Consider the following 72,089-nt stretch of genomic DNA (forward strand, 5'->3'; position numbering starts at 1 on the left):
TGTTTCCCGCTTGTGGTCTCGTCACTCGTCACTTCCGGAAGGGGCAGTGCTGAAGTAAGTAGCTCGACTACGTAGCTCGATAGGGTTTACATGCACTAAGTAGCTCGGCTACAATCGCATAATCTAGGTCGCGTAGCTCGATTACGAGAAATCCAGTTCGGTTCGATTTCAGCCGAGCTAAGGTGTTTCCATGCCATTTAGGACTTCGATTTCAGTCGAGCTACGGCAGAAATTCGATTTTCTCTATGTGCATGTAAACGCACTGACGGTGACAACTCATACGATGGTAGCCGACAGGGCCAAACATGCCGCACATGCGAATACTGCAAATCCTGAAAACAACACTGAAAACACATGCAAATACTGAAAACACATCATCAGTCCTTCCTGTGCCATGCCCTGGTCTTCCCAGACAGTCTCCCGTCCCAGTACTAACCAGGCCCTTTCAGCGCATTGGACGGCACCGATTTCCTTTTCTGCTGAACTTTTTAAATTAAAGAGTAACATTCAGCTTGTTTTTGACCACTTGTCTTCTCGGTTCAATTCCAAAATCACACAAAGACCAGAATCTCAGTGTTGAGTTTTTATGACTGCAGTTTCACAATCACTCACTGGACAGAGCCAGAAATTGTAAATGTATTTGAAGAAACTCTGACGTTATTCACTGACAGCAGAAGAACTGTAACGATATGTGAAACTACAGGAAATGACATCTATAATCTACAACAGGAACATGTATCTCTGGTTAAAAATTTGGTTGGAGGTAAAGAGCTGATAAAATCAGTTATATCAAGGTGGGAAAAAACTGGACATCCATGTTTTTACAGAATATTTGACCAATATATGTTCTGAAAAGGGGGTACAAACTTCTGAACTCATGAATTAGATTGTTTTCCACCTTTAAAACTATTAATGCCATGTTGGCCATGACTGTACCTTGTGGTGATGATGATGATGATGATGATGATGATGAAAGGGCTGTGAAACCAAACACACTGCAAGTTCTTTGTCAGCTTCATTTTCTCTTTGGGTGTACAAACTTTTGTACCGAACTCAAACACCATCATGTAACAGTATGGTGTAAAAGAATTGTGTACAGTTATATTGCTGCATATAATAATAATAATAATAATAATAATAATAATAATAATAAAGCTTGAAAGGTTCATATTTAGGCATTCCATATGACATTTATTGACAGTATATATCACGAATCTGATCGTCCTGTTTCTCTCTTTATTGTCTCATATAGAACATGTGTCTGTAAACTACAGAAATCAGTTTCTCTTCACATGAGTCTCATTGAGAAGTGAAGTTCTGTGAGTGTCAGCTGGGATCAGCTCCAGCTCCCCCGCGACCCACAGTGGACAAGAGGCAAAGAAAATAAATGAATGAAAGTGAAGCTCGAACATTTTAAACTGAAACGTGAGAAAATCCCCTTGAAGATTTCATTCTAAATCCACTGAAAGACGCCGCACCTGACTCTACATTTCTAACCTCATCAACTGACAGACAAACACCACTGAAGTTCAATATTGTGGACATGAGGTTTGTTCTTGTTGTGAGCATTCTCAGAGTCATGGCTCCTGGAATGAACAGAGCAGCAGAAACTTATTCACTGATAAATTAAATACACAGAGGAACACTTCAGACATGACTGCACTATGCAGAGAACCAGGGGCGTCAGAAGCATTTTTACTGTGTGTGTGTGTGTGTGTGTGTGTGTGTGTGTGTGTGTGTGGGGCACACTGGCGGGGGGTCTGGGGTTCCTCCCCCAGAACATTTTTAGTTAATTAGATGCCATTTCCTGCATTCTGGTGTATTTTTAACAGGTTGGTATTTTACAGTGGTATTAATTTCACCTACAAAAGTCACTTAATTCAATGACTATTTTAGAGACTCAACGATAAGTCCTCATTCAACGAGTCCATATATTCATCAGCCTGTTTTTAAACCCACTGCTCTGCCGAAGATAATGAGATGAATGTGACACAATTTATCACCAACAATGACTTTATGGGTGCATTTTACTTTTTATTTTGTGTTTCCTTTTTTATTTAGTTTTAGATGTAACACACCATGCCACTGTGCCAAGCAATAGTGACACTCAACTGTCTGTTTAAAAATAAGAATATTCCTAATTTCACAAAATGAACAGGCATGACATGGCATCATGCAAACTTCATAACACACAATCACACTGTGTCCAGCAACGGTGACACACAAAAGAGAACTTCACACAATGAACAGGTGCGATTTTGTTCACCACCAACAGTGACTTTATTGGGTGCATTTTACTTTTTTTTCCAATTTAGTGATACTCGTAACAAAAATGGCATGGCATCATGCAGTCTTCATAACACACAATCACACTGGGTCAAGCAACGACACATAAAAGAGAACTTCACACAATGAACAAGTACAGTTTTGTCAACCTACATGCAATGGTGGTGCTACAGTAACATTTACAGATCAGTATAACAAATAGATTTATAGATATAACTCCTTCTTACATTGGTGCCACCACAATTTCTACCACTTCATCACTTTTATCCCCCTTTCCTTCACAATCCACCTGGAATAACCTCCATCTCTCTCCATCGCTTTCCTTTCTACTATTCCTTCCCCAGACACTGATTTCCCATCTTACTTTCCAGAAAACTGGCAAAGACCAGACAAAACAAGTTCTTCACATCACAGCAGGGAATCAATAAATATCATCAGAGCAGACTTGACCTCATTCTTGGCATTACAGTAAGGCAGGCCTACTGGGTTTGAATTAAATGATAGCTAACATTAAGCTCGCTGATACATTTCCTAACATTGACTAGCCAGCTAACTGCACTAACATTTCCATTGGGACAAAGAAACCCGTCCTGTGGGGAAATTCTGACTGACTTTCCACTGCTTTGTAAAGAATGTCCTTATGTCCATTGTGTCTGGGGAGGAGCAAATACTGCAAACAATTCATCATCAACCAAGAATACCCCATTAGGCTAAGCTTATTTCATTGTTTAGTTGAACATTAATTTAACGAGGCCGAGGGTTAATTTTGAGGGCAGATAAAAGAATAAGGTTTAAGCAAAAGCCAGCCAGTGTGAGGTGGCGATGGGGATGACGTCACCTCCTCCACTTTCCAGCAGCTGCACCAACATGTCTGAGCTCGCGCTGAGAGTCGCTTCACCTGGGTGGGCCCAAACGAAGAATTATGAAATGTGAAGGGGACACGCCCCCTTCACATTCAATGGTGGCGACGCCCATGCAGAGAACAAACGAATGGCTCCTACACCTCATCTAGTGCACTACATGACCAAGTGTGTGTGTGTGTGCCCTTCCCCCACCAGAACAGGAAGAGAATGTAAAACTCAGCAGCTGGATTTTGTGTCGAGGTGAAAATAAACTTTTTAGGACTAAAACAAGGTGAGTTTCTCCATCTAAACCTTTAATAGAACCCTCTGAAAGTATTGGAACAGCAAGAACAACTCTTTTATTTCTGCTTCACACCAAACACATTTGGGTTTGAGATCAAAAGATGAATATGAGCCCAAAGATCAGAATTCCAGCTTCATTTCCTGATCATTACATCTCGATGTGTTCAACAACAGAACACGACACCTCTGGAGGCAGACCACCCATTATTTGGATGAGGAAAAGTATTGGAACAGATAGTCTGCAAGTAAATGAGAAAAATGTAAGAATTGCCCTTGCTGTTCCAGTGCTTTCAGAGGGGTCTGTATAAACACATGAGACATGACGAGTAAAACTAATCACAATGTACACAGATTGATAATCTGAAACCAAATAACAAGGCATTTAATGCCACTTTTTGCAAATGTTCCTTAGTTTTGAACTGTTGGCTTTGATAAGACTTTTATCAGGCTTTGATTTATTTTGAGACAGAAGCCTTATGGTATTTTGTGTTTATTAGATGAAGATTGTTGAAGAGATTCTGTGCTAATTCAAACTCGATATCCAATCATCCATATACTCTGTAATTATATCTCTATTGCAGAAGGATGGAGGGAAAGAGATCAGACTCACCAGAACCCAGCTCGGTGTCCATGAAGAGTCAATGGACAAAGGACCATTCAGTATACTTCAGAGACAGTTCTGCTGATCTGAGGTCAGTATAGTGAGATGTTTTCATTCTTTTCTCAACAACAAAATCCAGAATGTACACATTTGCCTTCAGCTTCATTGTCAGCTTAGTTTTCACAGCCCTGCTGCTATTCAGTCCAACTTGTCTGATTAGTCAGCTGGTCTGATTAGGGGACTGGACGTAACTGTTGAATAAACACCAAACGATATTGTGCATTACTGAGCTCCTGTCACGTCTGCACCTGGAAGCACTCAAGACTCCACTTCCCATAATTCACAGTGGCCTTCAAACATGGCCACCATGGACCACAGAACCCAGCCTTGACCACACCGCTCAGTCACCTGATTATTGATTTCATTCACCTGTTCACTGTTACCACAGCACACGATTCCAACAGATCACTGCAAACTCTCGGTGTGCCATTCCTGACCTGAACAAACCTTGAATTTTGCTTTTCTGATATATATATTTTATTTCTTGCCAGGTTTTGTTTACTTATCACCTGGCCGGTGCCTGTTTGCTTGAATAAAATCCTTTTTCTGTGCTGACATCCATCTGCTGCCTGCATTCTTGACAGATTACTTCGCCGTCTTCATGGATGTAGCAGGAGAGTGTCATGGAAGTCTGAATTTCAAAAACACACTTCCACAAAAGAAGTTATCTGAAAGCGCCTTTATCGTGAAGACAATGCCAGCACTGAGTGTTTTCCGGAACGCACTGAAATTCCTCCAGAGATGGCAGAGGTTTTATACAATCTGTCCCAGTACAAAGTACCTCCCCAGAACTGTCCCAAAACAAAATGGCAGCTCCTATTAAAATCATTGTAAAAGGACATTTCTTTGTTTGATCACAGACTTCTGACTGGCTGCCCAACGAGGGGCTTCTCATTTTTTTGTGGATATTCATAAATTTAAATTTTTAAATTAGTGAAATGAGAACCCATTTAAAGAATATTTTCTTTCATTTTTAGACTTTTGAAATAAATAAAAAATAGTTGTTTTTGACTGACACATTTTATTCATGATTTTGAAAATAAAATTCCCTCAACTGAAAAACGAACAGAGCAAAAACAATCAATTCAGGAACATCATGACAAAGTTCAGGTGCAGTGAAGCAGAGGATGGACATCATGTTTGTGTGATATTATAACATGCTTTCCATGAATCAGTAATATTTGATGTTTTTTGAAGAAAATAGTGAGAATAAATATAATTCCCATCAATGGACATGGAACATAGCCCGAGTTATAGAAAGACTCTTGTGTTTTTCCATGAAATGGTTGGACAGACACCAAACACTGACTCCGTTTGAAGCGTTTGTTGAGTCACAAAAGAACCCTGCAAATGCATTTGAACACAGTGCAAGTATTTATTGTTTGGAGAGAGCCTGTGTGTGTGTGTGTGTGTGTGTGTGTGTGTGTGTGTGTGTGTGTGTTTTAGCCTGTTTTTAATGTCAGAGTCTTTTAAACATTTATAGATATAAAATGGTTGGTTGAAATGTGAGGCCTTGACTTTTATTTGTCTGTATTATTTAATTTGCTGCTTATTAGACTAAGATTGAATTGAGACTAAGACGATCTGTGCAACGTGAATTCAAACTCGATATGCAGTCTTCTGGAGACACTCCATTTTATATTAGCATGTACACGAACCTTAATTACAGGATGTAATAATATCTGTGTTGCAGAATGATGGAGGGAAAGAGATCAGACTCACCAGAACCCAGCTGTGTGTCCATGAAGAGTGAGATGTCGGTGGGACGTCCAGCTGCCTTCAGAGCCCGAGACGGTTCTGCTGATGTGAGGTCAGTACAGTGAGGTGTTTTACGGTGCTGTTCCACCTGATCAAACTCACTGGTCTCATGATGAAGCCCTTCATGAGCTTTATCAGGTGTTGAAGCAGTAAAACACTAAACTGTGCAGTGCTGCAGCTCTCGGACTGGCAGTGAGGAAAACTGCTGTGAGAGTTCAGTTCAGCCTGCAGTCCCAGAGCTGGAGGGTCTGTGGTGGAACACGAGAACATTTACACCTGGGACATTCATCACTATATCACTATTTCATTCATTCATTCATTCATTCATTCATGTGTTTGTAAGTATGTTAGTATCAGTGAGGAAATCCTGAACTCAGTGTATTGTGTTAAGAGGACAGTGTTAAATATCTGTCTCTGTATTTATTAGTGTGTGTTGGACAGCTATGGTACATATAGTCCATATTACAGGATGTGTTTTGTTTGTTCACAGACCACAAAAGAAGAAATCAAACATCAGCAGAAGTCAACTGGAGTCCATATTCAAGGTGTGTGTGTGTGTGTGTGTGTGTGTGTGTGTGTGCAGTTTTCAAGCGTGCAAATGGCGCGCTTTTCAGCGCATTCTGCTTTTTCCCCGGCATTTTGGGCAACTTGTGTAATTCGTGCAGATCCGAAGAGGTTTTTTTGGGGAGGGGGGGGTTGCTCTCCGGTAATCCACTATGGTAGTAATGATAGACCCGAGTACTGTGCAGACCATACAACGTTTGGTTCCCCCTGGTGGATATATGGAACCATTGACAGCAGAGATAGTAAGATTGAGAGTGTAGCTGCTGGCTGCTATTATAATATTCAACAGCGTTCCGTTACAAACTGCTAGCTGCTACACTGTCAGTGGATGGAACCGATGGCTGGGCAATCTGGTTGCTAAGGAACGTGACTCCCGGGCTTTTCCTCAGATAGGTGTGTTCATTTATCAACTTGCTGAATTTGATCTACTAGTGTGTATTTCTTTGGAGCCTCGGTGACTGGGAGTAAACGATCAGCGTTGAAGTGGAAGTCATTTACTCGTCTACAATCAAAGCGTAAGTGTTAAAATAATTGTGCATATATATATATATATATATATATATATATATATATATATATATATATATATATATATATAAATAAACTTTGTCTCTCGTAACCTAGCCTCCTTCATCTAACCATATTAGCCATGACCTATCCTTGGGGTAAAAAGCGTAATGTTATTTGAGGAGTTGCATGATGACTGTGTTCTCAATGTAGTGTCTGCATGGGTAAGTGACTATTGTTTTTTGTTCCGAGATAATATTTAAGTGCTGTAATACCATTCTATACGTGCAAGAATTGGTCTTATTCAAGCTTGTGGCTGTCTGGCTTAGTTAAAATGCTAACCATTAGCACCCGACTCGCTGCTATTTTAAAACATCGAGTGATCAAATGCGGTCTCAAAAGTAGCCGGTCACCGGTGGCAAATCGCCGTCTATGGCTTGTTATGCCGCCGGCTATTGTCAGTCGAGTCACAAAACTTAATATTAAATATTTCTGACGGCAAAAAAAAGTTGTGAACGTAAATTACATCCACTATGTCATGTATGTCCGTTGCCATGTCAACTTTGTTTACATCCTTGACATGAGTGCAGCCATTAGCTGTGTTGCCAGATTGGGCGGTTTTAAGTGCATTTTGGCGGGTTTTGAACATATTTTGGGCTGTAAAACGTCAGCAGTATCTGGCAACATATTTTTTTTACTTAATACAAGAAATTAATGGATGCCAACGTTTTTGCCAAAATGGTATTTTATTTTCCATTGTTTAGGCAGCTTCAGCATCATACTGTGAGATTCTGTTCAAATTGTTTTTTTCTTCTATGAAGCCTGAGCCATTTATTTTATTAGTTTATAATTATTGTTTAATTTAGTCTTCAGGAGAGACTGCCTGCACACAGTACTAGTATTAATAGTTTTTTTTTCCTTACATGAAAGCTGAGGCATTTATATTATATTTTAAGGTAACTTCATGTTGTGCTGTGAGGTTCTCTGCACTTTAACTTTTGAACCAACAGGAGCATTTGGATAAGTAAAGCCTATTTTTCTGCATTTTTGTAGTCCTGGTAATCTTTTATATTGGTAAAGTTGTTTATAGGACCATTTCTCAGTGTCTTTGTTTTTTTAATCAATAGTTTTTCAGTAATAACTTAATATTTAACATATCACTCAATTTTAACCCCCCCCCCCACTGCCCCCCCCCCCCATGGGCTGCCCCCATAGTCTAGTCTCCAAAATTTCTGTGGGAAACACTGGCGTGTTTAACAACGCTAATCAAGCTTAAGCTAGATGACCCGCCTCAAATACCTGTCCCGGGTAAATGTTATCCCAATTTTAGATGACCTGTTCCAAACCATCCCGCCTCATGAAAAATTCGTACTTGCATCTCTCTCTCTCTCATATATATATATATATATATATATATATATATATATATATATATCCCTGCACGCTTTGTGTGCATTATGTCTGCCGCTGGCAGACATTTTACCATTTTGCACCCTGCTGTAAATTATTTGTACCCTGCTATTCTCCCAAACTTTGAAGCCCCTGCAAATGGTAATGTGTAACCCATGTGTGTGTTATGAGTTCGTGGTGCATACATCCATCCGTGGTAGCCACAACATTACAGCCACTTAGGCTGTCTAAATTAAGCAAAAACATTGTCGAATTTCGCCTCCTTTCAAAGTCAATGAGAGCGAAGCGAAATTCGTTTGTGTCGGGATGGACCGTAATGAAGTCTGACTGATATTTTGTGTGTGTGTGTGTGGGGTGGGGGGGGGGGGTCCGCGTCGCTGCGCTACCTCACTCTTTTTTGACCATGGTTGTGTTTGCATCCCTGAGTTTTATCCACGTACAGTTGCATTATGGGTAATCAGACAGAGTTTCAGTTGGGAATAGAAAGAGACTTTTCTTCTTTTCCTGAAATAAATCCTCTCTCGTTGTGTAACATTATAATATTTCGATCTGTTCCTGTGCGTTTCTGACCAGGAGCTGGAACACAAAGTCATCGCTGTGATACAGAAGGAGCTGAAAAGGTTTAAGAAGCTCCTGAGTCCAGATTCCCCAGCATGCTCTGAGAGGGAGGTGGAGGATGAGGAGGATCAGAGCAGCATCAGAGAGGGAGTGCTGAAGATCACACTGCACTTCCTGAAGAACATGAACCACACAGATCTCGCTCACACACTGCAGAACAGTAAGAGCTCTGAATCATGGCTTTATTTTATCTCCATAAGTTTGGTTCATATTTAAATGCATCATCTTAAATTTATCAAGCTGATTCAGACAGTGATTTTAGAACTCTGGAATTAGTTTCAGTTTGCAATGTTTCCAGTTATAACTTTTTATAATTAATGAGAAACTTAAATCAATATATCAAATTATATTGTTCTCAGTGATTTTGCATTAAAAGATGTTATTACTTTCTCAGAGTCTGCAGTCTCTGTGTGTCAGCAAAAGCTGAAATCCCACCTGAGAGAGAAGTTCAAAAGAATTAATGAAGGAATCTCACAGCATGGAAGCTCAGCTCTTCTGAATGAGATCTACACAGAGCTCTACATCACAGAGGGTTGGAGTGGAGACGTCAATAAAGAACATGAGGTGAGACAGATTGAGACAGCGTCCAGGAGACCAGCAACACAGGAGACACCCATCAAATGTAATGATCTCTTTAAAGACACGTCCATCAGAAGTGTGCTGACTAAAGGAGTTGCTGGAATTGGAAAAACAGTCTCTGTGCAGAAGTTCATTCTGGACTGGACTGAAGGAAAAGCGAATCAGGACGTCACCTTCATGTTCCCACTTCCCTTTCGAGAGCTGAATCTGATGAAGCAGGAAATTCTCAGTCTGATGAATCTCCTTCATCACTTTTTCCCAGAAATGAGAGAACTAGGATTAATAGACTGTAACATCTCCAAAGTCCTGTTGATCTTTGATGGTCTGGATGAGTGTCGACTTCCTCTAAATTTCCAGAACAGCAAGAGATTGTGTGATGTGACAGAGTCGGCCTCAGTGGATGTGCTGCTGACAAACCTTATCAAGGGGAATCTGCTTCCCTCTGCTCTCCTCTGGATAACCTCACGGCCAGCAGCAGCCAATCAGGTCCCTCCTGAGTGTGTAGACCAGGTAACAGAGGTACGAGGGTTCAGTGATCCTCAGAAAGAGGAGTACTTCAGGAAGAGGATCAGTGATCAGAGCCTGGCCAATAAAATCATCACACACATGAAATTCTCAAGAAGCCTCTACATCATGTGTCACATCCCAGTCTTCTGCTGGATCTCAGCCACTGTTCTTGAGAGAATGTTGGGTGAAGCAGAGAGTGGAGAGATCCCCAAGACTCTGACTCAAATGTTCTCACACTTCCTGATCTTTCAGATCAAACACAAGGAGCAAAAGTACCATCAGAAATGTGAGCCTGATCCTCAGCAGACCAGAGAGAGTATCCTGGCACTGGGAAAACTGGCTTTCCAACAGCTGGAGAAAGGAAACCTGATCTTCTATGAGGAAGACCTGAGAGAGTGCGGCATTGATGTGAGAGAAGTGTCAGTGTACTCAGGAGTGTGTACCCAAATCTTCAGAGAGGAGTTTGGGCTTCACCTGGGGAAGGTCTTCAGCTTTGTACATCTGAGTGTTCAGGAGTTTCTGGCTGCTTTATACACATTTCTCTGCTTTATTTTTACAAAGACAAATGTGCTCGGGAATCAACCTCCTGGACTTTTTAATTTCTTCAGAAAGTCAAACATGTCTGATTTCCTCAGGAGTGCAGTGGACAAGGCCTTACAGAGTGAGAATGGACACCTGGACCTGTTCCTCCGCTTCCTTCTGGGTCTCTCACTGGAATCCAATCAGACTCTCTTACGAGGCTTGATGCCCCAGACAGGAAGTAGCTCTCACAGCAAACAGGAAACAGTCGAATACATCAAGAAGAAGATCAGGGAGAATCCATCTCCAGAGAAATCCATCAATCTGTTCCACTGTCTGAATGAACTGAATGATCATTCTCTCGTGCAGGAAGTACAACGCTACCTGAACAGAAGAGATTCCTGGTGTCTCAGTGGAACCAGACTCTCTCCTGCTCAGTGGTCAGCTCTGGTGTTTGTGTTACTGAACTCAGAACAGGAGCTGGATGAATTTAATTTGAGTAAATATGACCCATCAGAGGAATGTCTTCTGAAGCTGATTCCAGTGGTCAAAGCCTCCAGAAGAGCTGAGTGAGTATTTTTATTTTTAACTGTATCACTGCATGGTTTGTTATTTTAATGTGACACTGAACTGCACTGGGGCGGCACGGTGGTGTCGTGGTTAGCACTGTCTCCTCACAGCAAGAAGGTTCTGGGTTCGAGCCCAGCAGCCAACGATGGCCTTTCTGTTTGGAGTTTGCATGTTGTCTGCTTGGGTTTCCTCCAGGTGCTCCGGTTTCCCCCAAAGACATGCAGGTTAGGATAATTGGTGGCTCTAAATTGACCGTGAGTGTGAATGGTTGTTTGTCTCTGTGTGTCAGTCCTGCGATGATCTGGTGACTTGTCCAGGGTGTACCTCGCCTCTAACTCATATTCTTGCCTGCGACCCTGTACAGCAGGGGTCACAAAACTTTTTTCTCTGGGGGCCACATTGTCGTTCCTGACTGTGATGGGGGGCCGGGGTCGGGTCAGCTATATCACATCGAATTGTATGACCCAGACAAATATGACCACCAGCAGGCCTCATTGTGTAGTAGAGATTACTAGCCTGGCACAGCCATCCCCACTACTATATCAACACTTGATTCCTGGCACATATTTGTTTATCTTTACTAGTGGTTTACAAAAGTAGTAATCGAGTCTTCACACTTTGTTTTAATTTGAAATACCACTGATATTCCATTTATTTATTTTCTAATAAAAATAATATCAAAGCTGTCAAGGTAAGAAACATCTGCCTATTTGAGGTGATTGACACTGGCAAAGGTGAGAGGAAAATTATAAATTGTAGGTAGGACTGTTGATATTATTAATAATATAAATAATAATTGTATGCAGCACTTAATAAAGTTCAAATAAATAGGCCTATAAAATAAATACATTTTAAAAAACAGTGAAATTATAATAATATGAGCAATAGATCAATAGATCACAGCAGTTGTGCTGTGTCCTGTACGTCATTGCTCTCATCCATGGCCAAAGCAAAAAACTCGAATTCTGATACTTTCTCATTCAGCTGGTCATACACGTCGTCCCCCAAATCTTCGGTTCGCCTGGTCATAGTAGGTGCGGAGAGACTCACCGCGTCGAGCGCATCCTTCTTGTCGGGACACACCTCCTCGGCCACAGCAAGCATGCGTACTTTAACAAAGTCCCCATCAGTAAACGGCTTTCCATGGGTAGCTAGTAGGTGAGCGACCTTATAGCTAGCTCGGACAGCAGCCTGGTTGATCTGGGTTTGGCGAAGGAATACATTCTGTTGTGCAGCCAGTCCGCATTTCATCCTCCGAATCCTGTCTTCTCTTGTTTGCCCTCGCAAACTAGCATACTCTTTGTGGCGGGTTTCGTAGTGACGACGCAGATTATATTCTTTGAAAACCGGCACACTTTCTTTACATACAAGACAAACTGCACGGTCCTTACACTGAACGAAAAAATAATCGGTGGTCCACTGTTCTTTAAAAACTCTGCACTCTCTGTCAGCTTTTCGCTGACCGTTAGCCATTTTGCTGTCCTGAACACTGACAGTTCTCTGCGCATGCGCTGCCTGTCACTGCTTGATCGCGAGCATATGACGAAAATTCGGAAAATATGAATAGTTCATTTTATAACTAAATATCAATTTTAATTGATAAAATCAACAAAATACAAGATACAGACATGTTATTATTTGCCAAAAAGCAATTTAAAAAAATAGGCCATGACCACTTTTGGGAATTGCCTCATAGGGTCGGTTCAAGTGGTGGGGGGCAGAGGGGCTGGGGGGCTGGTCAAAAGGGGGTGGCGGGCCGGATCTGGCCCGCGGGCTGTAGTTTGGTGACCCCTGCTGTACACGATAAGAAGCTACAGATAATGGATGGATGGATGGATGGATGGATGAACTGCACTGTTAGGATTAATGCTTGTGAATAATGACTCTGATCATCTGCAAACCAACCTCTGGTACTTTTACAGAAGATTGTATTCGTGTGTGTGTGTGTGTGTGTGTGAGAGAGAGAGAGAGAGGCTGCTTGCTCTCACGTGTGTGTTCTGTCCATGAGCTAATGGTGTGATAATAAATTGTAGCTGAGAGATTGTGGAGTGCAGAAAGACGTCGCTGCTCCTGTAAATGTGCTGATGTGGCGTCCTGTCCTCTGATTTCTGTGTTTGAGATCAGTGTTCTGAGATTTCATCATTTCTCTTCCAGGCTGTGTGGGTGTGATCTGACAGAGGAAAGCTGTAGAGTTCTGTCCTCAGTTCTCAGCTCAAACTCCTCCAGTCTGAGAGAACTGAACCTGAGGGACAATAACCTGCAGGATTCAGGAGTGAAGCTGCTCTCTGCTGGACTGGAGAATCCACACTGTACACTGGAGATACTGAGGTATACACACACACACACACACACACACACACGACTCAGATCATCACTTTATAACTGAAGATCACAAACAGAATTGATTGATTGTGTCTTTATTTGTGACTTTTATTCCAGTAAAATTATATCCAAGGCCCAATCTTACTTTCTCTCTACATTCAAGTCATTTTATTTTTCCAGCATATTTAAAACAGCAGTTGACCCAAAGCTCCTGACAGTCGAGGCAAATGTAATCAAATACATGATAGGCATGAATAAGAAGAATAGAAGGAGAGAAATAATGAGGCAAGACAAAAGATATAAAACCAAATAGAATCATGAAAATGAAACATCTTCTCTTTTCAATCCGCATGTTAGATTTGGCACAGTTTTACGCCGGATGCCCTTCCTGACACAACCCTCTCCAATTTATCCGGGCTTGGGACCGCCACCAAGAGTACGCTTACTCACCCCCAGTGAGTGGATTATGAAAATCAAACATAAGATCGTAAAATCAATCTTGAAATCATAATCAGTCATAAAATCAAAAGAGGATATAAAACCAATAAAGTGAAGTTAATGTGCAGTGTGATAAAAATATGTAGCTAAATAAGATAAAAATAATAAAATAAATAGAATAAAAATAAATATCAAATAAAAGTAAAATAAAGTAGATAATTAACATGGATTTCAAAACATCTATTTTATGAATAGATTATAAACATAGTTAAATCCATCGTCTCCTATGAGCTGAGACAGGTGGATCTGTCCGAGTACAAACACACAGTCTCTTTATTTTATATTTTTATTCTGACATCAGAACCTTGTGTTCAGGGAGACACTTTATTCCACAACTAATGGAACACACCTCATTTATCCATCAGATATTCACAGATTTCATCGTTTCTCTTCCAGTCTGTATCGGTGTCAACTGACAGAGGAAAGCTGTAGAGTTCTGTCCTCAGTTCTCAGCTCAAACTCCTCCAGACTGAGAGAACTGAACCTGAGGGGCAATAACCTGCAGGATTCAGGAGTGAAGCTGCTCTCTGCTGGACTGGAGAATCCACACTGTACACTGGAGATACTGAGGTACACACACACACACACACACACACGACTCAGACCATCACTTTATCACTGAAGATTACAAACATAATTGATTGTGTCTTTATTTGTGACTTTTATCCCAGTAAAATTATATCCAAGGCCCAATCTTACTTTCTCTCTTCACACTGATGTTCATTCATCATGTTCCTTCTTCTACACAGTGAACTCAACTGATTTATTTTGTTTAAACTATAATGTATTATTCTATAAGACACTGAAATGCGTTCATGACAATCAGATTTACTTTCTAGATTAATTCCATGTCCATCCATTCATTATCTGTAGCCGCTTTATCCTGTTCTACAGGGTCGCAGGCGAGCTGGATCCTATCCCAGCTGACTACGGGTGAAAGGCAGGGTTCACCCTGGACAAGTCGCCAGGTCATCACAGGGCTGACACATAGACACAGACAACCATTCACACTCACATTCACACCTACGCTCAATTTAGAGTCACCAGTTAACCTAACCTGCATGTCTTTGGACTGTGGGGGAAACCGGAGCACCGGGAGGAAACCCACGCGCACACGGGGAGAACATGCAAACTCCGCACAGAAAGGCCCTCGCCGGCCACGGGGCTCGAACCCGGACCTTCTTGCTGTGAGGCGACAGCGCTAACCACTACACCACCGTGCCGCCCACAAGGTTCTGATAAAAATATAAAATAAAGAGACTGTGTGTTTGTACTTGGACAGATCCACGTGTCTCAGCTCATATGAGATGATGAATTTAACTACAAGAAAGGGAAAGAGACGGATAGAGGTGGAGACACGAGATCTAAACAGTAGGCATCTCAGGGGAAAATTCAAATTCAATCCAAATTGCTTGAAACTGATCTCACTGAATTCAGAACTGAATGCAGAACAACAGACTTTTTACAGAATTAAATATGTTTATCCATTCTTGAGATATTACAAATCAAAGATTGAAAAAAAAGGCTTAATTTTTTAGAAAACTGCCGTAATATCCTGTATGAGGATCACATGGTCCAAAATGGGCCTCATTAACCAATGAGATCAAATGTTTTTTCTTCATAACTTTTTATTTATTTTTCAAGATGTTTACATGGAAATTGGCAGGAACATAGATGTTTGTAGACTGAATAAAAAGTTTTAAAAATTAATCAAAAAATGAGAGAAAGAAAATTTGTATTGAATTTGTATTTATTATGCGAATTAGTTTAAACATTAAATCATTACACTCATCAAAAAAAGTCATAAAAGATTATTTCTAATCCCCTCTTTGTGCTCTGTCGGCCTTTGTATTTCTCAGTAGGGCCGACTAGTGTTTATATGAAAGAATATAAATTATTATTTTGATTAATATTCACAGCTTTCAAGGCAAACCTAAAAAAAAACTGTCTGATGCACATCCAATAAACAATTTACATTAACTGAACTGAAACTGACACTCGCATTTCTGACTTCCGGTTTTTAAAATCTCATTCCGACCACTAAGATCTCAATATTGTTCATCAAAACAGCAACAGTTATATTCTAAATTATTTATCTACAGGGATCAGTTTGATTTGAAAAAAAATAAGTAGGTAAAGCTATAGAAACTCACTTCAAAGTGTACCGTGAAACAGAACATCAAAACTAGCAGAGGGAAAATGTTGCTGAATCCTTCATCAGAAGCAGTGAGAGCGAGAGAACATTCCTTTAAAAGTGATCTGACTGATATTGACGAGTAATCCAGTGGGAAACCGATCAGGAGAGAGAGAGAGAGAGAGAGAGAGAGAGAGAGAGCGCCTGACCACTTTCTCGTGACTCAAAAAGAAAAGCACAGGCAGTTTCCTGACGTCCCGCGAGCAGAGTTTCTCTGCTGTACCGAATTCAACCTGCTGTTACTCCCAAAGTACTGAACAGATCTTAACCAGATACATTTCTTTGGAAAGCAGAGATTAGACACTTTTTAATGATAGTATTCACGAGAAAAAATATTCAAGAGTTAAGCAATGACAGGTTTGGAAACTTTGATGAGCGTCTGCATGGACAATTTTCACACCACGGCGAGCAAGAGTCTGATACACCTATAAACACTTCTAATTACAATTCAAAGGGTTTTTTTAATTGATTCATGACAGGGAATTAAGGGCGGCACGGTGGTGTAGTGGTTACCGCTGTCGCCTCACAGCAAGAAGGTCTGGGTTCGAGCCCCGTGGCCGGCGAGGGCCTTTCTGTGTGGAGTTTGCATGTTCTCCCCCTGTCCGCGTGGGTTTCCTCCGGGTGCTCCGGTTTCCCCCACAGTCCAAAGACATGCAGGTTAGGTTAACGGGTGACTCTAAATTGAGCGTAGGTGTGAATGTGAGTGTGAATGGTTGTCTGTGTCTGTGTCAGCCCTGTGATGACCTGGCGACTTGTCCAGGGTGTACCCCGCCTTTCACCCGTAGTCAGCTGGGATAGGCTCCAGCTTGCCTGCGACCCTGTAGAACAGGATAAAGCGGCTACAGATAATGAGATGAGAACCTTGTGTTCAGGGAGACACGTTATTCCACAACTGCTGGAACACACCTCATTTATCCATCAGATATTCAGATATTTCATCATTTCTCTTCCAGTCTGTGTTGGTGTAATCTGACAGAGGAAAGCTGTAGAGTTCTGTCCTCAGTTCTCAGCTCAAACTCCTCCAGACTGAGAGAACTGGACCTGAGTTTCAATAACCTGCAGTATTCAGGAGTGAAGCTGCTCTCTGCTGGACTGGAGAATCCACACTGTACACTGGAGAAACTGAGGTACACACACACACACACACACACAGGACTCAGATCATCACTTTATAACTGAAAATTCCAAACAGCATTGATTGTGTTTTTATTTGTGACTTTTATCCCAGTAAAATTATATCCAAGGCCCAATCTTACTTTCTCTCTCCACACTCATGTCAAGTCACTTTATTTCTCCAGTGAATTTAAAAACAGCAGGTGACCCAAAGCGCTTTACAGTTGAGACAAATGCAGTTAAATACATGATCGGCCGAATAAGAAGAATCGAAAGAAGGAAATAATGAGGCAAGACGAAAGACATAAAACCAAATAGAATCATGAAAATCAACCATAAGATCGTAAAATCAGTCAAAAATAGTAAAATCGATCATGAAATCATAAAATCAAGAGGATATAAAACCAATAAAATCATAAAGTTAATGTTCAGTGTGATAAATGTTGCTAAATAAGATAACAAATATAATAAACATGTAAAATAGAGGTAAAAATGAATGAGATCAAATAAAAGTACAGTCAAGTAGATTATAAAAATAGATTAAAAAATATAATCCATTTTATCAGTAGATTATAAAAAAAAATGTAGTTAAATCCATCATCTCCTATGAGCTGAGACAGGTGGATCTGTCCGAGTACAAACACACAGTCTCTTTATTTTATATTTTTATTCTGACATCAGAACCTTGTGTTCAGGGAGACACTTTATTCCACAACTGCTGGAACACACCTCATTTATCCATCAGATATTCACAGATTTCATCATTTCTCTTCCAGTCTGCGTCGGTGTAAACTGACAGAGGAAAGCTGTAGAGTTCTGTCCTCAGTTCTCAGCTCAAACTCCTCCAGACTGAGAGAACTGGACCTGAGTAACAATAACCTGCAGGATTCAGGAGTGAAGCTGCTCTCTGCTGGACTGGAGAATCCACACTGTACACTGGAGACACTACAGTGAGTTCCTGATATCCCCCCCACACACACACACACGACTCAGATCATCACTTTATAACTGAAATTTCCAAACAGAATTGATTGTCTTTTTGACTTTTATCCCAGTAAAATTATATCCAAAGCCCAGTCTTGCTTTCTCTCGACACACTGATGCTCATGCATCATGTTCCTTCTTCTACACAGTGAACTCAACTGATTTATCTTGTTTAAACTGTAATGCATTATTCAATAAGACACTGAAATGTGTTCATGAGAATCAGATTTACTTTCTAGATTAATTACATATGAATCAATTAAAAAATAACTTGTTAATTGGAATTTTCGCTGTTTATCGGCGTATCAGACTTTTGCTGGTGTAACGGAGAAGGTTGACTCTGCCACTCTCTTTCTCTGCATTGTGTGATTTAAAGAGATGCCACAACCAGGCTGGGTCTGCTGTACTTTATTGCTCTGACGCCGATATGTTAAAGAAAACAAAACACAAAGTCAGGCATGTAGCGAGCAAGCCGCATCACAGCTCCTCTGACGCTGGACAGTAGCAAAAGAGACAGGGCAGGGGGTAATCTCAAAACTTAAGGGGGTCCACTGTGGGAACAGACCACTGTACACCAGAGGCATGGGAAAGTAAAAAAATAAAACGCACACAGACTGTCATGCTCCGCCCCGGACATCCACTCCGGAGATTACGGATCTCTCACACCAGCACGGATCCGGGACAGGAATTCCCTCTCACCCGTAGTCACTTCCTGGTTTTCACTGCTGTGTATAAATAAGCCGTTCTCAGACTCAGCCAGACCGTCTTGTTTGCTTCTTTAGCCATTTCTGTGCCTCTCTTGCTGTTCATGGTTATTCTCTCTCGTGACTTTTTCTTGTTCATGGTTTTTACACGGGCATTCTTCTGGTTCACGGTGTTTTTTTTGCACTAAGGGTTATTTCTGATTCATTGTTTCTTGCACGAAGGGTCTTTTCTTGTTCATGGTTTTTTGCACCAGCATTTTTGTCTTTGCCTGTCTCATGTTTTTGTCAAGTTGTTTGTCTCATTTTGTCCGGACTATTTTTGCCATTTGTTTTTTGTCCTGTTTGTTTACCTTTTTGCCATGCCCTTTCTTCAATTAAATCATATTATTTATTGGATTACTGTCTGTGTTCTGCTTGTGGATCCTAACTTCGCCATTCCTCCACCTACCCTAACACAGACGTGGGGGGGACGGACCCTCTTGAGTGTGGAAATTCAGAGAAACACAACCAACCCTGCTACACTCACCCCCACTGACTTCACTGAATTTCATCCAGCTAAAAAAAATCACAAGGAAATAAGCTTCACAAATACAGACCCAGAAATACAGAACAAAAGACATGAAGATAACAACACAAGAAATCCTAACTGTCAAATAGAGTGCAGATGAGTTACCCCAATTCAGGACTGGTCCATCAGCAAAAGAAAGCTTTCCAGTGATTTGACTAGGTGGTGAGAATGCCCCCCCCCACACACACACACACCAACCACAGTAAAGGTGCCTGATACACATCATATAAAAAAAAATATCCAAACTGCAGAAACAGTCCAATACAATAGACTGGGACTAATACTAACTCTCCCCTCAAAGGAAAGTACACAGTGTGTTGAGGAATTGAAAAATATATACAGGAAAATTGTGGAAAGGAAACTTATCAAAAGATCCATGTGAATATGCTCAAATGAGCTCCTCTAAAAAGATTCCGCACCCACTGAACAGAGATGGGCTGAATTAGCCTATTCACTGGCTTGACCAGTCTACCCTGCTTGGTGCACACATCACCCCCTTGCTGAACAGGAGAACCACCTGATGCCACGTTCCCAGTGTGGGCAGGAAAAGAAACATCTGACCAGGAGTCAACAGACAAAGACCCACCAACACACACATCCGACACAGCACATACCGGACTCTCGCAGCCAGAGGACACAGAGGCACTCTCATTTTCAAACTCAAGTGAGGCAAGCCCCATCCTATTTCCTCTGTCCACAGTTTCAATATCTCCCGTGCCATCACTGTGTGCATCAGTCATCAGGAAGACCAGCAACCCACCTGACTGTCCTGTCATCAGTGCCATTGTCTAACTCGGTCTGGGAGCTGACAGCCACACTAACACTGCCCCCAGAAACTGACAGTTGATCATCAGCATCATCAGAGTCATCAAATGGCAAGAAGTTAACTGGCATGATAAGGTTCCTCTGCACTATTTTCACATTACCTGATGGACTCTTGATGCAATAAGTGTGAATAGCATCATTTTTTTGAGACAACCATGTACACTGTGCCCTCCCATCTATCTGCCAGTTTTCTTTTTCCTCTTTCACCCTTGTTGGGCAGTAGGACTCTGTCACCAACATTAACAGGCTGACCCTTTGCTCTCCTGTTATACATCTCTGTCTGTCTCAGCTGCTGTTTCTCAGCATTAGATTGAGCCAAGGTCATGGCTTCCCTCAGATCCCTCCCCAAAGACTCTACATTTGTGTCTGTCAGACCCTCCAGGATTTCGCGATGTTGCGATTTGCAACTTCAACGCAAATTCAACCAATCCCCACGAATTCAGGGCGGTGTTGCAATTATACCCAATCACCGCAACTTTCCCGCAAATTTGACCAATCGTTGGCGTCGTCTTGAGGTGACTACCTTCCGCCTTACTTCCAGTGTTGCCAGATTGGGCGGTTTCCCGCCCGTTTGGGGGTTTTCAGGTGCATATTGGCGAGTTTTGAACATATTTTGGGCTGGAAAACATCAGCAGTATCTGGCAACACTGCTTACTTCCATGTATACATTCAAGAGAAGCAGCGTGTGCGAGTCAGTGTTTATGTAGGCTTAAATTCTGTTACTGAAAGTGTGTTATGTTTACAGTGAAGGACTGTGTGCACTTTACATTATTTTTTTACTTAATACAATAAATTAATGGATGCCTACATGTTTGCCAAAATGGTATTTTATTTTCCATTGTTTAGGCAGCTTCAGCATCATACTGTGAGATTCTGTTCAAATTATTTTTTTCTTCTATGAAGCCTGAGCCATTTATTTTATTAGTTTATAATTATTGTTTAATTTAGTCTTCAGGAGGGACTGCCTGCACACAGTACTAGTATTAATAGTTTTTTTTTTCTTACATGAAAGCTGAGGCATTTATATGATATTTTAAGGTAACTTCATGTTGTGCTGTGAGGTTCTCTGCACTTTAACTTTTGAACCAACAGGTGCATTTGGATCAGTAAAGCCTATTTTTCTGCATTTTTGGAGTCCTGGTAATCTTTTATATTGGTTAAGTTGTTTATAGGACCATTTCTCAGTGTCTTTGTTTTTTTTTAATCAATAGTTTGTCAGTCATAACTTAATATTTAACATATCACTCAATTTTAATCACAAAAAGAGAAAATCGCAACAATTTCTCACAACTTTCACTTCCTCCCGCAATGTAATCGCAACAAAAACCTAAAAAACACCGCAACTTTCATCGCAATTTTTTGGAACCCCCTCCCCCGCTACATCAGACATTTTAGCCCCCAACAATCACAAAAAAGGCCTGCGAAATCCTGGGGGGACTGGTCTATGTCCACTGTATCCCCATGCAGCAGAACACTTTTAAACATCAAGTCGATGGACAACCTGGGAGTGCGACCATACATTAAAAAGAAAGGGGGGGGGGAAGCCCACGGTTTCATGTATGGTGCAATTATATGCAAATGTCAGTGTGTTAAGCATCTGAGGCCACTTGGCCTTTGACCTGGGTGGTAGAGCTCGAATCATGTTCCCTAAAGTGCAGTTCATCCTCTCTGCTTGACCATTCCCCATGGGGTGATACGGTGTGGTGTGAGATTTCTCCACACCAGCCAAGAGGAGCAGCTCTGCAGTCAAAGAGCTCTCAAAATTTCCCCCTTGATCGGAGTGTGTACATGCAGGGAAACCATTACACAAAATAAATTATTCCACAGACCCCGAGCCACAGACTTTGCAGACTGATTTAGGCAGGGATATGTACACGCCAGTTGAGTAAAGTGGTCGGTCACCACCAAGACATCAATAGACTTGTTATTAGAATCTTCTGCTGACCAAAAATCAATGCATACTAATTCTAAGGGAGCTGAGGTAGCAATGGAAATGAGAGGGGTCTGAGCCTCAGGTTCCGGAATCTTGCTAACGACACACCTCTTGCACTTGTGAACATAATTCCTGATGTCTTTTTCAAGGGTGTCCCAGAAAAATCTTTGTCTGACCAGCCACAAAGTTCGCCAGTGGCCCTGATGATCTGCCTCATCATGAACCCCTTTTAACACCAGATGTCTCAGCGATTCAGGCACCACATACTGGAAGGTTTTTTTTTTTACTGACAGGATTCTTAGACACCCTGTAAAGTACACCCAACCATATGGTGAGTTTAACCCACTGCCTCAAGGTTCTCAGAGTTTCCCAGAATTCATGAACTCTCTCACACCTGGATGGTCACCGTATTCTATAAACAAACAATAGACATTGTCCCAAAGCAGCTTCACAGAATTTGAATGACTTAAGACATGAGCTAATTTTATCCTTAATCTGTCCCCAATGAGCAAGCCTGTGGCGATGGTGGCAAAGAAAATCTCCATCAGATGACATGAGGAAGAAACCTCGAGAGGAACCATACTCAAAAGGGAACCCATCCTCATTTGGGCAACAACAGACAACATGATGATAACGTGAACAGTTTTAACATGAAATCAATTTCGTTGATGTTATAAACTCTTCATTGATGGAAACTTGAGTGCAAAACTGTTCATGACAACTGCAGTCCTAAAGTTAGCAAGTCAACTGTAGTCCTCAGCCATAAAAGCATGACTGTACGTGTCCAGAGTGTCTTCCAAGTGTGACTTTAAACTGTCCATATGGGGCCATCCTCCACAGCAGCGATGTGATAAGACTCCAACCAGAGACAGGGCATCAGGATGGATCAGGCAGGTTCTGAGGAGCAGAAGAGGTCAGCACCTCGATCCCAGGATTGACATGTAACTCAGAGGGACAGATTTGGGGTTGGGAGAAAGAGAAAACAGGTTGTTAGGTATGCCCAATGTCACCTGAATAAGTAGGAACAGTATACATTTTGTGCTGAGTACAAGCAGGGACTCCAGAAAAACTAACTATGACAGCATAACTTAAATGGGAGAGCCAGAAGGTAACACAGTCATGAGGGAGCCCCGGGACAGAAAGCAGCAGCCACTACACCATCAACAAACTCAAGTGAGCAAGCGAGTGGGGGACTGACAGCATCCATACATCCCATTTTACCAAAACACTCGATGTCTGAGGACCCTCCAGATCTACACCTTGTGATCTCCCACATGGTGGGGTGTGAGATTTCTCCACACCAGCCAACAGGAGCAGCTCTGCAATCAAAGAGCTCTCAAAATCCCCCCCCCCCCCCCTTGATTGAAGTGTATACACGCAGGGAAACCATACACACAAGAAATTATTCAACAGAACCCGAGCTACAGACTTTGCAGACTGATTAGAGCAGGGATATGCAAATGCCAGTTTAGTAAAGTGGTCGGTCACTGCCAAGACATCAATAGACTTGTTATTAGAATCTTCTGCTGACCAAAAATCAATGCATACTAATTCTAAGGGAGCTGAAGTAGCAATGGAAACGAGAGGGATCCGAGCCTCAGGTTCCGGAATATTGCTAATGACACACCTCTTGCACTTGTGAACATAATCCCTGATGTCTTTTTCAAGGGTGTCCCAGAAAAATCTTTGTCTGGCCAGCCACAAAGTTTGCCAGTGGCCCTGATGATCTGCCTCATCATGAACCCCTTTTAACACCAGATGTCTCAGCAATTCAGGCACCACATACTGAAAGTTTTTTTTTTTTATATTTTATTTATTTATTTATTTATTTATTTATTTTTAATGACAGGATTCTTAGACACCCTGTAAAGTACACCCAACTATATGGTGAGTTTACCCCACTGCCTCAAGGTTCTCAGAGTTTCCCAGAATTCATGAACTCTCTCATACCTGGACAGTCACCGGCCTCTAGAAACAAAGAACCTAACTCTGCTGATAGTAGCATCCTGACACAGCCTGTCACACAGCCCATCATGATGAAGAACAGGCAAAGGACTCTGATCAGTCATAGACATAGCCTTCAACTGCTGAGCATGATAAATGGCCCTAAGCCTAGCACCATGCTCCCAGTGATGAGAAGACTGCAGCACAGCTGAGACTTCTGCACACAAGACCCTGCCTCCTGTGCCATTCTGAATGACATGTGTGGCCCCAACACACACACACACACACACACACACACACACACACACACACACACACAGCCAGACATGGAAGCTGCTTGCTGCTCTCTAATGTCAGAAAACTCAGAAGACAAGTGAAACATTATCCTGGACTAAATCCACATGTAAGATCTCTGCCTCTTTAAGCAGATCGGCATAAGGGGTTCTGGTCAGGCGATATATGATTACTCACAAGCATCAAGCTTCGGCTTTGTCAAGACATACTTGAGCGGGTTATTGTCTGTCCACACTGTGAACTTGTGGCCTCACAACCAATGAATAAACTTGCTATAGATAGCCCACTCCATAGCAAAAAATTCAAGCTGATGAGCAGGATACTTTGACTGAGCATGATTCAGTGAATTACTCATGAAAGCAATCAGCCAAGCTTTGTCCTCATTCTGCTGCACCTGAGACAGAACAGCCCTCAGACCCCTAATGGATGCATCGACAGACAAGAGGAAAGGCTGAGTGAAATCTGGGTGAGCGAATGGCACACTGTTCACCAGTGCCACCTTAAGATTCTGAAAAGCCTCTGTACACTCAGGGGACCAGTCCTGAGGACAGAGCTTTCTCTTCTGCACAGGCCTGCTCACACCCTTACTTTTGCACGGCCGCTTAGAACCCCCTGTGAGTGCAAACAGTGGCCTCGCAAGTACAGAACAGTATTCAATGAAATGCTGGTAGAAAACCACCATGCCAAGGAAGGAGCAGATCTTGCTTTCAGATGGCGTGATGCTGTTAGACTCCATCAGATCTGATTGTGAGATATTCACAATAGCCTTCACCTTATCTGGATCATTAGCAACACCCTCCTGAGAAATGATATGACCCAAAATTTTTATAAATTGCCTCAGGAAGTTGCACTTGGCAGGTGAAAGCTTCAGGTTGTGTTCTTTCAACCGATTAAACACCATGCGGAACCACTGTAAACTCTCTTCCTCTGATCTGCCAAACACTCACAGGTCATCCAAAGAACACAGAAGACTTAAGAAATTTTGATCTTCAAAGATGGAGAGCATCATCCACATGAAAGTAGCAGGATTATTACAAAGACCATGAGGAAGCCTGTTATACTCATGCAAGCCCAAAGGGGAAGAGAACACTGTGTATTTCTTATCCTCATGCAGCAGCACATTATAGTAGCCTGACGTTAAATCCATAGTGGAGAAAAATACATTTCCACCCAGAGCAGCAAGAACATCTGCTTGGTGAGGAAGCGGGTGGGCATCTTTAACAGTGCATGCATTCAGCTACCTGTCAGTGCATATCCACAGGTCCCCATTGTTCTTCCACATCAATACAAGTGGGCAAGCCTAGTCACTGCTAGATTTCATGATGATTTCCCTCTCCTCCATCTCATCCAGAGTTTCTTTCAATTTCTGAGAATGAGCTGGCCACAACCTGTGGTATGGCAACCTGAAGGGACGGTCATCTATCAACCTCCAGTGGTGCTTGAAAGTTTGTGAACCCTTTAGAATTTTCTATATTTCTGCATAAATATGACCTAAAACATCATCAAATTTTCACACAAGTCCTAAAAGTACATAAAGAGAACCCAGTTAAACAAGTGAGACAAAAATATGATATTTGGTCATTTATTTATTGAGGAAATGGTCCAATATTACATATCGGTGAGTGGCAAAAATATGTGAACCTCTAGGATTAACAGTTAATTTGAAGGTGAAATTAGAGTCAGGTGTTTTCAAGCAATAGGATGAAAGTCAGGTGTGAGTGGGCACCCTGTTTTATTTAAAGAATAGGGATCTATCAAAGTCTGATCTTCACAACACATGTTTGTGGAAGTGTTTCATGGCACAAACAAAGGAGATTTCTGAGGACCTCAGAAAAAGCGTTGTTGATGCTCATCAGGCTGGAAAAGGTTGCAAAACCATCTCTAAAGAGTTTGGACTCCACCAATCCACAGTCAGACAGATTGTGTAGAAATGGAGGAAATTCAAGACCATTGTTACCCTCCCCAGGAGTGGTTGACCAACAAAGATCACTCCAAGAGCAAGGCATGTAATAGGCGGCAAGGTCATACAGGACCCCAGGGTAACTTCTAAGCAACTGAAGGCCTCTCTCACATTGGCTAATGTTAATATTCATGAGCCCACCATCAGGAGAACACTGAACAACAATGGTGTGCATGGCAGGGTTGCAAGGAGAAAGCCACTGCTCTCCAAAAGAACATTGCTGCTCATCTGCAGTTTGCTAAAGATCATGTGGACAAGCCAGAAGGCTATTGGGAAAATGTTTGGTGGATGGATGAGGCCAAAATAGAACTTTTTGGGTTAAATGAGAAGTGTTATGTTTGGAAAAAGGAAAACACTGCATTCCAGCATAAGAACCTTATCCCATCTGTGAAACATGGTGGTGGTAGTATCATGGTTTGGGCCTGTTTTGCTGCATCTGGGCCAGGACGGCTTCCCATCATTGATAGAACAAGGAATTCTGAATTATACCAGTGAATTCTAAAGGAAAATGTCAGGACATCTGTCAGTGAACTGAATCTCAAGAGAAGGTGGGTCATGCAACAGGACAACGACCCGAAGCACACAACTGGTTCTACCAAAGAATGGTTAAAGAAGAATAAAGTTAATGTTTTGGAATGGCCAAGTCAAAGTTCTGACCTTAATCCAATTGAAATGTTGTGGAAGGACTTGAAGCAAGCAGTTCATGTGAGGAAACCCAACAACATCCCAGAGCTGAAGCTGTTCTGTACGGAGGAACGGGCTAAAATTCCTCAAAGCTGGTGTGCAGGACTGATCAATAGTTACTGGAAACGTTTAGTTGCAGTTATTGCTGCACAAGGGGGTCACACCAGATACTGAAAGCAAAGGTTCACATACTTTTGCCACTCACAGATATGTAATACTGGATCATTTTCCTCAATAAATAAATGATCAAGTGTAATATTTTGTCTCATTTGTTTCACTGGGTTCTCTTTATCTACTTTTAGGACTTTCATGAAAATCTGATGATGTTTTAGGTCATATTTATGCAGAAATATAGAAAATTCTAAAGGGTTCACAAACTTTCAAGCACCACTGTAATGCTGTGGCAGAACTCGCGGGCCTCACCAAAGTCAAGATGATGCCAGGAAAAGACACCTTCATATTCCTTAATCAGATCCACTAACTTATCCTTCCAGTGGGAGGAGACCTGACAGCTGTCAGTGGGTATAACACCCAGGCCAATAGATTACAAAATACAGTAACCATTACCTACATGGCTGCCAGAACCTCTCTTGACTGATAAAGCAGAAAGGCTCTCCTGGCTTGACCACCCCCACTGGACACTCTAATGTATTGCAACCCACAGACCCACCTACAGGCATGACAACAGAAGCAGCATGCTGTGATAGATGGCCCCTCTGTCCCTTGCAATTTCTTAAAATCTCATCTAGACATGCTTGGACTTCACAGGCCGTCCACTCACTCTGAGGCTTACTTAGAAACATCAAGGCAAGATCTTGGTGAGGGCAGTGCCTAATGAACATGGCAGCAACCTCTACAGTCTGCAGCCGTAATGCCCTGCCTACATGTTCCAATGACTGTTCCACTACCTCAGCTGCCTTATTCAGCCTAATCCAGTAATCCAGAGGTTGCTCATTGACATAGAGTGTAGTGGAGTAGAAATCGGCCAGAGGCATACCTCAATATTCAGCACTAGCAAAATCTTGTCTGAGGATGCAAAAGACAGCATCCACATTACCAGAATCAGACACCTGATCATTGTTGCGAAGCCAGATCCTAACTACATCTCTGTTTGGTGCAAAAACAACACTGCACATCACCAAAAGAACACCATACCCACGGTGAAGCATGGTGGAGGCAGCATCATGTTTGGGGGTCGTTTTTCTTCAGCTGGAACAGGGGCTTTAGTCAAGGTGGAGGGAATTATCAGCAGTTCTAAATACCAGTCAGTTTTGGCCCAAAACCTTCAGGTGTCTGATAGAAAGCTGAAGATAAAGAGGAATTTCATCTTTCAGCATTACAATGACCCCAAAAAATTTTCAGAACGGCCCAGCCAGAACCCAGACCTAAATCCAATTGAAAATCTGTGGGGTGACCTGAAAAGGGCTGTGCACAAGAGATGCGCTTGCAATCAGAGTGGTTTTGCAAGGAAGAGTGGGCAAATATTGCCAAGTGTAGATGTGGCAGGCTGATAGACTCCGACCCAAAAAGACTGAATGCTGTAATTAAATCAAAAGGTGCTTCAACAAAGTATGAGTTTCAGGGTGTGCTCACTTATGCAACCAGCTTATTGTACTTTTTTTTTATGTTTTCCCCCCGAACAGATTTGTTTGTTTTTAAATTGTATTGTACAGGTTATAAGTCACATTAAACGTGGGAAAAGTTTTGAAATTATTTATCGTTGTCTCATTTTTTTTTACATCAGAAAAACCTATAATTTAAATGGGGTGTGTACACTTTTTATTTCCACTGTATGTGCACCAATATAATCAATATAAAAGCTGGAGAATTACTGAGTTACGAAATGAATGACCTTTGAAAATCCTGCCAGAGCTGATTCTGCCTGTTTCCCAAAGAGATGAAAGAGTGCTTCATGCACTTTTAAAAGCCCTTGCATTTGTTTATGATTCAAGACAGAGGCACAAAATTGCAAAGAGTTCACACTGGCAGGAGGTGATGCTGCTAACAAGCTTTGAAAGGTCTGTGCAGCCTTTACTTTTGCAGATATGGAGTTACAAAATGTGCATTTTAGCTCTGACGACTGCCAAATTTTGGGTTTTCCGAAACCCCATATCTCAAAAACTGTTAATGACTTGAACTTTGTGTGTTTATTTGCTTTTTGTTTTCTTGATGAGTGAAAAATAATGCTCCAAACACCATTTTAAAATTTTGTCTGCTGGGACCGATGAATAGCAACATTAAACCAGAACAAACTTCAAAGAACACAGATAATTGCCCTTAAGTTAAAGTTAAAATACCTTGTTGACCTGAAACCAGTAAATTTTTTAATCAAAATTGAAAAGTGACAGATTTTCAGAAAAATTATCTGAAAATTGCAGTGTACTAAAGCTGCTTCACTGCAGTTAAAATGCACCAGAATGCACAATTTTAAGTATAAAGTGTCCCGGAGGGGAGACTCCCCCGCCCAAGAACACAAACCCCTGCACCGCGCTCCTCACTGTCGGGCCCCTCTTCCCCTGCTATTCTTACAACTTCCCCTTCGACTCAGAAACTGATTCAGATGGCTGCATTTATCCATCAGATATTCACATAGTTCATCATTTCTCTTCCAGTCTGTGTGGGTGTAATCTGACAGAGGAAAGCTGTAGAGTTCTGTCCTCAGTTCTCAGCTCAAACTCCTCCAGACTGAGAGAACTGAACCTGAGTGCCAATAACCTGCAGGATTCAGGAGTGAAGCTGCTCTCTGCTGGACTGGAGAATCCACACTGTACACTGGAGACACTGAGGTGTGTGTGTGTGTGTGTGTGTGTTTATATATATCACACATCACATTATCTCTAGCTGCTTTATCCTTCTACAGGGTCGCAGGCGAGCTGGAGCCTATCCCAGCTGACTACGGGTGAAAGGCGGGGTTCACCCTGGACAAGTCGCCAGGTCATCACAGGGCTGACACATAGACACAGACAACCATTCACACTCACATTCACACCTACGGTCAATTTAGAGTCACCAGTTAACCTAACCTGCATGTCTTTGGACTGTGGGGGAAACCGGAGCACCCGGAGGAAACCCACGCGGACACGGGGAGAACATGCAAACTCCACACAGAAAGGCCCTCGCCGGCCCTGGGGCTCGAACCCAGGACCTTCTTGCTGTGAGGCGACAGCGCTAACCACTACACCACCGTGCCGCCCTGTTTATATATATATATATATATATATATATATATATATATACACACACACACAGTAAGAGTACTGTATATAAAGATTGTGTGTGTTGTGTCGTAAAGCTGAGTGATTTATGCTGTAACTGTGACATGTTTCTCTCTGTAGGTTGTCGAACTGCAGGATTACAGGTGAAGGTTTTGCTGCTCTGGTTTCAGCTCTGAGGTCAAATCCCTCATCACACCTGAGAGAACTGGATCTGAACTGGAATAATCCAGGAGAATCAGGAGTGAAGCTGCTCTCTGATCTACTGAAGGATCCACACTGTACACTGGAGACACTACAGTGAGTTCCTGATATCCCCCCCACACACACACACACGACTCAGACCCTCACTTTATCACTGAAGATTACAAACATAACTGATTGTGTTTTTAGTTATGACTTTTATCCCAGTAAAATTCTATCCGAGGCCCAATCTTACTTTCTCTCTTCACACTCATGTTCATGCATCATGTTCCTTCTTCTACACAGTGAACTCAACTGATTTATTTTGTTTAAACTGGAATGTATTATTCTATGAGACACTGAAATGTGGACATGAGAATCAGATTTACTTTCTCCAGTCTGACAGAACTGAATCTCAGTGGAAATAACCTGCAGGATTCAGGAGTGAAGCTGCTCTCTGCTGGTCTGGAGAATCCACACTGTACACTGGAGAAACTGAGGTACACACACACACACACACACACTAATCTTACCTTCAGTAAGCAAAAGGTAATATGAGCTCTAATCTATCTATGGGTCATGTGAAAAAATAAGTGAATCCCATGGAAATTGGAGACTTTTCTCAATGTATTTAAACATTTCACCCTTTTGATACAGTGTCTACAGATAAAGGTGATGAACAAAACAAGGGAAAATGAGCTCTTTCAATCATTTATTCAGCAAAAATATTAATAGCTGTAATATTAATCAGTGGAGAAAGTAAGTACACCCTTGGCTTCAGAATCTAGTATTGCTCCCTTTAACAGAAATAACAACTTGTCTGTGTTTTGTATAATGCCGCTTTTCCACTACAAACGCGGCTGAGTCGGGCTGAGCCGTGCCGTGCTGAGTCGAGCTGAGCGGGGCTGTTGGAGTTGCATTTCGACTACAACCGCGCTGAACCGTGCTGACTGGAAGTGGGTGGACACATTGGGTGGAGTTAGCGAAAGTGGGTGGACGTCACGTGATGTCGTTAAGCAGCGCAAACAGTGACATCAGTGAGCTTTTAAGCGGTAGTCTCACAACCAATAAACATGGAGGACATGGAGTCGTTAGTGTTGCTGGTCTTGGTGCTGTGGCTTGTAGTCACCGACAACGCCAACAGATACTGGCAAGAGCGTATAGATGAGGCGAGGCGCATAAGGCTTCAGAAATTCTCGTAATTCTTCTTCTTCCGGGTTTGCGGTGTTTACAGATCCCAGTGCGCTCGCGGGGCGTGTGTGGGCATGTGAGGACACTCCTCCTCACCAATCAGTGCACAGGGGAGTGTCTGCTCACGCCCACAACCTCAGTCGGCTCGCTTTGGCTCGCTTCAGCCCCACTCCAAAACGGTGCGAGTTTTAGGGGCTAAGCAGGGCTGAAGCGAGCTGAGTCGTGCTGGTTTTTGGTAGTCGAAACGCGAGCCGTGTCGGGCTGAAGTGAGCTGAAGCGAGCTGAAGTGAGCTGAAAAAGGGTAGTGGAAAAGGGCCATAATTGTCCACCAGTCTCTGACTTTGGCTTGCTGAAAGTTTGACCACTCTTTTGGCAAAATTCCTGTAGGTACAAGATGTTTGAAGGTTTTCTTGCATCAACTGCCCTTTTCAAAGCTCCCCACAACATTTCAATGGGGTTCAAATCTGGGCTTTGACGAGGTCGTTCCATAACACTCCATTTCTTCTTTTTGAGCTGTTCCTTGGTGGATTTGCTCATGTGCTCAGGATCACCATCTTGTTGAAAGGTCCACCTCAGGTTCATCTTCAACTTTTGAACAAATGGCCTCACATTATCTTCAAGCACTTTTTGATATGAATTAATAATTGAATCAATGAATGCAAGCTTCCCAGCCCCTCAGGCAGCAAAGCAACCCCAAACCAGAACATTTCCACCACCGTGCTTTATAGTTGGTATGAGGTTCTTCTGCTGAAAAGTCATCTTTGGTCTGCGCCACACATGTACTCTTACTGTGGCCAAACAACTGTACATTTCATTCATCTGTCCAGAACACATTACTTCAAAAGGCCTGGGCTTTGCCTACATGTTCAATGGCAATGTCACGATCCAGTCCGGAACTTCCAGATCCTGACCTGTGCCTTGTGCTCTGCTCTGCATTTTTCCCCATTCTCTCCGTGCTGTGTTTGCACACCTGCTATGTGTTTGTCATCTGCCTCTCTATATAAACACACTGAGTCCTCAAAAACTGTTAATTATTCTATTTTATGAAATATTTATCATTGTTGTGAGTGTGTATGTGTGTGTGTGAGAGAGAGAGCGAGCATGTGCATGTGTGAGAATGTGTGTTGTGTGCTCATGCAAGTGTTTGATTCTCTGAGCAGGTGTCCAGATGAAGAAGAGCTTCAGGATTCTGATGAACAACCCAGACACCAGAAAACCAACAAACAGCAGTGAGGAATTAATCGTCTCATTTCCAATAAATATTTCTTCGAACATACATTTCATTTGATGATATACAGTCAGGTCCGGGCGGCACGGTGGTGTAGTGGTTAGCGCTGTCGCCTCACAGCAAGAAGGTCCTGGGTTCGAGCCCCGGGGCCGGCGGGGGCCTTTCTGTGTGGAGTTTGCATGTTCTCCCCGTGTCCGCGTGGGTTTCCTCCGGGTGCTCCGGTTTCCCCCACAGTCCAAAGACATGCAGGTTAGGTTAACTGGTGACTCTAAATTGACCGTAGGTGTGAATGTGAGTGTGAATGGTTGTCTGTGTCTATGTGTCAGCCCTGTGATGACCTGGCGACTTGTCCAGGGTGTACCCCGCCTTTCGCCTGTAGTCGGCTGGGATAGGCTCCAGCTTGCCTGCGACCCTGTAGAAGGATAAAGCGGCTAGAGATAATGAGATGAGATGAGACAGTCAGGTCCATAAATATTCAGACAATGACAAAATTATTGATCCCACAGTGTATTGAAGGTGGATTTTAGTAATGAATATGGCTTCAAAGTGCAGACTTCCAGCTTTCATTTGAATGTATTTACAACCAAATCTTAAAGCAGGTGATCATTCTAAAGTCCAAGTCATCATTAATCTGAAAAATCTAAATAAACCCATCAGCGTGATGGCAAAACATTAAGTGTGGCCAAATCAACTATATGGTACATTCTAAGAAGAAGCAATGCATTTGTGAGCTCAGGGACACCAAAAGGCCTGGAAGACCTTCAAAAACAACTGGTGGATGATAGAATTCTTTCCCTGGTGAAGAAAAATCCCTTCACAACAGGTAGCCAGACACACACACACAATCATGCTAAATGCTGCAATTCCTCCATTCTTCACTTGATTTGGATGGAAATATCCTCAAATTAAAGCTGAAAATCTGCACTTTGAGCTTCACTTTTAATTTCAAATCCTATACATTGTGGTAGATAGCTAAAATCACAGTAAAATAAGACTTTCACTTTCCAAATATTTATGGACCTGTCAATAATTATAATCTTGTGTATCTGTTTTGAAACAGTGAACAAAACCAGAAGTTGCAGCAGGAGAACAGAGAGCAGGTGCTGTCGTGTTCTTCAAATACATGTCTGTGAAGATTCTCAGTTATCCAGGTCATAGTAAACTGTGGGTGGTAAAAAGAGCAACTGGACTTGCTTGAAGATTCTTGAAGACATTTCACCTCTCATCTGAAAGGCTTCTTCAGTTCTGTCTGACTAATGCCGCTTTTCCACTACAAACGCGGCTGAGCCGTGCCGTGCCGAGTCGAGCTGAGTCGGGCTGAGCGGGGCTATTGAAGTTGCATTTCGACTACAACCGCGCTGAACCGTGCTGGCTGGAAGTGGGTGGACACATTGGGTGGAGTTAGCGAAAGTGGGTGGACGTCACGTGATGTCGTTAAGCAGCGCAAACAGTGACATCAGTGACAGTGGCGGAACAAGTCAGAGCCGGGCCGGGGGCGGGGCAAATGACCGGGCATTTTATTAAAGCTTATCATAACATCATTTTAGGCTACAAAATGTCCGCAACTGCGGTGTTTACCAATTTCAACACTACCGGGTGCAACTATGTTATTTAGTACATCAAGTCCTTCAAACGAACATGTAACTCAGAAACAAAAAACATTAGGATACTGTACATGGCTCATAATAAAACATCAATAGCCTATACTGCGCACATTATTTGAAGGGCATACGAATGAGCGCTCAGAGTGGTGACAGGAAGAGTCAGAAATAAAAGGAGGGCGGTGCAAACCTCACTGAATGCACTGTGTTTACCAATTTCAACACTACGGGGTGCAAGTATGTTATTTTGTACATTAAGTCCTTCAAACGAACATGTAACTCAGAAACAAAAAAAACATTCGGCGACATACTGTACATGGCTCATAATAAAACATCAATAGCCTACTGCGCGCATTATTTGAAGGGCATACGACGAGCCTTGCGCTCCGCGAACTCGTCCACGATGCTCTGTATGTCACTGATTCAGTGAGCTTTTAAGCGGTAGTCTCACGACCCGAATAGTAAACAATAAACATGGAGGACATGGAGTCGTTAGTGTTGCTGGTCTTGGTGCTGTGGCTTGTTGTCACCTACAACACCAACAGATACTGGCAAGAGCGTATAGATGAGGCGAGGCGCATAAGGCTTCAGAAATTCTCGTAATTCATAATTCTTCTTCTTCCGGGTTTGCGGTGTTTACAGATCCCAGCGTGCTCGCGGGGCGTGTGTGGGCATGTGAGGACACTCCTCCTCACCAATCAGTGCACAGGGGAGTGTCTGCTCACGCCCCCAACCTCAGTCGGCACGGTTTGGCTCGCTTCAGCCCCACTCCAAAACCGTGCGAGTTTTAGGGGCTAAGCAGGGCTGAAACGAGCTGAGTCGTGCTGGTTTTTGGTAGTCGAAACGCGAGCCGTGTCGGGCTGAAGTGAGCTGAAGCGAGCTGAAGTGAGCTGAAAAAGGGTAGTGGAAAAGGGCCATAATAGAGAGTATCAGGTATTTATCCTCTCATGGGTGAAAAGCAATCCTAAGGTGTTGTTGAGTCATCCTGTTGGTGTGGGTCACTGGGGGATGGGTGTGAACGGTCTAGAGAGTCGTTAGGGTGATCAATGGATTGTTGGTTCTCTCTGTCCTCCTGTGAGTCACTGAAAACAGCTGGGTTTTGGTGTGCATTCAGTTGACTGGGAAGTATGCCAAGGACTGCATTGTAGGTGATGATAAATGATGTCTTAGACCCCCACCTCTGTTCAGTGATGGCTGTTCCAGGTTAACAAAAATGGCTTCTTTAACAGTAGAGGGAAAAGAGAAGGAGCAGAATCACATCAAGAAAGCATTTCAGAACTGCAGATATCCCAACTGGGCTTTTTTCAAGAGCAGAAAAAGGAACATAACGGACAAGGAGTATAACAGAAACAAACGCAAGAACATTGTCATTCCCTACATTTCTGGTCTATCTGAGAAACTCAGGAGGATCTTCTACAAACACAACATTCCAGTACATTTCAGACCCAGTAACACCCTGAAGCAGAAACTGGTCCACCCTAAGGACAGAATAGCCAGACACAAACAGGACAACGTAGTGTATGCCATTCTGTGCAGTGAGGAATGCACGGACTCGTATATTAGGGAAAGAAAACAACCATTTCACAGGCGCATGGCTCAACACAGGAGAGACAGTTCCTCAGGTCAGGACTCTGCTGTCTACCTTCATCTTAACAATAAAGGACACTCATTTCAGGATTGCAACGTATGCATTTTAGCCAGAGAGAATCGTTGGTATGAGCGAGGAGTTAAAGAAGCCATTTTTGTTAACCTGGAACGGCCATCACTGAACAGAGGTGGTGGTCTAAGACATCATTTATCAGCCACCTACAATGCAGTCCTTGGCACACTTCCCAGACCACTGAATGCACACCAAAACTGTTTTCAGTGACTCACAGGAGGACAGAGAGAACCAACAACCCATTGATCACCCCAACGACTCTCTAGACCGTTCACACCCATCCCCCAGTGACCCACACCAACAGGATGACTCAACGACACCTTCGGATTGCTTTTCACCTATGAGAGGATAAATACCTGATACTCCCTCTTAGTCAGACAGAAGCCTTTCGGATGAGAGGTGAAACGTCTTCAAGAATCTTCAAGCAAGTCCAGTTGCTCTTTTTACCACCCACAGTTTCTTCAAATACAGTTTAGCAGTATGGTGTAGGTGAAACAAACAAACAAACAAACAAACTGAAAATACTGGTTGGCTGGATTAAATCAGCACTCTATGGATGGAAAATGATGATGCTTTTAAAAAGAACACCACCATCCTGACTCAGAAGCATGGGGTTGGCTGCATCATGCTGTGGGGTGTTTTCTTGGAAAAGAGACTGGTGCACCTCAGAAAATGGACATCATGAGGAAGGAGGATTATCTTGAAATAATGAAGCAACATTTCAAGACATCAGGCAGAAAGTTAAAATTTGGCCACAACTAGGTCTTCCAGCTGGACATCGATTCTCAGCATATGTACAAATATATAACAAAATGTTTTTTAGACAACAAAGTGAACATATTGGAGTGGCTATCACAAAACCCAGACCTGGATTCCATCAGAAATGTGTGGACTGAACTGAAAAAGGGTATCTGAGCAAAGAGGCACATAAACCTGACTGAGTTATACCGGTTCTGTCAGAAGGACCAAGCAGAAGTATTGTGAGAAGCTTGTGGAAAGCTACCCAAAGCATTTGATTCAAGTTCAAGCAATTAAAAGGCAATGCCACCAAATGGTAATTAAGTGTATGTAAAATTCTGACTCACTGAAAATCTGATACAGGAAATAAAAGCTTTTCTGAGCTACGATTTTGAAATGATCTCCGTTGGAAATAACATTGATATTTGCGTGTATGTAAACTTTTGGTCTCAACTGTACTATTTTTGAGTCTTCATATATGTAGGTTCACTGGCACCACAGAATAATTATTCATCTCTGGATAATGTGTAAATTTATTATGACTGTTTTCTCCTGTTCAGAAGCATTCAGTCATCACAGAGGTATTCATCCCTGAATTAGTGAAACACGGTGATGACGGCGGTGCATACAGGTACCTCAGGCATATTGTATTCTGTCCTTCACAAAAATCTGCTGAATTATTGATGTTAAGAAGCAAGACAGATTAAGTTTTTACTGTCCTTTCTGTATTTTACTCTGCAGATTTCGTTGCTCTCGTGCTGGTCAGTTTCACTGTAAATTGACCAACCTTGGCTTTGAGATGAAAGAGAATGGGGAAGTGCTGTACACAGTCGTGTCCTGGGATAACGGTCAGTTGCAGGGCCTGGGCCAATTCCAGCCTGCAGGACCCCTGTACAACATCAACTGCTCTGAAGGTTCAATTCTTTATCTGCATTTCCCACACTGCGAGATACAAACAGGTGAGATCATTTTGAGTTCCATGTTTATCATCAACATAAAGAGAAATGCAGAGTTCTCTGTGAGAATTAACATGGGATGGTAGTGAAATATTAATCTAACAAACAGACATAAAAAGTGGTAAGCCAGTTTTTTTAATTATTCATCTTTAAAATCACATGTGTGCACTTGTAATGTCATCAATAAACAATATTGTAAAATATGCCAATGATCCAAAACATTATGACCACTAATATGCTGCCAAAGCCATGTGATGTCAAAGAAAATGGGAAGACCGTCTTCTGTTGGTCCAAGGTCCAGTTCTGGTGATTGTGTGCTCCTTGTGGATGCTTTTACCAGAGGACAGGGCTGAGCATGGGCACTCTGACAGGTCTGAAGCGACACAGCCCCATACACAGCAGGGTGTTATGACACATTCCTTCAGGAACCATCATTAAAATATTCTGTGACTTATGCCACAGTAGCCCATCTGTTGGTTCGGACCAGATGGAATAGCCTTTGTTGCCCTCAGGCATCAGTGAGCCTTGTTTGCCCAGCAACCTGTTGCCGGTTCATGGTTCATCCCTCCTCAGACCACTCTCAGGAGATTCACACCACTTCTGGCCAGATGCACCCCACAAGCCTCGCTATATTGGAGATGCTCTGACCATCTAGCTCCAAAGATCTGACCATTGTCAAAATCACTCAGGTCTTTACACCTTAAGTCAAGTCAAATTTATTTGTATAGCGCTTTTAACAATAAACATTGTCGCAAAGCAGCTTTACACAATTTGAACGACTTAAAACATGAGCTAATTTTATCCTTAATCTATCCCCAATGAGCAAGCCTGTGGCGATGCTGGCAAGGAAAAACTCCCTCAGACGACATGAGGAAGAAACCTCGAGAGGAACCAGACTCAAAAGGGAACCCATCCTCATTTGGGCAACAACAGACAGCATGACTATAACATTAACAGTTTTAACAAGAAGTCAGTTTTGTTGATGTTATAAACTCTTCATTGATGGGAACTTGAGTGCAAAACTGTTCATGACAATTGCAGTCCTAAAGTTAGCAAGTCAACTGTAGTCCTCAGCCATAAAAGCATTACTGTAAGAGTCCAGAGCATCTTCCAGGTGTGACTTTCAACTGTCCTCATGGGGCCGTCCTCCACAGGAGCGATGCGATGAGACTCCAACCAGACACAGGGCACCAGGATGGATCAGGCAGGTCCGAGGAGCAAAAGAGGTTCAGCACCTCGATCCCAGGACCAACATGTAACTCAGAGGGACAGATTTGAGGGGAGAGGGAGAGAAAACACAGGTTGTTAGGTATGCCCAATGTCACCTGAATAAGTAGGAACAGTATACATATTGCACTGAGTACAAGCAGGGACTCCGGCAACTAACTATGACAGCATAACTAAAAGGGGAGAGCCAGAAGGTAACACAGGCATGAGGGGCCCCAGGACATAAAGCAGCAGCAACTACACCATCAACAAACTTGAGTGAGCAAGCGAGTGGGGACTGACAGCATCCATACATCCCAGTTTACCAAAACACTCTGTCTGACGACCCTCCAGATCTACACCTTTACCTCATAAACACTATTAAGAAAAGGCTTGACTAAACAGATGTTTTCAGCCAAGACTTAAACACTGAGACTGTGTCTGATTCCCGAACACTACTTGGAAGGCTGTTCCATAACTGTGGGGCTTTGTAAGAAAAAGCTCCGCCCCCTGATATAGCCTTCACTATACGAGGTACCAGCAGATAGCCTGCACCTTTTGATCTAAGTAGGCGTGGTGGGTCATAAAGGAGCAGAAGTTCACTCAGGTACTGTGGTGCGAGACCATTCAGTGCTTTAAAGGTCAATAGTAGTATTTTATAATCAATACAAAATTTGATTGGGAGCCAATGCAGTGTGGATAAGACAGGGGTGATGGGGTCATATTTTCTAGTTCTAGTAAGGACTCTTGCTGCTGCATTTTGAACTAACTGGAGCTTGTTTATGCACTTATTGGAACATCCAGACAGTAAGGCATTACAATAATCCAACCTGGAGGTAACGAAAGTATCAACTAGTTTTTCTGCATCACGTAGTGACATTAAATTTCTTATATTAGCAATATTTCTGAGATGAAAGAAAGCTATCCGGGTAATGTTATCAATGGGAGTTTCGAATGAAAGACTGGGGTCAATAATCACTCCGAGGTCTTTTACTGCTGCACGTGAAGAAACAGAAAGGCCATCCAGAGTTACTGTGGAATCAGAAAACTTACTTCTAGCTGCATGTGGTCCGAGTACAAGTACTTCAGTCTTGTCAGAGTTAAGCAGAAGGAAGTTAATAAGCATCCAGTGTCTAATGTCCTTCACACATTCCTCAATTCTATTAAGCTGGTGTCTCTCATCAGGTTTTGCAGAAACATACAACTGTGTGTCATCAGCATAACAGTGGAAACTAATACAATGTTTATGAATAATATCACCCAAAGGGAACATATATAAAGAAAAAAGCAGTGGACCCAAGACAGAACCTTGTGGAACACCAAACTTTACCTCAGTATGTCTAGAGAAATCACCATTTACATCAACATACTGATAACGATCAGTTAAATAAGAGCTGAGCCAGGAGAGGGCTGTTCCCTTAACTCCCACAACATTTTCTAGTCTATCCAGAAGAATGGAATGATCAATGGAATCAAATGCTGCACTAACGTCAAGCAACACAAGCAGCGAGACACAGCCCTGATCAGACGCCAACAGTAGGTCATTTACTACTTTAACCAGAGCTGTCTCTGTGCTATGATGAGGTCTAAATCCTGACTGATACATTTCATGGATGTTATTCCTATGTAAATATGAGCATAACTGCTGTGCCACAGCTTTTTCAAGGATCTTGGAGATAAAGGGGAGGTTTGATATTGGCCGATAATTGGACAGCTGACAGGGATCAAGGTCAGGTTTTTTAATCAGGGGTTTGATAACTGATAGTTTCAAGGATTTGGGTACATAGCCGATCGTAAGAGAAGAATTTATTATTTTTAGAAGCGGTTCAATGACTTCAGGTATTTTCTGTTTGAATAGACATGTAGGTAAGGGATCTAGTACACAAGTTGAGGCTTTTGATGCCAAGATTAATGAAAGTAATTCAGTTTCTTTTAGGGGAGTAAAACATTCGAATTGACGATCTGATACAGTTATATTGTTAACTACAGGGTCACTTACATTGTCTGACCTTAAATTAGAAGTTTGAATTACAATTTAATTCAAACTCCTTAGAATTTCTCTCACCTTCAACATGCTGACCATGAGACCAGACTGTTCACTTGTGTAATATATCCCTGACCTTGACATGCACCGCTGTTATGAGATAATCAACAGCATTTACTTTCTCTGTCAGTGGTCATGATGTTTTTGCTCATCGGAGGATCTAATGGCGCCATACACACCATAATAATTGGAAAAATAACTTGTATAAAGATATTTGGGTTTGTTTGCTGGATCTTGGCTTTTACCCCTCAGTTCCTTCTCAGCACCACTGCTTATGTTCTAGATCACAATCAGATTGAACTGGCTGTGGCACATTTCATTGAGGGTAATGTGGAGATCATTCAGCCCCTGGAAATAACAAACACACACGTGATCTTGGAAGTCCAAGGTCTCTCCTTGTTTGGCCTGATTATAAAAAGGATCTTTGGGGAAAACCCCATCAGTGCCCAAGTCCTTCTCTTCTACAATGAAAAGACTGGAAAGAAGGAAAGGAGGAGAGAACTAAACATTCACTTGTTGCCAGGAAACGTGCCAGTTGAAGAGGTAATCTACAAACCCACCTTTATCAACTTATTTATTTTAATTATTACATTTTAGTGTTTGCATTCAATTTATTCCAGATGGTGTTCACATGTGAAGTTTCAGTTTGTCTTTTCTTTATGATGAACACAATTTCTACCAAACTATCGATTATCGGATATTTTAGATTTTTCTTTTTTTCATTCATTAATTTAAAGTTCACTAAAATTAAGCTTATTTAATTCAGTTCATTTCAATCTTTTTCTTGAATGTTCTTCAATGACCATGAAGGTGCAGAAACGACACAACTACAGCACATACATTCCTTTCACCTCCGGATGTGAACTGACACCTGGTAAAAAATACAGGCCACTCTGTGAACCTCATAAATCCGAGCCAGAGGTAAACTACAGTTTCGTTTGTGGAGAAATAAGATTTAACAACACATTGAAATAGTGCATTCAGCTAGCTTTGTTATTTTTAGGTTGAGAAATTTCTCTGTGACTATGGACCCAACTATCACATCACATTTGCGGTGATCCTTACGACGGAAGTTGAAGTCCTCACATTAGGTCTTTCAAATGAAATTGGTGAGGAGGTGTGGAAGCCTCGTCAGGTCTTTCTTCCAGGTATCCAAGAGTTTCTTTTTGTTTTCTAATTTGACAGAAAGGATTAGTGTAGCTTTCATCCTGCCACAGTCAACCCAGAACGTGACCACTCCAAGCCTTCCCGGTTCACACTCACCTTCACTGATGTATAAGGCCTGGGATGCTCATATACATGTCATTCTCGGTTGACTTTACTATGATATGACTTCAGGAAACATTGTACTGAATGTTGTTTTTTCTCATGTTTCCTCAGTGAATAGTCGAGAAGCAGCTCCAGTTGTAATGGATGAAGGTAAGATTTTCTGACTGAACTTTGCATAATTTATCTTTAAACTTCATCCGCTCTTTTCCAGAAGAAGAAAGTGGGCATTGCAACATTAGATTTTGTTTTTGCTTGATTGAGCACACTTTGTTAGATTGAAAAACACGAAACAAGTTCTGACCCCATAAACTCTTTATGCATTGTATGTTCTCAAACACTTGAATCTATTCTCAAGAACTTGTTAAATACTGTGTAAAATATTGTTAGAAATATAAATAATTTTCAATCCATGATCCTGACGTTTGTATGAAATTTATTGATCTTAAAGTCTTTTGATTTGTCAAAATAAATGTCCTGATGATGAACTTGGGATGAATTCTGTTGAAAGAGTCCTGCAGTGTACATTGTTATAAGTTAATGTTTTTCTCTATTTTAGGTGTTGAATTTGTCGATAAATACAGAGACACGCTCATACAGAGAGTTGCATCAGTACTGGAAATAGCAGACGCTCTACTCACCAAGAAAATAATCAACAGTGAAATGTACAGTGTTATCATCGAGGCAACAACACCACAGAAGAAAATGAGGAAATTGTACAGATTTCTCGACTCAGGAGGAAGAGCTGCCAAAGCAGAATTCTATAAAGTCCTGAAGGAGAAGGAGCTTCTTGTAGTGAATGACCTGGAGTCAGGATTCGAATAATGCAACACGGTCACGATAAAAATTAGTACTTAATGTGTCAGGTTTTTAAAACTCAATAATAGCCATTGTAATGTCGTCACTTTGATGAATAATTTTATTATCCAATGGCAGACTGCAGTAAAACAAACAAAAAAATTAAAACGTTCCTGTGGTCAGGAACTTACTGTTCATGAACCATGATGTTTTGAAGGCCGTCCACAAGCGACGCCTCCTCGTTATTTGTAATCTGTAAATATCTCCAATGAAATGGGAGTGATAGAAATATGTTTGGTGTGCTTAAAACTGGTCCAGGCAGAATCTCCTGGTTGATAGAGGTCGACATTCCTCGATCATACTTTGTCAATTCAACCTCCTTCAGTACAGACAGATCAAAACCTATCAGGGTTGTAAATGTGTATACATAATGTATTTAAAACCAAAGATGTAAAAACAATGCAGCTGGTTTAAAACGTGATGCAGTTCCTGCAATAAACTGCAGATCTCTGCAACTTCAAGAGACCCGAACATTACATGGTTTTATAATCTCGGTGAGGGCCCATATTGTTGTCATTCATGTGCAGATTCTACAGCAGGGGTGGCCAACCAGTTGGAGCCCAAGAGCCACAATTCTTACTGTGTTACAGCAAAGAGCCACATCAGCACATGAACATGGGCACACAAATATTACCCTTCCTTCTGCGCGCGCGGACACACACACACACACACACACACACACACACACACACACACACACACACACAGCCACATTGATGTCACACTCCAACTTAACTAATGCCCCACACCAACATGATAATGATACATTTACTGCAGTACCAAGACCACAGGCCAGTCATTTTCAACAGTGGCGACTGGTGAAGAAAACTGTAGGTGGGGCACAAAGGCAGACATTGTTTACATGTGGGGATTCCCCCCATTGGGGGGGTTCCGGGGGGCCTCCCCCGAAAAATTTTGGATTTCTTAGATGCAATTTCCTGTATTCTAGTGCATTTTGGAGTTACCTGTTTAACATCGAAAATGCAAAAGCCATTTTGATTCAGCTTGAATTCTCAATTGCATGACCTGCACAAGACCTGCATTCAAATAAATAAGTATTCAAATAAATACAGTCAGTCAGAAAATGGAAATTACAAAGTGCTAATTTAATTTCCTCAAACAGTGCAAGCTCCATAGGCACTGGGAACAGTGATCAGTGCAAGTGCAAATATAGATAAAATATAATACAATGCTCAAATTTTTGAAAGAACACACACGCACACACACAAATTGATAACTGGAAAACAAATGAACAAATACATAATGTATATACACTACATGGCAAAAGTTTGGACACACCTCCTCATTCAATGAGTTCTGTGTTCTCATGACTATTTACACTTACAGTATACTCTACTCTCACTCAAGGCATCAAAACTGAATGAGCACTCACCCACTACTCAGGCTTGCGCGCCCAGCGCGTATCCCAAGCCTCAGCAGCAGGGATGGTATGAAACTCACACACACAGTTAAATCCACAAGAACTCACCCATTACTCAGGCTTGCAGGCCCAGCGCATATCCCAAGCCTTGTGCTTACGAAGTTCAGCTCACTACATGCTAAAATCGACCAGGAGTTTCCAAAAGGGAGTGAAGAGACGCTGAAGATTTGAACCCTTGAAATGCGACAATGACAACTGACATAGAAGGCAGAATGGCTTGTCATAACGTTCAACGAAAAAATATAAATTCTCACACTCTGTTAAAAACTATACTACATGGCAAAAGTTTGGACACACCTTCTCATTCAATGTGTTCTGTGTTCTCATGACAATTTACACTTACAGTATACTCTCACTCAAGGCATCAAAACTGAATGAGCACTCACCCACTACCCAGGCTTGCGCGCCCAGCACGTATCCCAAGCCTCAGCCGCAGGGATGGTATGAAACTCACACAGTTAAATCCACAAGAACTCACCCACTACTCAGGCTTGCACGCCCAGCGCGTATCCCAAGCCTCAGCAGCAGGGATGGTATGAAACTCACACAGTTAAATCCACAAGAACTCACCCACTACTCAGGCTTGCACGCCCAGCGCGTATCCCAAGCCTCAGCAGCAGGGATGGTATGAAACTCACACAGTTAAATCCACAAGAACTCACCCACTACTCAGGCTTGCACGCCCAGCGCGTATCCCAAGCCTCAGCAGCAGGGATAGTACAATACTCACACACACAGTTAGCATCACAAACGGTCACCCGCTACTTCAATGAGAAGGTATGTTCAAACTTTTGGCCTGTAGTGTATCTGAATTCACATCAGCACACATTCACATACTCAAATGTACACACATATACACACACAGCAGCAGAAGTGCTACTTGTAGAGGAATTAAGCCCTTCTGTCCTTTAAATTGGCAAATTTTTCGATGATTTTCATATTAAAGTCGGTCATCTCTGTCACAATCCTTCTTTCCATGGACAGGGTGGCCAAGACATGGTGAAGAGAAACATCCTGGGACATGGTGAAGAGAAAAAAGTAAAGCTGTTCATCAGTTCACTTGGATGAAATGTAAATGCTCAATAGCAATTATTAAGTGTACCCTTAACATGTAATGATACAAATAAATAAATATAAATGTTCAATGAAATTATTTTTAAAAACACTACTACTGCAGTACCAAGGCCCTGTCATTTTTTTTTCAATAATCAATATAGTGCACTTACTATGAATGTTGCTTAGTGGGACTTCTGGCATTCCTTCCCCTCAACAATCCTCCTCAAATCTGGCTCGTAGTCTGTTGTTGCCACTCGTAACAGTTCTTTGAGATGAGTGTCAGTCAGAACAGAACGGTGCTTTGATTTCACGTACTTCATGGTGGAAAATACTGACTCGCAGACATAGGTTGAGCCAAACATTGATAGAATTTTCAGTGCAGCCCTTTTGACATTGGGGTATTTTTCCATTGACACACTTTTCCAGAACGCAATGGTCCCTTCCCTTAAAGCAGGTTTCAGTTGGTCCTCCTCGGCGAAATCAATCATCTCTAACTCAGCAGCAGCCTCATCTGCGACTAGCGGGGCTTTCAAACAGTCCGTATCTGCATTAAATGGGTCGACGAGGAACGTGATTTGTGGCCGTTTCAGTTGTAGGTCACGGAACCGGATCACAAAGGTCTCGTGCAGGTGTTCAACCAGTGCTGCATATCTGGCTCCTTGCTTGTTCAGGGTGGCACTGGTGACTTGCCCACTAACTTTTAGCAGAGTGGGGAAATGCGCTAAATCTCCCTTTTGAAGATGCGCTTTAAACAGTTTCAGCTTGTTGACAAACGCAAACACACTTTGCACCAAATCAGGCAGCACTTTCATTTTACCCTGCAGGGTAAGATTCAGTCTATCCAAGTGGCCCAGCATGTCGACCAAAAAGGCCAAGTCCATAATCCATTTGGGGTCCGAGAGCTGTGGGTAGTTCTTATTCTTTTCTTCCATGAAGAGCTTCACGGCATCCAAAAGTTCAAAGAAGCGAGAGAGTACCTTTCCCCTTGACAGCCACCTCACGGTGCAGTGCAGTGGCAGGTCATCTGGAAGCTCTTGGTCCAGCTCAGCGATGAAATTCTTGAATTGCCTGTGGTTGAGAGCATGTATACGGATGTAGTTGACGATTTCCATCACAGGTTTCATGATGTTGTCTAAATTCAACGATTTAGACACGAGTTGCTCCCTGTGGATGATGCAGTAGAAATTCCAAAAATCGGGAAATGTTTCGTCGGCTTTGCACAGCCCCACGAGCCCGTTCACAGATCCGATCATGGATGGTGCACCGTCAGTGGCTATTGCGGTTAATTTACCTAGGGGCAGATTTGCTTTCTCAAATACAGTCATCATCGTTTCTTTAACATCTATGCCACGGGTTCGGTCTTTAAGTGGCACGATATCCAGGAGTTCCTCTTTGATTTCACACTCCTTTGACACAGAACGTGCAAATATTGCCAACTGAGGCTTGTCTTCTATGTCACAACTCTCATCCAACGCCACACTGAAATACTCGCATGCTTGAAGATCAGAGTGCAACTTAGATTCAACAGATGTGTTAATGTCTGATATTCTGTGCTCTACCGTGTGGCGGGATAGTTGGAGGTCCGATGCCATGCGTTTTAGTTGGTCGTTTTCAGGACACAAGATTTCAACAGCGTCAGTTATGCATTTTTTAATGAACTCCCCTTCATTGTATGGCTTTTTAGCCCGAGCAATGTTCCAAGCCAGTTTATACGATGCATGTGTTACTGTCTCTGATTGTTTTGTAAATTTTTTGAAGAGCTGTACCTGCTTTTGTGATTGACTTTTTAACGTGATTAATTTGTGTTTACGAAGTTCACTCCCTTTCGGAAAGTCCTGGTCGATTTTAGTATGTAGTGAGCTGAAGTGACGCTGAAGATTTGAAGCCTTGAAATGCGACAATGACGACTGACATAGAAGGCAGAATGGCTTGCCATAACGTTCAACGAAAAAATATAAATCCTCCCACTCTGTTAAAAACGTCCTGTTTTCATCTTCATATTTTCTTTTTGAAGTGCATTTTTTCCCTGCCATTTTGCGATCTGAAATTTAGCATATCATCTCACGTACCCGCGCATTTGTCATGATGTGAAAATACCGTAATGAAACCAAGTGAAGCACCTTTAATAAAATAACCGTAATTAACTGCAGTGAAGCGAAAACGCACATAAAACCACAAACGAACACCAACTTGGACGTGAAGGTGAGAGCCGCATGACACCAGGCAAAGAGCCGCATGCGGCTCGCGAGCCGCGGGTTGGCCACCTATGTTCTACAGCATCCAAGGTGACAAACTTGTGTTTCTGTTTTTCTACTGCAATCTTGTCACAAAATCCTTTATGAAAATTACATACACAAAGGAAAGCTTTAATGTTTCCGAATTAAAGCAGTTTCTGATCGAATACTCAGTTTTATTGACATTCTTTGATGTTTCCTCCATGTTTTATGCTTTTCCAAATAAAAATTATAATGGTGAAATGCTTTATCGGTGAAGAAGCCTTTTTTTGTAACATGTACACTCCAGCACAGCGAAATTTCTCCTCTGCCTTTAACCCATCTGAAGCAGTGAACACATGCAGGCGCACACACACACACACACACACACACACCCAGAGCAGTGGGCAGCTACGCTCCAGCAGCCGGGGAGCAGTTGGGGATTAGGTGCCTTGCTCAAGGGCACTTCAACCATGATACAGAGGGAGGGGGAAAGTGCTGTTCATTTACGCAACTCCTCTCACATTTTTCCTGCCGGTTCTGGGAATCAAACCGGCGACCCTTTGAGCCCAAGGCTGCTGGCAAGGCCATGGCTGCCCCCAGGTTTGTAGTTTCTTGCACAAAAACTTAGCAGATAAAGTTTATAGCAGACAAACTACAGGCAGTGAAATATTTTTATCTGGTTCGCCGGCTCTGACCTGTGATACCCTTATCAAAAAGAAGTATACTTCAAGTAAAGTTAAAGTACATTTCCTTAAGTATACTTTTGTGTACCAAGTATACTGATATCAATGCACTTACAGTATACTTGTCAGTAAACTAATCTAATATTTCTTGGGACTAAATTGGCCCACTTTTAGTTTATAAAACTAAAATATATAGTATATATATAATTATATACTATAATATAAAGTTATAGTTATAGTTAATTATATACTAATAAATATATATATATATATATATATATATATATATATATATATATATATATATATATATATATATACAGTGGAGCAAAAAAGTATTTAGTCAGCCACCAATTGTGCAAGTTCTCCCACTTAAAATGATGAGAGAGGCCTGTAATTTTCATCATAGGCATACCTCAACTATGAGAGACAGAATGGGGGGAAAGAATCCAGGAAATCACATTGTAGGATTTTTAATGAATTAATTGGTAAATTCCTCTGTAAAATAAGTATTTGGTCACCTGCAAACAAACAAGATTTCTGGCTCTCACAGACCTGTAACTTCTTCTTGAAGAGGCTCCTCTGTCCTCCACTCATTACCTGTATTAATGGCACCTGTTTGAACTCATTATCAGTATAAAAGACACCTGTCCACAACCTCAAACAGTCACACTCCAAACTCCACTATGGCCAAGACCAAAGAGCTGTCAAAGGACACCAGAAACAAAATTGTAGACCTGCACCAGGCTGGGAAGACTGAATCTGCAATAGGTAAGCAGCTTGGTGTGAAGAAATCAACTGTGGGAGCAATTATTAGAAAATGGAAGACATACAAGACCACTGATAATCTCCCTCGATCTGGGGCTCCACGCAAGATCTCACGCCGTGAGGTCAAAATGATCACAAGAACGGTGAGCAAAAATCCCAGAACCACATGGGGGGACCTAGTGAATGACCTGCAGAGAGCTGGGACCAAAGTAACAAAGGCTACCATCAGTAACACACTACGCCGCCAGGGACTCAAACCCTGCAGTGCCAGACGTGTCCCCCTGCTTAAGCCAGTACATGTCCAGGCCCGTCTGAAGTTTGCTAGAGAGCATTTGGATGATCCAGAAGAGGATTGAGAGAATGTCATATGGTCAGATGAAACCAAAATAGAACTTTTTGGTAAAAACTCAACTTGTCATGTTTGGAGGAGAAAGAATGCTGAGTTGCATCCAGAGAACACCATACCTACTGTGAAGCATGGGGGTGGAAACATCATGCTTTGGGGCTGTTTTTCTGCCAAGGGACAGGACGACTGATCCGTGTAAAGGAAAGAATGAATGGGGCCATGTATCGTGAGATTTTGAGTGAAAACCTCCTTCCATCAGCAAGGGCATTGAAGATGAAACGTGGCTGGGTCTTTCAGCATGACAATGATCCCAAACACACTGCCCGGGCAACGAAGGAGTGGCTTCGTAAGAAGCATTTCAAGGTCCTGGAGTGGTCTAGCCAGTCTCCAGATCTCAACCCCATAGAAAATCTTTGGAGGGAGTTGAAAGTCTATGTTGCCCAGCAACAGCCCCAAAACATCACTGCTCTACAGGAGATCTGCATGGAGGAATGGGCCAAAATATCAGCAAGTGTGTGTGAAAACCTTGTGAAGACTTACAGAAAACGTTTGACCTCTGTCATTGCCAACAAAGGGTATATAACAAAGTATTGAGATGAACTTTTGTTATTGACCAAATACTTATTTTCCACCATAATTTGCAAATAAATTCTTTAAAAATCAGACAATGTGATTTTCTGGATTTTTTTTCTCATTTTGTCTCTCATAGTTGAAGTGTACCTATGATGAAAATTACAGGCCTTTCTCATCTTTTTAAGTGGGAGAACCTGCACAATTGGTGACTGACTAAATACTTTTTTGCCCCACTGTGTGTGTGTATCTATATATATATATATATATATATATATATATATATATATATATATATATATATATATATATATATATATAATTATATAGTATTCTTTAAATCTAAGAGAAGTAAACTTTGTGGATACAACTAGTATGCTTTATTTTGTACTGCAAGTAAACCACAAGTAAACTTGTTTTCTACTTCTAGTCCACTTTTTAGTTTACTAAAGTATACTTTACAGTATATTGGAAATCTGAGTTTCCCATACATTGACGAGACTATGGGGCCCCGCCATAGTCTACTTTGGGCCGCCATATAGTCTCAGTCCGCGCGTGCACGCACAGCGACACTGACACACCCAGCCTGACATTAAGTGCATTGCCTATCTGGGACAGCGTGAGGAGACAACTCTGATAAGCTACAGGGCTCTCCACGAGGGGTTTTAGAGGTGTGGGCTGCCCCCCTTTCTGTGATTCCCGCTCCCGTTTAATTTCTGCCGCCCCTTTACAAAAGGAAGCGTGATATTGCCTATAAACAGTGATGGGAATAACGGCGTTAGAAATAAACGGTGTTACTAACGGCGTTACTTTTTTTAGTAATGAATAATCTAACTAATTACTTTTTACATCATTATAACGCCGTTCCCGTTACTTACAATAAAATACTATGCGTTACTTTATTAAAGCTGTTCTCATCTGGCACGCTGCTCGTTCAGCCTTTCTTTCCTCTGCTTTAGTGTGGGGCGGGGAGACACGAGACAACGGCACAGTAAGCCAATCAGAGTAGATTTGGACAACATACGTAGGTAGGCTCCGCCTACTGCACTACTGCGCGCTCTTTCAATCGGAAGACACAGTGATGGCGAGCGGTCAGCCCAGCACTGCGCTTTCACATTGGAAATACAGCCATTACTTTTCATTACTTGAAATAAAAGGCAAGAATGTCTACGTGCAATGCACATTATGTTGAGGAACAAAGCATTTGTCCTCGTCAGTGCCCAGTAATTAGTAACAATTTTAATAATTACAAAAATATATTAAATTTGATAGATGTCTTATCTCACATTGTCCCACAAAAATAATATAGTGTAGATAACGTTACTAATTGGTTCTGTTAAGTGTCCATTTCAGTCATTAAACACATTTAACATTCACTTTTATTATGATTACACTAAGTGAATTTGATTTTTTTTTGAGGGAGAACAAAATGTAATGGAATAATTACTTTCCCTGGTAATTAGTTACTTTTATGACAAAGTAACTCCGTTACTGACTGTTAGATTTAAAGCCATGATTTAAGTTAGCTATAGAACGTGATTTAAGATTGTTAGATTTAATCAGTCTCTTTAGTATTGAATCTGAAATTGAAATGATTGGATGTTAAGATTTAATGTTAGATCTAAAGCTGCATTAAGTGATTCATTATAGTAATGAAGCAATCTTTTTAAGATCCTTTATTTTAGAACAGTGATTTTAGACTATTCCTGTGTAACTTGACCGAGTTACTGTGTGACCTTCTGTGTGACTTCTTTATTAGACCAAAACATCGTCTGTTTTAAAAACATCTCGCGCACTTTGACGTGCGTAAATGAAATTGAAATATGGTTTCATTCACACACACACACACACACACACACACATACATCCATGATTTAAGTTAGTTTATAGTTTTAAGTTAGTTTTATAATTACAGAATGTAATTTAGGATTGTTAAGATATTAAGACTTTATGAGTTTAATCCTGAATCCTGTTAGGCCTGTGACCTTCCCAGTGAAGTAGTGGAGTGCTAGCCTAGCACTCCTTGATAGTCTAAACATAAACATGTCTTTGTTTAAAATTGTAAAATGCTGAGCTGTTAAGAATAACATATTCTTGATATGGGATGTTTTGCTTATGATTGTTTTACTACAAATTAATGAAATTAAGATGTAATTTGCTGACTTAGTACAAGACTTAGCACATTTACATACGCACACACATAACACACACATTTTCACCTTCTCCACGCCAAGGACACACACACACACACACACACACACACACACACATTCATACACACACATCACACACACACACACACATTCATTCACACACACACGCGTGCGCACACACACACACATCACACACACATTACACATATACGCACACACACACACACACACACACACACACACACACACACACACACACACACACACACATTCATACACACACATCACACACATTTACGCACATATGTAGACAATACATAAACACAGAGATAAATGGATGCTATAAAATGTTTTCAAAAATGTTTTCATTTTGACGAAAGGACTGTGAATAAACTGGCTGTGAAACCGATCTCTGGTTTTCCTGGTCTGTTTTCTTCACGGTGTCTCCGTCCCGGATATCTGTAGGTGGCACGAAGGCATTGGTCTCGGGAGTTTGACCGTTCTGACTGGGAGAACCCTAACAATTTGGTGGCCCGTACGGGGATACTTCCAATCAGGTAAGGCATCTCTTTTAATTGATTAGTTGGGGGATTAGCTGACTTCCGCCTGGTTGGTAGTATCAGAAAAAAAAAAACCCAGTTGTTTATTATTTTGGTTATCCTCGTGTAGAGGCACGGGACGATGTTTTTATTGGTAATCCTCGTGTATAGGCACGGGACGATGTTTTTATTGGTAATCCTCGTGTATAGGCACGGGACGATGTTTTTATTGGTAATCCTCGTGTATAGGCACAGGACGATGTTTTTATTGGTAATCCTCTTGTAGAGGCACGGGACGTTTTTATTTGGTGATCCTCGTAGATTTTGTTTACGAGAAGACTCAGTGATCCTCGTAGTGTGTTTACGAGAAGATTTGGTGATCCTCGTAGTTTGTTTACGAGAAGAGCGCGCTTTATGAGTTAAACCCATAATCATTAATTAATCTCGGGACTGATTCCTTCATGCAACCATTATGGGGGGTAACTTTGATAAGGAGGCACTCAGACCCGATTCTGAAGAAACTCCACGGGATTGGATGAATCGATGTGATTTACCATAGAATTCTACACTACTCTGTGGTTAGAAAATTTAGCCGAATGGTCAGATTTACAACCTCAGTCTTTAATTTATCCTCGTGCCGGAACTTTTAAATAAAACTACCTCGTTTCGGCACATAAACATATATATGAAGGATTTGGCAACCCAGAATGGGATTATGATTATATGACCAGAGGCTATTTAGAATGGATTAAAATGAAATCAATATGGGATGATTTTCACGGAATTAAAGAAACTAAAGAGCAAAAGAAAATCAGTACCATGCCCTAAGCCTAACGAGAAAGCAAAGCCTGCTTTGTTTAGATCTACAGCCTCTGCTCTCCCGCCGATGTCCGGGAGATCAAGAAACACACCTGCAAACGTTCCTGTAAATACACCAGCAAATACTTCATGTCCCGCTGATAGCGTTCCTAGCATATCTCTTGACACAGGTGTTAAACGTCATAAACTTAAAGCAGATAAAGAACCCTTTGTAAGCTTAAGGACGCTGTTACAAAAAAACGAGACTAACGATTCAGACGATGACTCTGATGATGATCGCCCCATAAATGCAGCTTGTGTGTGGGCCCGAAGAGGAAGGGGAGTTAAGATCAATCCGCCTTTGGCATCAGAATTAAAAGATATGGTTAAGTTGTTGCCTTCGATAGACAAACCACTTAACTTTGTAGAAATGCTCTTAAAAATGTGTAGACATTCCCAGCTGGTCGGAGCAGATTACCGTTTTATCCTGCATGCCGTTCTAAGTGATAAGTATGATGAAGCTGCATTGATAGCTGCGGTGCCCTGCCTAGGTCCTGAGAATGATGAATACGAAGTAGTTGAAATTAAGGTAGAGGAAGACGGTAAAACCACCACAAAACATGAGCTTAAGTTCTACTGGAAAGATACCGATAGAGCCATGAGAGAATTAAAGGATCAATGGAGATCTTGCAGTCACGTGACCGGAAAGTACACAGCCGCCATCTTGTCGGGCAACAACACAGCTGAATACTGCTGCACTCGTGTACAGAATGGATCACTTTCAACCGACGGACTACACGGCTCATTTTTCTAATGCACAGATAATTAGATATATGTCTAAAATAAACGGTCTACAGATTTGTGACCCTTATGGCTTACCGGACGGAGTTTTCACGACCGTGTCAGTGGATGTTGAACTGCCGGAGGTGGAATACCCAGACGTGTATAATTACCTCATCAACTTTCCTTCGCTGTTCAGTGGTGAAGCACTGCGTGCTTATAAATCTCTGGAGAGTTATCTCTACAGAAATTCAGGATTTGTCAGCCCCCCTAAGATGTGGCATCTTGTAAAGAAGAAAAAAAACTATCATCATTGGCAGGGTAAGTCACTTAACTGATGCTAGATATATCAATAGTATCTAGTATAGCACTGACCAGCCGATTATGGTTGAATATTTTATATTATCAGTTAGATCAAGTATCAGTAGTCTATCACTATTACTGTATATATGGTAAACCTTTCATTCATTCATTCATTATCTCTAGCCGCTTTATCCTTCTACAGGGTCGCAGGCAAGCTGGAGCCTATCCCAGCTGACTACGGGCGAAAGGCGGGGTTCACCCTGGACAAGTCGCCAGGTCATCACAGGGCTGACACATAGACACAGACAACCATTCACACTCACATTCACACCTACGGTCAATTTAGAGTCACCAGTTAACCTAACCTGCATGTCTTTGGACTGTGGGGGAAACCGGAGCACCCGGAGGAAACCCACGCGGACACGGGGAGAACATGCAAACTCTGCACAGAAAGGCCCTCGCCGGCCCCGGGGCTCGAACCCAGGACCTTCTTGCTGTGAGGCGACAGCGCTAACCACTACACCACCGTGCCGCCCTATGGTAAACCTGCTTAATGAAATAAAAACGTATTTGTCCAGTTTAATTTCCTTAGTTTTTACCTTAATTAGCAATACTGAAATCATAATTCTTAGAATTAAAGATGTGTGGGCATATATATTTATTTATAATACATATATATATATATATTTATAAGGATTTACTACTAAGACAGTGGTAAATTCTTATAAGTTCTTTACTGTTTTTTTTCGTACCACACCGCTAAAGACCCAATCCACCCCACTCCCACCCCGCCCCGCCCCCACCCTCTTTTCTCAGGCTCCCACTTCCCGGAATTTTTTTTATTAGAGCAAGTCATAAACTTATGCTGCAAATAACCACATGGATATACTGAAATAAATACATGACGAACCTGAGATGAAATCGTCACTGCACAGGCGCCAGTGATCGCTCCTTCCAGTCGGTACCCATGCCTTGTTCTTATTATTTGGATCAGATAATTAGATATATGTCTAAAATAAACGGTCTACAGATTTGTGACCCTTATGGCTTACCGGACGGAGTTTTCACGACCACGACATAAAAAAAACAGAGAGCCATCATAGAATACCTTTACGATACATCCACAATTCTAACAAAAACATATATGTTTGTGTGGATTTACATATAAATCCACACAAACTTCCGATAGCAGCAATCCATTTTGCGCGCCTGTCAGGGTCCCGTGGCAGCCTATGAAACTTTCTTCCTGTTTTCTGACCTCTCCTGTTGTGGCATTTATATGCCATGCAAGTATCCGGCATTGTGGCACGGTAATTTTTGAATATTTCGGCAAAAAAAAAAATGAAAGTCAGCGGCGGAAATATGGCGCTTGACCGCCAAGATGGCGTTTGTCTACAATCTGGAGTGGATGTGACGTCACATGCAAGTGCTCCATTGACGCATTATCTGCTCTCACGACAACAGGCTAGCCGTGATCTTTCACAGGTTACTAATTGTAAACAGAAGAAGGCTGAACTCACAGAAGGCTGATTTGGCAGTCTCGAGGCTTCCACGCCGCAGACGGGAAGCCCATTTCACACTCTATCCTAGTACAAAACCTCATTGATTCTTGTCATCTCCCTAGGTCACTCGCCATAGTTAAAACTAAAGCGCATGCCTCGGGAAACACACCTGAAATCGTGGGTAATTCTCTTACTGATCGTATTGCAAAACTTGCTGCTGCTTCTGGTGTCATGTCTCCTGGCCTAGATCCTTCGTCATGTAATACATCTTGTCTTGCTAGTAGCCTGATTCCAGATTTAGACCTTATTTCTTTACAGGCTTCAGCTTCTCCAAATGATTCTGCCTTTTGGCAGTTACAAGGCGCTTGTGTCGCCTCTGATGGCCTATGGTACAGTCAGGATGGCCGCCTTTGTCTTCCATCTCATTGCCTTCCCTTCCTCGTGCGTGAATTTCACGGCGTGACACATCATACACCAAGGGGGGTGAAGGGGGACATGAACAAACTTTTTTGTATAGCCAATCTAAACAGTTTGGTGGACTCAATTCTTGAGAGATGCCTCATCTGTGCACAAAATAATCCCTCTAAAGCAGTTGCGAAACATGAGTGTTTACCCATACCTACATCTCCATTCTTAGAATGGCAAATCGACTTCACACACATGCCTCCCTGTGGGCCGTTTAAGTATCTCCTGGTGATTGTGGACAAATTCTCTAAATGGGTAGAAGCCTTTCCTTGTTCTCGAGAGAACACAAAGGTAGTTACTCGTATTCTGGCAAAAGAAATAATACCTCATTATGGGACTCCAGATGCCATAGACTCAGACAAAGGTACCCCTTTCACCTCAAAAGTCACACAAGACCTTTGTAAGTATCTCTCACTAAACTGGCATTTTCACATTCCATACCACCCTCAATCTTCTGGTATCGTAGAACGTACTAATCGAACATTGAAAGACAAACTAACTAAGGCTATGCAGGCCACATGTTTGAAAAATTGGGTAGACTTATTGCCAGCCACTCTGGCTGAAATTCGCATGACAACAAAACCTAGTCTAGGTTATTCCCCCTACGAAATTATTTTTGGAAGACCTTTCCCTCTCCCCTGGAGGAAAGGGACTCCGGCTCTGGGTACCTCTGATTTGAAAACACATATGGATGAGTATTCTGCAGCCCTTATCGATAAGTTGCATAAAATTTGTACTAAGGTCAATAGTACAATATTACTTCCACCATCAGCACCTACACACCCCTTCCAAGTGGGAGACAAGGTCCTGGTGCGACTTTTTAAACGATTTGGACAATTGGGAGAACCTAGATATAGTGGGCCTGCAGAAATAGTCTTCATTACTCGTACTGCTGTTTTAACTGACCTTTTTCCACAGTGGATCCATGCCACGCGATTGAAGAAGGCTCCATAACAAAGTTGTGTTATAATGACAAGTTTGCTATTAACATTTTTTTCTGTCTCCCTATCCAGTCTCTGTTTTCTCTCTGTGCTCTACACAGATTTGACATGTCCAGATGTGACATGTCCACACACATGTTCCTGTGACCTGTGTGCAGCCCTGGCCGACCGAGAATCGGGTTGCTGCCTGCGAGACGTTGTGAACAAAGAGAGGAAGAGACCTCGCGCTCCGTTTGGGACCAATCATCCTCACTACAACCATGACAGTCCTCATCATGAGTTTCTTGACCACCTTATCATTGCTCGGAGCAGGGCTACCCGCTCGAGCCTTCTGGACCACTTCATTGCTCGGAGCAGGGCTACCCGCTCGAGCCTTCATGACCACTTTTTTATTGCTCGGAGTAGGGCTACCCACCACTCGGGCTGGACCTCGAGACAACATCTTCTGGCAATTCGCTAGCTGGACTGCACGAACACACACAAATGAAAGTTGTTATGTATGTCATTTGATTCCGTCTTCTACTATTATTACACGCCCACCTTTGCCGCTATGCTCTGAAGCTTTATATTATGCTTGGGGCCCAAAGGGCCAACCTTTTAAATTTTGGGGCCCTTTCTGTAATTACTCTCCGCACCCCTCTTTAGTAAACCAGACTTTTTTAGTATCTGACACAGATACCCCCGACATTATACTACAAGATTCTATCCTCACTACTCTACAGGTAGATATGCCTTCTAATTTCACTTTCCCTCACTGTTTTAGAACAAATTACTCCAAAAAAAGGAACATGTATTTGGGACACATTCTTAAGTCTCAATGTAATCACATATATGATCAGGATTCCGCCACCTCTCCATGTCCTCGCTGGATCCCAAATTCATGCCAATGTAACCCTCCACTAACTAACTGTACACACAACAGTACCGGGTATGTCAATAATACATGTAGGGCTCATCCTGATTGTGTTCTACCACACCCTAATAATTATCCTGGTGTTAAATTAGCATTAAACTGGTACTGGTACTGCAGTAATAGGTCTAATCTCTGTTTCTTTTCCCACCAAGTGGTCAGGCATTTGTGCTCCCATACGACTCAAAAACGCTATCACTGCTATCCATCCCCTCTCTGCTCATCGCCCAAAATGAGATGTCTATCGTAATTTCCCACCCCTGGAACATCATCTTACTTCTAGATGGCACCGTTTTTGGACATCAATGTTTCCTCATTTTGGCATAGTTGATCTATGGAGGGAAGTAGAAATAACACATTATCGCTTAGCCAGTTTTGTTAATGAAACCATTAGAGCTGTAGATGGTATTAGGACTGAGTTAACCGCTCTGCGTCTAATGACTACTCAAAATCGTATGGCCCTTGATATTTTGTTGGCAGAAAAGGGGGGTGTTTGTGCTATGGTCAGAGACAGCTGATGCACTTTTGTTCCTGCTAATGATAACCCAGATGGCGAAATAGGTGCAGTCGTACATCAAATGAAACAGATCGCTCAACAGCTAGAGCATGACGAGCATGGAGACTCAGCAGGGTGGATGTGGTTTTCTAGACTGCTTGGTAAATGGACTGCTATTCTTTCTATGTGTATCCCTCTAATTGTGATTTTTCTTTTGTTTATTTTCCTGGGACCCTGCATTTTGAAATGCTTAATGGATAGAATGTATAAGATGATAAATGTTCTTACCCGTAAACCTCCGCACAGGGAAAACAATGTATATTATCGTCCCGCTAGGGTGCACCACTAATCTAATTAAAATCTAATTTAATACTATAATTAGTATTAAAGGGGGGGATTGTTAGATTTAAAGCCATGATTTAAGTTAGCTATAGAACGTGATTTAAGATTGTTAGATTTAATCAGTCTCTTTAGTATTGAATCTGAAATTGAAATGATTGGATGTTAAGATTTAATGTTAGATCTAAAGCTGCATTAAGTGATTCATTATAGTAATGAAACAATCTTTTTAAGATCCTTTATTTTAGAACAGTGATTTTAGACTATTCCTGTGTAACTTGACCGAGTTACTGTGTGACCTTCTGTGTGACTTCTTTATTAGACCAAAACATCGTCTTTGTTTTAAAAACATCTTGCGCACTTTGACGTGCGTAAATGAAATTGAAATATGGTTTCATTCACACACACACATACATCCATGATTTAAGTTAGTTTATAGTTTTAAGTTAGTTTTATAATTACAGAATGTAATTTAGGATTGTTAAGATATTAAGACTTTATGAGTTTAATCCTGAATCCTGTTAGGCCTGTGACCTTCCCAGTGAAGTAGTGGAGTGCTAGCCTAGCACTCCTTGATAGTCTAAACATAAACATGTCTTTGTTTATGCAGTTGTTTATGCAGTTGGCATAAAAGAGGTCATAGACATTGTAAGGAGAAGTGAAAGTAAAACCTCCACTGACTGGAATGATATTGATATGAGTTTAATAAAAAAAGTTATTGACGAAATTGCAGAACCATTTACTCACATATGTAATATGTCTTTTCAATCTGGTAAATTTCCAAACAACATGAAAATAGCTAAAGTTATACCTTTATATAAATGTGGAGATAGACACCATTACACAAATTACAGGCCAGTTTCTTTACTCTCTCAGTTCTCCAAGATCCTCGAAAAACTGTTCACAGCAAAACTAGACAACTTCATTGAAAAATATAAACTTTTAGCTGACAGTCAATACGGATTCCGGAAAGACAGATCAACAACCCTGGCATTAATGGAACTTATTGAGAAAATCACAAATGGTATAGACAATAAAAAACATGTTATGGGAATTTTCATAGATCTAAAGAAAGCATTTGATACAATAAATCACGACATTCTATTCAAAAAATTAAAGAGGTATGGTATTAGAGGGGTTGGTTTGGACTGGGTGAGGAGCTACTTAAGTAACAGGCAACAATTTGTAAAAATTGGAGATCACACATCTGAGTATTTGCCCATAACATGTGGAGTACCGCAAGGGTCTGTCTTAGGTCCTAAACTGTTTATATTGTACATTAATGATTTATGTAATGTATCAAGAATAATGAAATGCATATTATTTGCTGATGATACAAACATCTTTTGCGCCGGGGACAATGCACAGCAGCTTATGGAAACAATCACAACCGAAATGAATAAATTAAAAAGGTGGTTTAACGTAAACAAATTGTCATTGAATTTGAGTAAAACAAAGATTATGTTATTTGGAAAATATAAGTTGAACCCTCAAGTTGAATTGAAAATTGACAACATAACCATAGAAAGAGTTAATGAAATAAAATTTCTGGGTGTGATTGTTGATCATAAAGTCTGCTGGAAACCGCATATTAATCATGTTAAAGCAAAAATAGCAAAGATTACTGCAATTTTGGGGAAATCAAGACACATTCTGGACTATAAATCACTACATACTCTGTATAATGCACTCATACTTCCATATCTGAGCTACTGTGTGGAGATATGGGGTAATACCTACAAATCTAACCTGCAGCCGTTATGCACATTACAAAAAAGAGCAATACGAATTGTCAATAATACGGGATATCTTGAGCATACAAACGCATTATTCGTAAAAGCACACACTCTGAAATTCATGGATCTGGTTAAACACAAGACTGCACAAATTATGTATAAAGCAAGACATAACCTTCTTCCGGGTGAGGTACAAAATACGTTTATGGAAAGGCAGGGTGGGTATAACCTGAGAGGGGAAATGAATTTTAAGAGAGTAAATGTTAGAACAACTCTGAAAAGTATGTGCATAACAGTCTGTGGGGTGAAATTGTGGAATGGTCTGGAAAATGAACTTAAAAATAGCACCAACATAAAACTGTTTAAAAAATTATATAAAAACATGTTAATAAAAATATATGAGAATGAGGACAGGCAGACTATACAGGTGATGATGAAATTGAGAGTAAGTCTGTGACTGGTCTTCTTGTATTTAGTGTATAGCTGTAGGTATGTGTATATGTATGTACTGTATATATGTATTGTATGTGTGTCTATATGCATAACATAAGTATCTGTATATATGATTTGATTTGGTCGATATTATACCATGTCGGTATGTTTTGGTATGTTGGTATGTTTTCTTTTTTGTTTATTGCTTTTGTTTTCTTTTGTATATATAGTTTATTATGGTGGAAAGTGACATTTGATTAGCGGTGGTATAGAGCAGGGCTATTCAACTTTAGTACCAAGAGGGCCGATTGGAAATATCACTGAGTTTTCGGGGGCCGCATACAAAAAGACAGCGCAAAATAATTGCATCCAACTGCATTTAATGTCAAAGCAAAATTTTATCCAGTGCAAAAGCAATTACTCAAATTTGTAAACAAAAAACATTCTAACATCTTCTTTTTTTTAAAATAGTTTTTGATTTAGCTATTTCAATTTGATTTTATGCTGACATAACACACTTGTCCATAACACACACAACACTATCCATCCAAAACATTCTTCCTTCTGACAGATAACCAAGTTGCCACACAAGCTATGTATAATAGGCCTACATCACAGCATTAAAAACACAGCATAACAAAACAACTTATCTATAGGACAGGTTCATTGCACACAAACTATGTATCACATCATATCAGTTCACATCACATCAAACTGTTTTTTTTTTTCCAAACAGTTTCTGATTTGGCTATTTCAATTTATGCTGACATAACACACTATCCATGACACACATAACACACAAATCATCCAAAACAAACAATTTTCTGACAGGTAGCCTATGTTGCCACACATGCCTACATCACAGCATAGTTTTTGAATGTAGCCAATCAGTGTGAAAAATTGCACTGTCTTGATTTGGCTATTTCAAGATAATTAGGCTCATAAGTGGTAAGAGCAATCCTGAGGCATTCATGCAACTTCTCATTGGTCAAAGAACAACGTGACTTTGTTTTGATGGCATTCAAATGAGAAAAGCTAGACTCGCAGGTATAAGTGGACCCAAACATTGTCAGTATTTGCAAAGCCACTTTCCTTATTGTGGGGTACTGTTGCTTGCTAACATGTTTAGACCAAAAGTTGTCTGCACCCTCAGACTGCAAGTACGTTTTTAAAGCAAAGGAAGACTGCAAATCCACTAATTCCATCTGAAACATGCTTTCATTAACACAACATACCTCTTGCGCTTTTAAACTCACTTCTCCATCGGGAGCAAGACAGAAAGGGTCACGGGCAAACAACAGCATTTCTTTGGGGATGGTGAACTTTTGGAATCTTTGCGTAAAGTTCTCAGTCAGTTTTGCCATGAAGTCTGTCATTACGTGTGTAATGTGACGTCCGGGTGCAGTGGTCATAAATTCACGGAGGTGTGGAAAGTGCATTAATTTTGAGTCACTCAAGTCTTTTGTTAAGATTGTCAACTTGGCTTCGAAGGCACATAGCCTGTCCACTAAATCCGCAATCGACTTTTCACGGCCCTGTAGTTCCTGATTCAAAGTATTCAGGTATCCAAAAATATCACAAAGAAAGTGGACCTCTGCCAAGAACTTTTCGTTCATCATCTGCTCCAAGAGCGCTGATGCCCGTGTTTGTTGAGAGTTTTTCAGAAAAGTCAGGATCTCCTGACGAAGTTCACAGAACCGGTTTAGTGCCTTTCCTTTGCTGAGCCACCTGACGTCGTTATGGAGGAGTAGATCTGAGTGTTCGGCGTCAGTGTCAAGGAGAAGCAGCCGAAAAAGTCGATGCTGCAGGCTCGATGTAGCGCGAATGAAATTAACAATGCTGATAACAGTGTCCATTGCTTTTTTTAGATCGCCACTTAGCTGAGCACACAAGACTGATTGATGAATAATGCAGTGTAAAAACTGCATCCCAGGTGCGACTGCTGACAGTCTACCTATCAGTCCTTGCACTCGGCCCATCATAGATGGTGCGCCATCAGTTACCAACAAGCAAACCTTTGCCAATTCCAAGTCACGTTCATGAAAAAACGACACAATCTTTTGAAAAATGACTTCTCCTGTGGTACGGCCCTCCAAAGGAACAAGGCCGAGAAGTTCCTCACGGAATCCAGTGCCGTCAAAAAACCTGACATAGATGCAAAGTTGTGCAATGTCTGTATTATCTGTAGACTCGTCAACAGCAATGGACATACAGTCAGCTTTCTTAAGATTTTCCAAAAGTTTTCTGTTGACGTCCTCAGCAAGCAACTCCACTCTACGTAGGGTAGTCGTGTCTGATAGAGGCACTTTCTTGACAGCCGAAATTACAGTTTCTTTCATTTTTTCATCAGTTAGCACCTCATCTATGACCGCTAGCATGCATTCCCTCACTGTCTCTGCCTCTGTGAAGGGTCGTTTTTTACGAGTTAGCGTCCAGGCCACTCGCAGTGATGCTGACATAGCCCTCTCTTGAGCTGTACAAAAGTGACCAAGAGCCACTTGACTGTTTTTAAATGATCCGACCAGTCCTTGTACCTTTTTCCTCCGTTCCTCCGAGCCCTCGGGAAAGTTAGTGGAAAAGGAGCTGTGGTTTGAAGAGAAGTGCCTCTTGACATTATATTCCTTCATTACAGTGATGGATTCATTGCACAATAAACATGTGGGTCTCCTACTTGTTGAAGAGGGTAAAATGAATAAATATTTGTCAGTCCATTCTACTTTAAACTGACGATTCTCGTCGTCAATTCGACGTTTGGCTTTAGATAGAGCCATCTTCAACCCACTTGTGGGAATGAGATTGTTTACTATTAACGGCACGCTCTGCTTTCGAATCTTGGCGACTTGAAATTGTTACACAGAGACGTATGACACGGAGCTCCCGCAGACACGGACTGGCCATCGGGAGTAGCGGGAGTTTTCCCGGTGGGCCGGTGGTTCAGTGTGGGCCGGCGGAGAAAAAAAAACAGTTGCGCGCTGGCCTTTAATATGATAAGCAATGTTAACAGTTTCTTAAAGAAATTGTTAACATTGCTTATCATATTAAAGGCCAGCGCGCAACTGTTTTTTTTTTTTTTTTTCTCCGCCGGCCCACACTGAACCACCGGCCCACCGGGAAAACTCCCGCTGGCCAGTCCGTGCAGCAGACCTATCAGTGGCATTTATTTTTATTTTAATTCAACGCTAATTTTCTCGCAAATATTCAATCAGGAAAGGTCAGGTTGAGCAGTTTCATGTGTTGTGCTTGTGTGAAAACTCAAGAATTAGTATGACCATTGGGGGCAGCGTTGCGCTACTTGCAAATCATAGGCCTATGCTCAACAATCACAGCAAGTATGATTCAGCAAGATCACGAGGAGTCCATTCTCATGGCGGGCCGCACAAAATTTTCATCGGGCCGCATCTGGCCCGCGGGCCGCTAGTTGAATAGGCCTAGTATAGAGGGTTAGGATTGGATAAGTTATTACTTCTTCCTAATCCTTTCTGAACATTGTTATGTTATTGCCTTGTGGCTACGCTATTCTGTTTGTTTATGATGATGTTTTGATTATTGTATTTTTTATTTAAATTTTTATATCTTTCTTCTTTATTGTTCAGAATAAAGTAATCAATCAATCAATCAATCAATCAATCAATGTCTTTGTTTAAAATTGTAAAATGCTGAGCTGTTAAGAATAACATATTCTTGATATGGGATGTTTTGCTTATGATTGTTTTACTACATATTAATGAAATTAAGATGTAATTTGCTGACTTAGCACAAGACTTAGCACATTTACATACGCACACACATAACACACCAGGGCCGTGCAAAGACCTTTGGAGGGGCAGGGGCTCAACATTCAAAAAAGGGCACTTGGAACAAATTTTTCACACAAGTTAACTTTATTCAAAACTAAATTTCAATTGCTTTCACTTATTTAGAAAACGTTTCCCTATGTTTTAACTCAACTAACCTAAGCTACTATAACATAATAGTCTTGATAGAATATGTTGTGGACGTCGTCATTCAGCCTTAAGTTTTCGAAGCTGCTAGAATATGTTATTAACGCCGTCGTTCAAACTAAAGTTTCCGAATCTGCCACGTTAATGAAATGGATGGAGCAAACGGTTTAAATATAGCCTAGGTGGCTTCATTAAATGATAAACAACCCTACGCATTTACTGTTGTGTTCTAAGCTGCACAATATTGCATGTTCAGATAAGAAATGAAAGGAGACTTTCAGTGTGACCTCACCATGCCGTTCCTCGCACCGTCTCCCACTGCCAACCGCCTGCATGCGCTTTCTGCACGGAGGCTCACTGAATGCATGACGTCACGGATTGATGCCCGCATTTACATAGAAAAACGTTATTTTATAAATCTATAATTTCATATATTATTTTCAAATTGTAAAGAATATTGATGTTGGAGCTAACTTCTCATCTCATCTCATTATCTCTAGCCGCTTTATCCTGTTCTACAGGGTCGCAGGCAAGCTGGAGCCTATCCCAGCTGACTACGGGCGAAAGGCGGGGTTCACCCTGGACAAGTCGCCAGGTCATCACAGGGCTGACACATAGACACAGACAACCATTCACACTCACATTCACACCTACGCTCAATTTAGAGTCACCAGTTAACCTAACCTGCATGTCTTTGGACTGTGGGGGAAACCGGAGCACCCGGAGGAAACCCACGCAGACACGGGGAGAACATGCAAACTCCGCACAGAAAGGCCCTCGCCGGCCGCTGGACTCGAACCCAGGACCTTCTTGCTGTGAGGCGACAGCGCTAACCACTACACCACCGTGCCGCCCCTGGAGCTAACTTATCTTTTACAAATATTTTTTTAAAAAAACCCAAAACAACAAAACAGTCCCTATGAAAAGGGCACTTTGGACAGCAAACAGAAAAGGGGCAGGGGCTAGAGCACCTGTAGCACCGGTTCATTGCACGTGGGTGTAAAACACACATTTTCACCTTCTACACGCCAAGGACACACACACACACATTCATTCATTCACACACACACACACACACACACACACATTACACATATACGCACACACACACACATTCATACACACACATCACACACATTTACGCACATATGTAGACAATACATAAACACAGAGAGATAAATGGATGCTATAAAATGTTTTCAAAAATGTTTTCATTTTGACAAAAGGACTGTGAATAAACTGGCTGTGAAACCGATCTCTGGTTTTCCTGGTCTGTTTTCTTCACGGTGTCTCCGTCCCGGATATCTGTAGGTGGCACGAAGGCATTGGTCTCGGGAGGTTGACCGTTCTGACTGGGAGAACCCAAACACTAACTCAGTTACTTTTTGGGAAAAGTAACTAGTAACTAATTACTTTTTGAAAGTAACGTGCCCAACACTGTCTATAAAACCATGAGGATATAACCTGGCTGTCAGTGTTACTGTAGCTCTTGAAGTGTTTCCGCGGAGTGGTGGATCGGACTCGAGCCTGGCATGAACCGCTCCGACGCGCTATAATGACACCAATCTTTCACCAGCCAATCAGGAGACTTAATCAAACGCATCCCCTGCCCACCAATCTATCATCAGCCAATCAGGAGACTTAATCAAACGCATCCCCCGCCCACTCGTGTCCGCGTCTGAGAATTTCCACAGAAGGAGGGAAGAAATTGACTGAGGTAAGACTGTGTGATAAATTAACGAACGACTAAAAGAGGAATTTCAATATATAGGGCTTAAGTTTGTTACCGTTAAATAAGCATTGCTTGTATAGTAATGTTATGTTGTTACAACGCTGACCCACTTTTAACGTGCCGAGTACCGACTGTAGCCGCTAACAAATGCTAATTAGCTTGCTGTCAAGTTTTTCCTTTCATCATCAGGCCGAGTTTCCTTGGGGGTCACAGATGGTGGCTTGCCACAGCGGCCTATCAAGCATTAGTGATCTTATCTCATTTGCTGACTGCAAGCCAGTGTCTCTCCTCAAGGTGTCTATAAAGGTGCACCTTTGTCCACCCCGAGAAGCTCGACCTTGTTGTGGTTCCCAAAGGACCAGATTGTGCGCAGCCACGTCAGCATGACGTGCGCAATGTCCCGCTAGGCGCAGTCGTCTTGCTCGGATCTTTGTAGAAAGTGGTGGGAGACCTCCGTAAAGTACTTCATTGGGAATCCGGCTTTGCCAGGTGACGTTAAGCACTTTCCTGAGCATATGCGTGTAGCATCCGTCCAGCCTTTTTTCCTCTTGGACCGATAGTGTCCAAGCCTCGCATCCATAGGTGAGGATGGACTCGACCGAGGCTGAAAAGATCCTCCTTTTTAGGGTGTCCGACATGTTCGAGTGCCAGATGTTGTTTAGCTTATGCAGGGCGCGCCAGGCCTAGGCCTTCCTCACATCTATATCCTTCCCGCTCGAGCTGATGTACGAGCCAAGGTACTTGAAGTCTTCCTTGACGCCCACTACCTCACCGCTAAGCGTTTTTCCTTTGTTGAGCTTTAAGTGTAAGGTCATGGATGTTACTACTGCTTGTTCCTGCTGTAATATGATACGTGATATGTGCTGTTGTCTGTTCATAGCCACTTTTTTAATCTATGCGGTTAGCACTGTTTTGTTACTAGTATTGTGCCGGTGTCGAGTGTGAACTGTGAAAGAGACTTTTCCACAATGAACAGGATAAGGACATCTGCAGACAAACCAGTGATGTGAATTTCAATTTACATTTATCCATTGTTTTTATGCTCAAATCCCACCTAAGTTCAATCTCACTGAATTAAATATTTCAGAGTGAGCTCTACAATCACATGACTCATTGTAGTAACAAGTTGTTTGCCATTTTAGGTCAAAACAGACCTTCGTAGCAGACTGCAAGGAGAGCACCTGGCCACCTGCTTGAGGATTTCCATGAACAGGCCACAACCAGAAGATATAAATTATGAAAGGGCACTCGAACTTTTCTTCTCAAAGCCAAGAAAAATCAAATGCACATGTGCAGAGTGTGGTCTTTGTAAATAGGGCTCTGTAGCAACATAGTAAAATAAAATACAAGGTGCAGAACCAATACCAACGAATTTGTTCTTTGTTAGTCTTAGTTTAGTAGTATTAGTAGGCTAAACAACCCCCGCGCACCCCTGCAATTCAACTGGACACGCACGCCACACCCCCCATGGGCTGCCCCCATAGGTTGCCCCCATAGTCTCCAAAATTTCTGTGGGAAACTCTGGAAATATACTATTAGTTCCTGGTGATATACATCTCTGTAATGAGTCCCTGATGTGGGTGGAGGACAGAAACAGCAGGTGAGAGCTGATGTTCTCACACACACTATTTAACTTATTTTCTTGCTTTCCAGCTTTACTCACTCACTGCTCTCACATGGTTTCTGGTCAGGAGAGCCTCCCTCTTCTTCTTCTTTGGTTTCTTGGCAGATCATGTCTCTTTGGTGCATACCGTCACCTACTGTACAGGAGTGTGTAAAGGGACTTAGCAGACTATCATGGCTATCTGAAGTTTAAGAGAAAAAAAGGGATCCTTTTAATTAGACCTGTATCATTAAGAAAAATAAATAGGGTTTTGATCCTCTCTCTCTGCATTCCTTCTTCCTTAAGGATGTTTTCTATTCCATTATCAGCCTCTCTTTCTCTCCATTGCTGTCTGTGTTCTGTGTATTTATTGCAATTAAATAAAACATGAACTACATGTTCTCGAACATGACATTCACGACATAAACCATTACTCTTCCCTATTAACCGTAGAGTGCCATTAAGACCTGTGTGACCCAATCTTAGTCTACTATATACCACCTCTTCCCTTCTGTTGAGACCTGATATTATCCTTTTCCCCCAAACATTTTCCTGGATCTCATGATAATACCTTGCATTGAATTCTACCTTCCATTCATTTTGCCATTTATGTAGAACTTCTGTTTTTATTTTAGATTTAACTTCTCCCTTCCCCACTGAAATATTAATTCCTATATGTTCTTTTTCCAGCATTTTCTTAGCAATTTTGTCAGCCATTTCATTTCCTTTAATCTCAGCATGGGCTGGAACCCAACAAAACTGAACCAATAATCCAAGGTTCTTAAGATTCAATAAAACATGTCTTGCCTCTATTACCAAATCCTCTCTTATTGAGTTTCCTGTTTCAAAGCTGAGTAAAACTGCCAATGAATCAGTACATATGACAGATCTTAGTGGTTTGACTTCTTCAATCCATCTCGGAGCAGTTATTATTCCCGCTAATTCTATAGAATATATTGACAAAGTTGCTAAGCCTATATCCGTACTTTGTTGAATTTGGGAATGTATATCCCAATTCCACAATGCCCATCTTGTGGATCTTTTGACCCATCTGTAAACATTTTAATAAAACCATAATATTTAGATATAAGATGTCTTTGGCTGCATTCTGCAAGGCTTTGTTCATTAGGCTGCTCTGCTTTTTCATTCAGCAGTTTTAAGTCAATGGATGGAACAGGCAGCACCCATGGAGGAACTGTACTCAACACAAGTGCAGGGCTTAAGTTAAAATCTTTAATTCCATATTCTACCCGTGTTGTTAATATGCCATCCAAAACCAGAACTCTTTGAATGGTATTCCCAACACTCATTTAGAACTGATACAGCAGGACTATTTATGCTCCCTTTAAGTCTCACCCAGTATGTTAAGGACAATTTATCAAATCTTAGTTTAAGTGGGGTTTCTTCAGCTTCTACTAAGAGTGCACAGGTAGGAGTTGTTTTGATAGCTCCTATAGCAATCCTTAAACCTTTAAACTGAACTCTGTCAAGTTTCCTGAGAGATGTTGCACATGCAGAACTATACACTATGCAACCATAATCTATGGTTGATCTGATTAATGCTTTATAAATATTCATCAGTGATTGTTTGTCTGCACCCCAGTACTGCCCAGAAATCATCCTCATAAGATTCAATACTTTTTTTACACTTAGTTTCTACATGTACTTTATGATATTTCCATGTCATTCTTTCATCCATGAAGATTCCAAGATATTTAAACTTATTTACTCTTTCAAATGGTTGGTTGTACAATGTTATTTTGAAGTTCTCTGGGATCTTCTTTCTGGTAAAAAACATTACCTTAGTTTTTGCTAAAGAGAATTTAAATCCCCAATCTATTCCCCATTGTTCTAATATTTGCATTTCTTTTTGTATGCTATCTATTATGTATGGGACATTACGTCCCCTTTTCCATACAACAGCATCATCTGCATACAATAGTCCTTCACCTCCTTTCTCAAATATGTCATTAATCATTATCTTAAATAGAACAGGGCTTATAACGCTCCCCTGGGGAATTCCACTTTCTACCATTTTCTTCTGACAATCCATTGCCTACTCTTACCCTCAAAGTACGATGTGTCAAAAAATCTAAAATGAAATTGAACATTCTCCCATTTATCCCAATTTTCTCCAACTTAATTAATAGGCCCTCTCTCCACATGGTGTCATAAGCTTTTTCAGTATCCAGAAAAACAGCTGCCATCACCTCCTTCATAACTAAAGACTTTTCAACCTCATTACAAAGTTTAACAAGAGCATCAGTAGTTGATTTACTCCTAAATCCTGTTTGATAGCTTTTAAGCAAGCATTTCTTTTCAAAGTAATAATTCAGACGACCCACTACCAATTTTTCCATAAGCTTTCCTAGGTGTGAAGTTAAAGCTATGGGCCTGTAATTACCTGGGTTACTAGGGTCTTTCCCTGGCTTACTAGGGTCTTTCCCTGGCTTAGGAAATGGAAGAATTTTGCCTTTTTCCATGTTTTAGGTAATTTTCCTTCTTTCCAAATTTGATTAAATAACTCAAGTATCTTTTCCAGTACTTCCACAGGAAGTTTTCTAAACATACCATAACACAAATTATCACTTCCTGGTGAGGAATATGCTGTATTAGCTATTGCCATTTTCAATTCTGACATATTAAACTCATTATCAAGTATAGACCCTGTTTCAGGTTTAGCATTTAGGATACCTTCATTCGCCTTTAATATATCCTTTTTCCTTTTTTTAAAACAATCTTCTAAATGATCACCTTTATGAATATCTGCAAATATTTTACCCAACATATTAGCCTTTTGCTTATCTGATACAGCTTTGAAATTCTTGTCATCAGTTAGTACAGGAATACTTGCAGGCTTATACAGTGCCTTGCAAAAGTATTCATACCCCTTGAATGAACTTTTTCACATTTTTCCACCTTACAACCACGAACTTAAAAGTTTTTTTTTTTAATTGAGATTTTATGTGATAGGCCAACACAGAGTAGCACATAATTGTGAAGTGAAACGAAAATGATTAATGGTCTTCAAAATTTTAAACAAATACAA

The 72,089-nt window shown here is 41.5% G+C and overlaps 1 protein-coding gene across 6 annotated transcripts; it reads left to right on the plus strand.

Moving 5' to 3' along the window:
* Positions 1-3,294: 3,294 nt before the first annotated feature.
* On the plus strand, positions 3,295-43,755 carry LOC132886365 (NACHT, LRR and PYD domains-containing protein 3-like). Of its 6 annotated transcripts, XM_060920926.1 has the most exons (22): positions 3,295-3,420; positions 4,013-4,123; positions 5,786-5,902; positions 6,341-6,395; positions 8,905-9,109; positions 9,344-11,123; positions 13,279-13,452; positions 14,341-14,514; positions 17,092-17,265; positions 18,028-18,201; positions 29,760-29,933; positions 30,483-30,659; positions 30,941-31,042; positions 32,894-32,962; positions 34,022-34,061; positions 37,521-37,591; positions 37,702-37,919; positions 41,450-41,709; positions 41,977-42,087; positions 42,170-42,314; positions 42,547-42,585; positions 42,992-43,755. In XM_060920926.1, exons 2-22 carry the CDS (start codon positions 4,017-4,019, stop codon positions 43,255-43,257), a joined length of 4,632 nt encoding a protein of 1,543 aa, XP_060776909.1. In that variant the 5' UTR covers positions 3,295-3,420; positions 4,013-4,016; the 3' UTR covers positions 43,258-43,755. The 6 variants fall into 6 exon arrangements, with proteins under 6 accessions (XP_060776909.1, XP_060776911.1, XP_060776913.1 ...); XM_060920928.1 differs by lacking the exons at positions 41,977-42,087; positions 42,170-42,314 and having other exon boundaries at positions 42,992-43,032; XM_060920930.1 differs by lacking the exons at positions 41,977-42,087; positions 42,170-42,314; positions 42,547-42,585; positions 42,992-43,755 and adding exons at positions 40,389-40,456; positions 40,564-40,658 and having other exon boundaries at positions 41,450-41,558.
* The last annotated feature ends 28,334 nt before the right edge of the window (positions 43,756-72,089 follow it).

Source organism: Neoarius graeffei, chromosome 5 (assembly GCF_027579695.1).
Source record: "Neoarius graeffei isolate fNeoGra1 chromosome 5, fNeoGra1.pri, whole genome shotgun sequence".
Classification (NCBI taxonomy): domain Eukaryota; kingdom Metazoa; phylum Chordata; class Actinopteri; order Siluriformes; family Ariidae; genus Neoarius; species Neoarius graeffei.

What these genes read in the sequence shown, in the direction of transcription:
- LOC132886365 (XM_060920926.1), top strand. Translation starts at nt 4,017, where the DNA reads ATGGAGGGAAAGAGATCAGACTCACCAGAACCCAGCTCGGTGTCCATG. An exon ending in TGTACACTGGAGACACTACA is followed by an intron (nt 18,202 to 29,759) that starts GTGAGTTCCTGA and finishes TTTCTCTTCCAG; the next exon opens with TCTGTGTGGGTGTAATCTGA. An exon ending in GAAACGTGCCAGTTGAAGAG is followed by an intron (nt 41,710 to 41,976) that starts GTAATCTACAAA and finishes ATGACCATGAAG; the next exon opens with GTGCAGAAACGACACAACTA.